The 72,089-nt window shown below is 36.3% G+C and overlaps 1 protein-coding gene and 1 long non-coding RNA gene across 2 annotated transcripts; both read left to right on the plus strand.

Moving 5' to 3' along the window:
- The first annotated feature begins 7,558 nt into the window (after positions 1-7,558).
- LOC121733662 lies at positions 7,559-26,214 on the plus strand. Its single transcript, XR_006036591.1, has 4 exons — positions 7,559-7,568; positions 7,868-7,873; positions 12,888-12,940; positions 26,203-26,214. It is a non-coding gene; the product is annotated as an uncharacterized LOC121733662 (long non-coding RNA).
- Positions 16,975-21,763, plus strand: LOC121733661 (circadian clock-controlled protein daywake-like). Its single transcript, XM_042123985.1, has 5 exons — positions 16,975-17,069; positions 19,511-19,730; positions 19,969-20,099; positions 20,598-20,753; positions 21,379-21,763. The coding sequence occupies exons 1-5, from the start codon at positions 16,994-16,996 to the stop codon at positions 21,528-21,530; spliced, it is 735 nt and encodes a 244-aa protein (XP_041979919.1). The 5' UTR covers positions 16,975-16,993; the 3' UTR covers positions 21,531-21,763.
- Positions 26,215-72,089: the final 45,875 nt, after the last annotated feature.

Genomic DNA, 72,089 nt, shown 5'->3' on the forward strand with positions numbered 1-72,089 from the left:
TAACATACTTGTTTAGTCACTTTAATAAAATAATACCTGGCTATATAATAATATAGGCTGTATATCATCTCTATCGCTTAAACCCACCTTAAACCTCTCAACGGATTTCAAATTTTACTGATTGACAAATGGAGATACTTTAAGAAACGGGAAGGACATAGGTTATTTTTAGGTTCTCGCACTAGAATTTGCGCATCGGAGCTGAGTACGCTGTACGACTATACCTCGGCGAAACATGGCGGTAGCGGTCATTGACTCCCTGTCAAAAACTTGCTATTTTCTATACAAGATGTAATAAAACTAAGTGATAATACTTTAGGGCGTATATGTGTTCCTTGTAGAGGGATCACTGTGAAAGTAGCAGCGCTGAAAGACCAAAAAAAATTTACGGGGAAACTCGTGACTGGTGCTTGCCCATACAAAAGTGAAAAAAAAAAAATGTAGTCAGCGCTGCTACTTTCACATTGAACTCTTTACAAGGAACGCGTACACACCCTAAGGTTCTTCACTTAACTTCACTTATATATATATATATATATATATATATATATATATATATATATATATATATATATATATATATATATATATATATATATATATCAGGAGGGGGGGGGGGGGGGTTTGGGGGGCGCAGCCCTCCCAAGTTGGGTCCGGGGTTGGGGGGCTCATATCAACCAGATATGAAGTTGGAAGAAGACAAATATATCTGCGAAAACCATATTCAAATCGGATCAGTAGTTTTCATATTAAAAATAAGTTTGATACAATATCTGACCCCCTCTTCGGCCCCCATAAAGGGGTGGGGGAAAAATTTTATACACCAGATGTTAAATTGGAAAATACAGTTAATAATATGAAGTTAGTCCATTGAAGAAAAAAGTTTGATACAAAATTTGACCCCCACTTTGGTCCCCTTAGAGGGGTGAGGGGGGAAAAATGTAAACACCAGATGCTAAGTTGGAAGAAGATAAATATATCTGCGAAAACCGTATTCAAATCGGATCAGTAGTTTTCGTGTTAAAGAAAAAAGTTTCGTACAAAATCTTACCCCCTATTTTGACCCCTAAGAGAGGTGGGGGGAAAAAATTTTGTACACCAGATGTTAAGTTGGAAGAAGACAAATATATCTGCGAAAACTGCATTCAAATCGGATCAGTAGTTTTCGTGTGATGCTGGAACAAACATACAGACAGTCAGACAGACAGACAAAAAACTAACCACAGTTTTGGCTTCTATAGCGATGTAGTAACAGCACCCGCTTATTATTTTTTGGATATCTTTTATGTACAGAATTGTCATTTCTTTTATTATATGTATATAGAAGTATCAGTTTTGTTACATCTAACCTTGTATAAACCGCGATTGACAATGAAGTGTATGTTGGCAATCGTGGCTTTGTATAGAAAATGACAAGTTTTTGACAGGGAGTCAATGATCGCTACCGCCATGTTTCACCGAGTACAGTATAGTTTTGAATAATAATATTACATTATGTAGCTACGTAACTCTTCATGCGCGAACCATTTCACATTTATATGCGCGGTTTCTTTGATCATCTTTGATTGTACAAAACTGCGGGGCTAAAATGGTCGCTTTGAAGAATCATGATATATGAATCATATTATGATTCATTTTTCTAAAATCGCAAAATGCAACTCTGCTTGCAATTAATTTCTGTATTTTTGTACTGATTTGACATTTGTCAGTTTGACAGTTTTGAAAATTAATTTGCTGAATTGATTGAGAGGAATTGCTAAATGTGACCATTTCAGCCCCGCCGGTCCATCTTAATAGCACCGCAGGTAGATAAATCTAACTTTAAAACATTAATTATTATTATTTATTAATTTAAAAATAAATTGTTGTGGTTTTCATAAATCCTGATATAATTTTAAAGTATTTGGAAACCTTTGCTCGGAGTTTTACTGCGACAATTTCCGAGAAACCCGTACATAAAGCAAGATTTGAAGTATACCTAAGTAGCCGATAAAAAAATAAGAGGTGTCATAGAAATGAGTCCTATATAAAAACGAGCTTTTGCCCGCGGCTTCGCTCGCGTTAAGAAGTATTATTATATACAAACTTTCATCCCCTATTTGAACCCCTTGGGGTTGAAATTTATGGAAACCCTTTCTTAGCGGATGCCTACGTCATAACATCTACCTGCATGCCAAATTTCAGCCCGATCTGTCCAGTGGTTTGGGCTGTGCGTTGATAGATCACTATGTCAATCAGTCAGTCAGTCACCTTTGAGTTTTATATATATAGATACCCGCGCAATAAAATAACTTTGGCTAAATTGGCGCAACGGAGTTGCGGGCGTCTTCTGGTTATAAACAAAACATGAGAACATGAAGCAAAAAAACATACATTAATAATTCCTTTTTCTTATAAGTAGGGAGTCTTTGCACCACTTCATACAGCGGAGGGTGAAAATGCTTAAAAGAAAAGCCGCTATAAAGAGACCCCATGTTCCGAGGGAAGCATTAAAATATTACTTCATAGGCGTTTTGGTTTCGCTTGGGTGGCACGCTATTTACTGTACTTATGTGGCGCGTTGCTAATACCCTTGATAAACATCACTTTTATGTGAAAAATAGGAGATGAAGTGTTAAAAAATAATATTTTAAAGTTAGGAAGTTTACTTTACTCCAGTGCCGTAAATATGGTGGGTGCCACCGGTGCCCAGGCACAGGGCGTATAGACTCTGGGGGGCGCAAGAATGGCCAGACCAGACATATCCTTATTTTTCGAATTGCTCCCGATAAGTTCCCGTTGCGGCCCCAGAGATGTTTCCCAATGTAGTAAAAAATATCCACAGCCGTCAGCCGAACATAATATAACCTCCTTCTTTTTGGAAGTCGGTTAAAAAACAAAGATGTTATATAGAAGCTCGCACAGGGCGCAAAAATGGCTATTTACGGCACTGCTTTAATCATACTACTAATATGAGGCTTTAATTAGCTCTTACGTAAATTATATCAAATCAGTGAACTATATTTTAAAAATACCAATAACGACAGAAATAGCACGATTTTGAACCTAAATTACAAACTACAACCTTATCATAGAAGAGTTTGGAGCTAACCAATATTCGTTTTAATACTAAAGTTAGGTAATATTATAACCCAAAGTATAGTTTTTTGTACCTAATGCACGGCAGCACGAGTAAAGGAGTTGGAACATTTTTGTATGGAGCCTGGCATACATAATAGCCACCGGCCATTTTGATTTTTTTTTTTCAAATTTCCGAGCACGATAAAAGTTTTATTTGGATAGAGGACACTTATACAAACAAAAAATGTTTTATAACATGGTATCCTAAAGTGTCACGTGTCCGAGATATTTAAAAGTAAAGATCACCATAATTATTATGAGTCCAAAGGAGTTCTAGTTATAAAAAATCAATAACCTTTCCTATAATTGCTCAAGCTCTTCAAAATAAAACTAGAGGCATTTTCTATGTATTTCATACCCTTTCATTTAACGCTTTGCATATTAAAGATGAAGAATGGTACAAAAGAATTCCCCTACCTGCACCATTTATAGAACTTTCGCGAATAATAATCATAGTGGTGGGGTTTATCAGGGGCGTATTTGGGAAAAAGAAAATGGGGGCAACCCAAAGCCTTTTAGAAAAAATTATGAAATCTGTTATTATTTCACATTAAGATGTGAATTTTTATGTAACCTTCATCTATGTACATTCTTCAGGTAACTCAAAGGTCGTTTTCAGCAATTTTCTCAATTCTTCTCCATTAAAATAAAAGGAAATGAATTGTCATGAATGCCTAATATGATCACCGTTGCTACTTGTTATATTTTTACCTAACAAAAACTGATATTCATGATTTTTGTATACAGTGCAACCAATGCTTTTCTATCAAAATCACAAAGCTGACAAGAAAGCATATAATTTTATTTCTTTCACAAGTCAGTCCCGAGGGCTCCTTTTTGCCCGGGGTCTCAACGCATCTAAATTCGCCCCTGTCTTACTCCTGGGGTGCTGGTGTGCCGATGGGGTACTGAGAGCACTAGAGAATAATGACTGGGGATATTTGCACGCTCGTTACTCGAACTCTTTGAATATAGATTGAGAATGTTTTTTAATTGCAACCTTAGTTTTTTACGGTCGGAAAGTTTTTGGATTGCTAAGTTGGACAATTTGTTGCTAGCTAGGTAAATAGCTAAATAGGTAATCCATACTTACTAATATTATAAATGGGAAAGTGTGTCTGTCTGTCTTCACGTCCAAGCCCAGTAGCTTTGACGTGAAGATAGACAGACAGAACCGATTTTGCTGAAATTTGATATCCCGGGAAAGGGCATAGGATACTTTTTATCCTAAATTTAAAACTTGAAAGGTGTCAAGGGACACCCGGATGGAACGAAGTTATAAAAAACGCCATCTATTGACGCTCATGAATACTAACAACGACACTTTTGTGGAATTGTAATAACATTTATTTAAACGTCCGGTAGATGTCGCTGTTTATTCTCAAAAACGCCATCTAGTTGACGCACAGGAATGGTATCAACGCCCTCTATCCCTACTATGCAGGTACTAATAAAAAAGTGTCGAGGTCAAGTGTAGCTCCGTCTAGACTCCTTTCGCAACGCCGAACGCGCCATAAGGAACTTCGTTCCAAAAATTTGGCGGTAACCGCGCGATAAACGAATTTTAGCACAACGGAGTTGCGGGCATCATCTAGTGCATTATTAATAATTGACAAAACTGGCTTACCATTGGCTTTTTTTTTTTAATGAAATAAACGAGCAAACGGGTCACCTGATGGAAAGCAACTTCCGTCGCCCATGGACACTCGCAGCATCAGAAGAGCTGCATGTGCGTTGCCGGCCTTTTAAGAGGGAATAGGGTAATAGGGGAGGGAAGGGAAGGGAAGGGAATAGGGGAGGGTAGGAAAGGGAATAGGGTAGGGGATTGGGCCTCCGGTAAACTCACTCACTCGGCGAAACACAGCGCAAGCGCTGTTTCACGCCGGTTTTCTGTGAGAACGTGGTATTTATCCGGTCGAGCCGGCCCATTCGTGCCGAAGCATGGCTCTCCCACGTAAAAGTGGCTTCTCGTGAAAACGGTATAAGGAAATAATGTTTTCAATACGCCTTTATTAAAAATAATTTCAATAGTTCTTACGTGCAATGCAATAGGTACTTACATCCTTAATTCCTTACATATAACCTGACTATTTATTTCGTAATCTTCATACAAGTTATTAAAAAAATATATTTTGTATGTCGACAGTTTCTTGCAAAAATTACACAACAGAGAAAGATAAACATTCTGTATAGTAAATTTAACCAGTATCCATTTTGAAAATTAAAAGCTTGATTCAACTAACCTGGGCAGAGGATCTTTTCCGATTTTGCTTCATCCGATTACTATTTCAACGCCTGTTGTTAAATAATAATAATAATATCTATGGACGCTTCACAACACGTCAGTCTGGCCCCGTGGTGAGTACCTGAAGCACTTAATGTGCTACAGGTACCAGACAACGGAAATGTATTTAATATTTTTATACTATACATAATAATTTATTTAAGATTTTTATTATAGGATACACATAACATTTAATACACAGCCATGACCCAGAAACTTTGAAAACTTTTTGTTCCGTCGGCGGGATTCGACTCCGTGACCCCCGGCTAGAGCTACCAACAGCCCACCAACTGAGCCACAGAGGTCGTCAAAACCGTCTATGTCTAGAGCACCAAACACGTTTTATATTTTATCTATTCTTATGTTAAAATAGCAAATATTATAAATAGAATATTATTGTTACTCGTATCACGTTTATTTTTACAGGCATTAAAAATTATAATATTATATCAACCCATAGACAAACGGCGGAACTACATTATATTTTAAACTAGTTAGCTAGCTAACTTATTGTAAGTGATCTTTATTGAAATCAAATCATTTATTTCGGGAATCAGAGACTCATAAAACAAATACCTTAAATCTAACATACATATTAATTATATTATAATAAATACCATAAAACTAACATACATATTTAATATAGACTTAAAAACTAACACTGTCACGTTTTGCCGGCGACGTGACTCGCTTCGTTCCGGAGTCTCCCCGGAACCTCCGATAGACCACATCCATCGGCCAGAACGCCGGCGCCTCGAAAGTCGACAGAAGATTCGTCGGTTTATTGGCTCGGTTTTAAGTAGGTCCGTAATTCTTCAGAAATTTTTATATGTGACTCCTTTTATTTTGTAGCCACACACCTACACAACATTAACCCTGGAGTCTGGATACGGCATCGGATAATAAACATAAAACTTAAAGTATCATTTCCTTTAATGTTGTTAGTTAATACATTACCTATTTACTTTGTATTATCATGAGCTCTATAAGACTTTGTAGATCTTAATGTATTAGAGTGTGCATTCACCGTACGTTCATTTATTCCAACCACAGACATAGATCAAGATAGATACCGCATGTGTATATACTTCGCGTGCCATATCGCGTTCCCAAATGACGAGCAATGCTCGTCTTTCGAAAATCTATTTTTTAGTCTGCTATCGGAAACGGACGTCAATCGGAATTTTAAAAATGCCTAAACGCCTGAAAGTGCCGTATTGAGCTGTAGAAATTCCAATAGAAACGTTGGCCTAGATAATGGACACGTTTCTTATCATCGGTAGGTACGTCACAGTAGGTAAGAAAAAAGTGGCACGCTCGTTTTCACACAAATGGAGCGTCATGCGGTATCTATCTTCATCTATGTCTGTGATTCCAACTGTCATTGTCATTGCAATTCTGAAATGCTACAATGGATATTATTATTAATACAATAATAATAATTTGCTAGTTAGAGCACTGTGCACAGTGCATACAATAGGTAATAAATAATAATCCAAAAATTAATATTTTTGCCCAATTGCAAGGACGGCGACAGTAGAAATGTCGAAAAATATCAACAGCTTGACATGAAACCTCCTTTTTTTTAAGTTAGTTAAAAATGGATGGATGATAGTTCACATCCTCTGTTTAGTCTGTCCTTAGATTCGCAATAATTACTCAACTGTGTAGTGCGACGAGAAGTGCTAAAGTCGTATTGAACTCAGAAGTATTGTCTGAGTGAAAAGTTTTAACAGCACTGGAACGCCCTAAGGGCCCACTCACATAGGGGTAAGGAAAGTTTAAACATTATAATTGGTCATTGTTAAAAAAGTGGAGGAAAAAAAAATATAATCCGTACTGAAGATATGAATGAGAAAGTAAGTCCGTCTGTATATTACGTCATTATGCTTTTATCGTGGAAAAATTTATGGTGCCTGCGTTATAAATAATTTTTTAAGCAACGAAGTTGTTTTTAAATAACTAATTTTAGTAGGGGCGTGCTTAAAAGCCAATATCTTACGAATAAAGGATAGTCTAGCAGCAAGAGCGATACCCCATCTAATTAAGAAAAGAGGTTCTTAAGTTCTTAACCTTTACATAGAATGACAAGAAAAATATCGTATTCAACTCAATCCTATTTTACTACATATTATACCCATACTAATATCATAAATACGAAAGTGTATGCCTGTTACTTTTTACGCTCAAACGGCCAAAATAAATGTTATTTTGGACATAGGATACTTTTGTCCCGGAAAATAGTAGAGCACATTAGTAATTATTATTATATCTTTTACATTCATACTAATATTATAAACGCGAAAGTGTGTCTGTCTGTCCATCTGTCTGTCTGTTACCTCATCACGCTCAAACCGCTGAACCGATTTTGCTATTTTCGGGATAAAAAGTATCTTATGTTCTTTCCTGGGACTCAAAGTATCTCCAATCCAAATTTCAGCAAAATCGGTTTAGCGGTTTGAGCCTGAAGTGGTAACAGACAAACAGACTGACAGACAGACACACTTTCACATTTATAATATTAGTATTGATTGGATGTGCTATAAAGTTAATGTGGAGGGTCCCTAAGGAAACAGATAAACAAAAAGAGCAAGTTCTCACCAAGAAGTATGCAGTTTGCACTCTGACAAGTTCCGTGTTTGTATTCTATTGTTTCCTGGGTCACGAAAAATATTTCAACTCCAATAAATCTATGGCGATAAATATTTCTGTGGCATCCTGTTTGTTCGTTTGTTCATATTGTATTTTTTTTTTATATTTTATATTACAATGTAATAATAATAATACTCCCCACACCGGTTTCGGTGACGGTGGCCGCTTTCATTGAAACCAGACCGGTACGCAGGAGTAATTTTATAGTGCCCAAGTGTGTGCGCAGTACACAAGAGCACTCTCTATTCCTTTACTCTCATAACCCAGTGGGACGGAAGACCGACACGACTGGCGAGAGATCAGGCGCAGGACCGACTTTTTACATGCCCATCCGACGCATGGATCATCTTACTTGTCAGACAATCGGGTGATCAGCCTGCATTAAATTACAATGTATGTACTTATTCACAAAAGAAGAAAAGCCGTTTAAAAATTACAAAATAGGTACCTATATGATTCGTACAAATAATAAAGTACATCTTATTCCTAAAATGGAATAGTTATCTTCCAGGGCCCTATGAAAGACATTTTTCTAAGTCAAAATATTTTGTTTAGCGGCGCTTTTCACTTTTTTTGGAATGGGCTAAAAATGTTAAACTTGCGTCAGAAGTACACTCAACATAATCTGATAGAAATTCTGTAGACGGGTGATGTAGATCGTCACCGCGGCGTAGTGGAGGAAGTCCTAGACTTGTTAGACAATTGAATTGTTATCAAAGATGTTTTGTTATTAGTTATTATTTTAGTGTAGTATAATCATATCGCGTTGTTAATATCTCTCGTCATAACTCGTTCCTCTATAAAGTCCATAACAATATCTATTAAAGTTATTGCTCGATATAATAGCAATATTTCACAGCAGTAGTTGCTATATTTAGTTTCTTAGGTGTTGAACGTGAATTTCACTTTGATAATGGGATATATTGCTGCAATATTTTTGCTAGGGGCAGCACCAGCACAAGGGCCCCCGTAAAGGCTACTGGCGCCTGTGTGCAAAAAAAGGATTTTGGCGCCCCTTTAGGCAATTTTTTGGGACCTTGGTTTTGGTGCCCCTAAAGATGGCAATTTGGCGCGGCTAGAGGATGGCGCCTGTGCATTGCACACATTGCACATAATATGATAGCGAGTACCCTGTCCAGCACAGACAGTAAACAAAAAGTTTTGTTCTTCTTTCAATGATATTATGTGCGGATTTTGGTCGAACTCAGCTCTATTCCGAGTTCCGACCAATTCGAATATTCCGTATTGGTTAGCTGTTTGACGTTTAGCCAATAAAAGCGCTAGTAAACATACAAAATCTTGTCAGAAACGTAAGAAACCTGGCATAAGATCGGGCATTTTAGGGCTGAACTTTCACCCCACGGTCAACGTATCCAATTTTTAACAAAAAAAATACAACAGTTATTTAAACACAATTTAAAGAGTAAAATAATATTTACAGGTCAGGTATTGTGAATGTAGACAGACTGTAACAGATTTTTGAGACAGGTTAATTGCTAAGTTGTTATAATAATATGAGTTACAGGAAATAAGACATCGCACGTGACATTATATTATAATTTATAATATAAGTATAGTAATTATTAGTATCTAGTTTGTTGCTTTTGTACAAGAAGGGCCTCGATTTCAATATGGTAAACAAAATACAAAATATACAAATATCTTTATTGCAGACTACTGTGGTCCATTGGTTAGTATTACATACATTATTTTTTTTAGGGTCAGGTAAAAAGAACAGAACGTAACTTATAATAAATAATTAACACCAAACTAAATCATGCAACTCAATAAGAACTATGAGCGGATGTATCCTGGAGGTCTGCTCTCGTATTCGTTCATTATCCGCACATATTTCCTCAATATAGGTGCATGCGGATCATCTGCCACAATCTTCAGGATGCTGTTGTCACTTCCCCTTACGTGATTTATTAGAGATGCAGATTTCTCGCGCATGAGTACCCGGAAGCCATCCGTTCTAGCTTGAGCAAATATCTCGGACGCACTACAAACCTAATTTTCTTTCAAGTAGGAAAGATGATGCTATAGAAAAAGTTGATCAAGTTCGGCAATCATATTCAGGCGTTATACATTCTGTAAAATGTCAAACCAAATAAAAGTATGACCCCGTATGAATAATGGACATACTATCACATAATTTAGGTACCATATTTGGTTGTCTAAGGGTGGTTTGCACCAACTTACATTAACTGTAACTTTAACTAAGTATAGCTTTAACTTTAACTACATTAATGCAAAATGTCAAATCTTTGATTAAAGTTAAAAAAGACTTACTAGACTTTAAACTAGACTTTAACCATAACTATAGAGCTCGACATGGCTTTAAATGCACGTGGCGAAAAAAGGAACTAACGCTGTCAGCATACAAAAACGTCATTTTTGACAGTTCTCCTTTACCAGCAGCGCACCCGCCCACGTTCTTATAAAGCCTTGTCGGACCAGCAACGTCTTCTGTCAAATTCTGTGCTCAAAGTTAAAGTTAAGTTACCCTTAACTATAACCATAACTTTGGCCATAACTTTAACTTTAACCACGCCTCTGGTGCAACCCAACCTTAGCAAACTAACTACATACATCAAAGATTCTAGGTCTTAGTGCATCTAAGATTCTAGCCCATACACCCTATCTTCAGAGCCGATCCAGAAATTTCCTATCACATAAATATTCATGGGGAGTTGATTGAAGCATTGGAAGCAGCTAGCGAAGGATCGCATAATCCGATACAACTTGTGTGGAAATTGCCTCGAGACGTCCAACGGCCAGTTCATCATCATCACCATCATCATCAACTATTTTCAAATGTCGTCTAATAGAATCCATACTAATATTATAAATGCGAAAGCGTGTCTTTCTGTCCGACCTTTTCACGTCCAAGCCGCCGAACCACCGCTGAACCGATTTTGCTGTAATTTTGTATGGATATACTTAGAGTCCCGAGAAAGGACATGGACATATCTTACGGTTCCCGCGCGATAATCGAATTTTCGAACAACGGAGTTGTGTTCTAGTTTTTCATTAATTTCAGAAAACTTGCAAGAAAATTGCTTCAAGATGTCTAAGGCCAGGCTATCATTATGTTTATGATAACAGGTCACATCATCTTTCAGAAATCGACCTAGAAGATTTCAGGATGTTTAATCATGATGAAATCGATAATTTTTATTAAAGCTAGAAAACAAATCATCAATAAGAAATCGCAAGCGACATGTCACATGGTAATGACTGTTAATAAAACTTTTAATTTCTTGTTAATTTATAGTTTTAACTTAAGGTGACGCCTCGATAATTTGGCTGCAGCGATATCGATTTTTCTCAACAATGACTAAAGCTAAGAAACTAAAGTTCATTGTCAGTATTCATCATGTCGTTATCTTTGAATTACCCATAGCATAACACGATTGGTCAACTTTTATAACACAAAATAATTAATCAAAAAGACCTCTATAAAAAGAGGGATTCTAATTTTGCCAACAGAGGAGAGTGATTTAAGCTTCCAAAATTTGTATATAGATTAGTTCAAGCATACACCTTAATTTGCCCATAGCTTAATGAAATATATTTATGGTTTATAAATTACGCGACAAAAACCATTTTGTCGCTTACGCCCTTTCCATTTCTTGCTGTACCATTTCTTGTTTTCTATGAGAGGCCGGGCCGGCCTTTCATAAAAATCAAGCGATCTAAAATATATCCAAAAGGATTATTTACTGTAACGCGACGTCACCTTAATGCAACAGGCATTTAGATTTTTTTTTATCTAAACTATTAGAAATTGTTCAAGTGTATTGTAAAATTTTATTCTATCAACCAAAATGTCCAGTTTCCTAACACAATGTAACTAAATATACCAATATTCTGCGCGGTTTCGTCCCCAAAATTCTCCCCCTTCGTTATCTGTAATTGCTGTCAATCTTATCTCACAAGTCGTTACCGAATGCACCACTCAAAATGTGGGGTGAAATTACACCCCTAACAACAATTTACTTAAATTACCCAATATCCAAGTTTTGTTTGGTCACTAATGCTCGGTTTTGGATTTTGACAGGAGTCTATTAACAAAGGCTTTTGATTGGCTAACGTGACCAAAGTAATGAACAACAACGTTATAAAATATATTAAAAAAATAAAAAACAGACAATATAACGTTAAAGGCATAGCAAACGCATAACAATATATTAAAGTATAACACAATATTATTGGGAATTTTTTCTATGTATTTCCTAATTTTTATACTGTATAACATAACTTAGGTTTAACCAAAAGACGTTCTTATACAAATATAAAAGTTATCTAAAAAACTAGTCTGTTCGCGCTTAGGTTATTACTTCATTACTTTTTAAAATTGTTAGGCGGGGTTTTTTTTAAATTCCTTAATTAATTTTTTTTTATTTTATTTATACACTTTTTTACAAACAACAAAGGCCGTGATCGTCGGCATAATTTTTGGCGCATGCCCCATAAAACCTTTTGGCATATTTTACACAGTAGGTTTTGCTACTAGTTTTACCACAGTCATGACTGTAATATTATGTGAGTGTTGAATAACCTGCCGTATAATGCAGTGACTGATGAATACATGAAATTGAGTGACAGTTATCTGGATATTTTGTTTTTTATGTCATGCAACTATCAATCATCACTTTTGAGTAAACGTTTAGCATTTCGTCAGTCACGCGTCAGTCAGTCAGTCGTCCATAATTATCTTGCGTGAAAACGTGTAATCTTTGCGAAGTTTTGCGTATGACTGACAATCAGTCTAAATGACTGTGTAATGTGAAATTATTTCCAACACTCACTAACAGTCAAACGAAAGTCATGATTGATGGAATTCACTGACCAGGGCATGACCGTCTAATGGACGCCTTTGTTGCGCATGTCAACATCAAGTCATGTCAAAATGTTGCCAAAGAACACGGCTAGTGTATGATACTTTAAGAGTATGACAATGGGGATTGTCCATTTTTTTTTAATTTTGCTCATTACAAAAATATTTCGAGGAATAAGGTCAGTGATCGTTTTTCTGTATATAAACGAAAAAAATACCCATTACTTACTTATATTTTTGAACAAATACGTTTAACCTTTGTTTGACCTTCAATGGCGTTAAATTAGCAATAAATTCGACCAACATTACGTTTCGAACTTTTGGTAAGCTTCTGGTATCAGCTTTCACATAATGGGACTTGCATTTGACGAACCAGCCATTATAAATAAGATTAAAAGAAAATTTAAAACATATGCAGAGGTCAATTGGCGGCCGATGATGACGTCAGAGCGAAACTTTAAAAATTTATGGAGAATAAACTAGCCAATGAATTTCAAAATTATTTAATTTATATTCTTAAAATACCCTATTTTAACGAAAAAAATATAAAAAGTACATATGATTTTTTTTGGACAATGGCCATTACAAAGTCAGAACTGAAAGAGGTCAATTCAAATTGCAACGTGACGCGTAGTCTATGCATTTCTAAATTTGTATGGATTTGACAGATTTGCAAGTCGTCTGTCGCAATTGAAATCTGTCAATTCAGTACAAATTTAGAAATGCGTCTACGCGTCGCGTTGCGGTCTGAATTAACCCTAAACTGACCACTTTCCACTGATTACCTAACCCTTAAAAATGCATAAATGATATAATATGTGTCAGATATTGCAGCTTCATAGTAGTGACTGACCATGATTGAGACTGAACTTGACCTGCTATTTTCCGTTATTACCGAGAAACCAGTTTATAAATGTCCTTTATAGATCACACATTAAGGTTAGAATAACGAAAGAAAAAAAAGCTTCACGTGGTTTGTAAAAGCTTAATACTTTCTGCAAGATGTGTTTTTTAAAATGGTATTATATTGTAAGCTATAGTGTTATATAATTAGATAATAATATTATATAATTAGATAAGTATACCTGTTTCTAAAAAGAGGAGGGTTTCTCCATTCTACCGAATTTGTTTATGCTTTTTAGGGTTCCGTACCCAGAGGGTAAAACGGGACCCTATTACTAAGACTTCGATGTCTATCCGTCTGTCAGTCTGTCTGTCTGTGTGTAACTCAAGAACCGCTATAGTTATACTTCTGAAATTTTCACAGCTTGTGTATGTCTGTTGCCGCTATAACAACAAATACTAAAAACAAAATAAAATTAATATTTAAGGGGGGCTCCCATTTAACAAACGTGATTTTTTTGGCCTTTTTTGCTCTTTATCAATAATGGCAACGGATAGGTACTTGAATTTGTCTCAAAGGACTTCGTTATAGGTGTACTATAATATTTAATAATAGTAAGTAAGTAAGTAAGTAAGTAAGTAAGTAAGTAAGTCTTTATTTCCATGAAATTGGTTACAATGTTCTTATTATTATTATTTTTATAGTTCACACAAATAATATTAAAATAAAATAAAAAATAAGGGGGCTGTCATACAAAAAACACAATTTTTCAACGTATTCTTGCGCTATTGTGGTACGGAACCCTTCGTGCGCGAGTCCAACTCGCACTTGGCCAATTTTCATTTTTATTCGCGGATACCTACGTCGTTTATGAACCCATTTTGATGCTTCTTTTTTGGTGGAAAGAAGACAATTCAAAGGTTCCCATGTTAGGATAATACTGATTGCAGAGTTGCAGGCTTTTTTAACCGACTTCCAAAAAACGAAGAGGTTATATGTTCGGCTGTGGATATTTTTTTTTTAGATACTTTGATCGGGTCTCCTTTAGCGGTATACATTTTGGAATAGGTAAAAAATGTTAAAGACTTGTGTCAGGTGAGTACACGTAGGTAATTTGATCGAAAATTTGAAATACGAAGGGAGAGACAAATTACATAATCCTGCTGTTCATTTATGGACCAAATTGAATAGAAAATACTGAATGAAGCATGTAAATCTATAATTATTATTATGTAATATTTTCGTCGTCTTCAACACTTACATAATAATTTGCATATTTTGTATTTGTGCCTTGACAATTGACAGCACCTTGCAATCCGACCCTGACTTTTGGTACAGGTTTCCTAAGATTTTTACTCGACTGTGCCACAAGTGAGTGTTTCAAATATAGGCATTTAAATTTCTTTGGCACTAGATCTTAAATGGTATATTCTTATTGAGTTTTTTCTAACAAAAGTCTAGTCTCTCGAATAACTCCATCAATACCAAAATACTTTACCAAAATAGTTTCCAAAATAGCTATCTGGCAACTAATCTAACACTAAATGGCAAAAAATTATACATCAATGAATATTCCTGTTTGGATTACAGATTTGCAAGGCTATTTTGGTGCGTGGCCAACGTCAACACTATAACTCCGCGATGTTGTTAATAATTATGTGAGTAGGTAAGAGACAACTGTTTCACGATTAGCTTTGTCCACACTGTGCCTTTTTCTGTTCGTCAAGGGCATGCGCTATAGCGCAGTCAACAGCGAACGTGAGGCATGCCCGCGACGCATGCAGTCCTCTGACCGTATCCCAAACTTTCGCTTTGATATTAAAAATGACAGTTGGCGTTGCGTTCGTTGACGCATTCAATTATTGAATGCGTCAACGAAAAATAAATACAAAAATAAAATAAAACGAAAGTTGAATGAAAGAAGATGACGAATATTGAAGACGAAAGCTCATAGTGTGGACATAACTGTTGCGCCCTCCTGTCACTGTCAATAATTAAAATGTATTCTCTTGTTTCTGAACAAAATGAAAACTTAAAGATTAGTTTATACTAGATGACGCGACGCCCTCAACTCCGTTGCGCTAAAATTCGTTTACCGTGAGAGAACCGTACCGGGATACAAAAAGGGAGTCCTCATTTACCTTTGTAAGGTTCAAGTTTTTGATTAAATTAAATAGAATAAATGATGTAAAATGTTTAAATAAAATACATAAATAAGTAAATAAAATATTTACACATTTATGGAATTATCAAAATATATTTTAGTTAATTATTTGATCATAAAGAGAAACGGATGTTCATAATATTATTTTATACTAACGCTAGTCGAAAGTCAATAACGGTGGTTAGTTTAATATTTAATTTTATAAATATTTTAATGTTAAAAATAAATACTTACTAGAAATTATTTAAATATATATAAATATTACAAACAATTAAAATAAGACTTAAAATTAAAAGCGGAAGCTATTTAAATTGCGCACTAGCGCCACAAGCGGAACTCACACTTTACCCGCCTAAATTATTAAAAGTAGAGAGGGAACTGGGGGGACTGGAAGGTTTTTTCCAACCTCCAGGACAGTTGGTGGAGATCCTTCTTAGAGGATAGTCCATAGCAGTAAAGTGTGAGCTCGATGCTTGAGCTATAAAATATAACTATAATTACTGTGAGAAAGTAATTGAAATAGTTAGAGAGGAAAGTGTTGAAAAGTATTCAGTGTTATAAACGTGATTGTGTTAAGTTATTTGAATGAGTGATTGGAGAATTAATGTAATAAACAAAGTGATCGTAGAGTTTGAGTTTTATTTTAACAATAAGTGTACAGTGTTGTTTTACACCTTAGTAAAATTGATTCAGCAGTTTAGTCGTGAAAATTTAACAGACAGACAGACACACTTTCGCATTTCTATTATTAGTATAGATTGCAACGTGTATAGGTGATAAGATGCATTTAAAAATGCATTGTAGCCATTCAAAATTGGCATAGGCAGCCCGACACCGCGGGCGACACGTCTGTCAATTCAATGTGTATTTTCTTGTGCAGTTAATAAAGTTTAAATTTAAATAGGTACATTTAAATGCTGGCCTTGTTTTGATCGTCAACTACTTCGCATTCACGACGACATTGTTATCAACGCACCAAACCATCCTAGCAGGTCTATAAATAAATTATTTGCTTTATAAAGTAAAACATCAATATAATAACACATTAGTCATTACACAATATTCTTAGCACACAGACGGTTGTTTATGTTAAACATGGTTAAGTTATATCTTTTCGTTTGTTCAGTATTATCCTGTGTCATAAATTTGGACGCATATTCGGGTAAGTTTGAAAGAAAAGAAATTTGGTAGAAGAGAGGTTGATTCATAGACAGAGAGTAGACCTTATTTGGTCGTTCTGAATGCTAAAATAACCAGTGACCAGTAGCCCTAGCACAGCGACCAGAGGAAATGCGAAAGTATCTAGACAAACTGTGGAGATAAACTTAAGGTGCCGTTCCGATCTTTTTTGTTCCGAAAAATTCAATTAAAATCATAATATGATTCATTTTTCTAAAATCACAAAATGCAACTCTGCTTGCAATTCATTTCTGTATTTTTGTACTGATTTGTCAGTTTGACAGTTTTGACAATTCATTTGCTGAATTGATTGAGAGGAATTGCTAAATGTGGCCATTTTAGCCCTGCTGAACCTTAAGTTTATGTCCACAGTCTATACTTTCGCATTTCTACTGGTCGCCGTGCTAGGGCTACTGCTAGGCTTGACATAACGCGTCCAAATTATCTGCTGCCATGAATTAATTTCTTGATATCGATAAAGTTGCCAATCAAGTTCCAAAAGTTTTCAAAAATTGTATCATGCAAAAAGATGACTGCTACGGTCTTAAATCTTGATTAAACTATTTTGTGTATTGATTATGAGCTCATGTTGCTCATGACCAGAAACGTTGCTGGGGAAAATCATAAAACAAGTTCTTATACTTATTTTATTAATTCTCTAAGAGCTACCAAACTTTATGGTATCAAATTAATCAAGAAGATATAAACGAAATATCCTAAATGTGAACATTACAACTTTTTCGTGATAACGATGATGGATGGCTGAGATGAAAATTGTAATATGATGAACGGTAGGCGGATAGAGGGCTTTAAGTAACCACTGTTCGTAATGATAAAATTATTATAAAATTGTATACCAACTTTAGCAAAGTAATCTTAGGTAGGTGCTCAAGGAAAAAGTTAAATGTTTTATGTAGTGCGTCATGTTAAGTTGTTTTTGTTATTCTTCTTTGTTGTTATAAATTCTGGCTGTGTTTTAATGTATGTTTTTTTAATACACATTCGACCTAAGAATAATTCGCATATTATTTTAATTTGAACATTCTAAGAGTGTGTTGCACCAACTTACTTTATCTATAATTGTAACTTTAACTATAACGACAGTGCAAAATGTCAAATCTTTAGTTAAGGACGCCATATTTAACAATAATAAATATACGCTCATACTTACGTCGAATTTTTTTCGTGAAAATTTACTATGGCTCAAAGTGTTGTTAAATTATTTTTTTTCCTGACGATTTTTACGGATACTTAATTTATTTTTTTATACTCTCAAGCCCATTAACTGTAGCTTTAAGTAAAAATAAATGCAAAAAATTTCTGTCAAATTTTGTGGTCAAAGTTAAAGTCAAGTTAGCCTTAACTATTTATAGTTAAGGCTAACTTAACCATAACTTTGACCATAACTGTAACTATAACCACGCCTCTGGTGCAACCCACTCTAATAAAAACTAGTGACCTCTAATTCTAGTAATATATTTTTACCTGTGCAGTTTGTTTTGTTTAATAATTATTGCTTATTAGCTTAAATAAGAGCATGCAAAAGCCTGGGATTGGAGCGACTTTTGGGGCATGAGAATTAGGCCTTGGTCCTTAATTCATAATGCATTAAATATTTGACTCGTATATTTTGACAACTTCTCTGTGCAACAGCCAACCGCTCACCTTGTTAAGGGTTGACCAATAGGGAATTGTTACATTCAATATTCACTAAACCATGAATTATCCCGCATTCACTAACCTTGAATCAGTCACTCATCTTGACGACAAACTTGGCTTATATCCAACGCTCTTTATGTTCTTTGGTCTGCTTTATCCCTGGCTACAATTGAAACCAGGAACCCATGAAACTTCTCTTATTATTTCCACTTTAAAGGAATCATCATAAAACAATCAAAAAGTCATGATTGACTCAAGAACTGCACATTACGTCCTTAGTTTTGCTTTGCCCCTGGCAATCAATACTAGGAACCCTTTAAAACTCTCATCTTAAATTTGAGCAACCTTCATAAAACATCGTAAATGGGACTACCCAATACCCATGCTTGATATCTACCTCTGTTTATATCCTTATGCCTTGATTACACCTATCGAGTAGAGTGGCAACAAACAGACAATTTAATTTGGCCGAGAGCACTGTCTCGCCCAGTCAAGTCAAATTGTCTGTTTACACTATGTTGCCACTCTAAGGTGGTGGCATAGTAAAAGGAGGGGAAGTAAGTTATCTTGTTGTGTGCCGTACGAGGCGACGCATTGATAGTATGGCGCACACATACAAGCCGCGCGCGGTGCCCTTGTATGAAGATAACTTACTTCTCCTTTTACTATGGTGGTGGTAAGTGTAAAAGATGGTAGGTGTAAAAGGCATTAGATTTGCTTGTGCCCTGATTTTGGGTGGATTGAAATTCAAACTTTTTGTTTCAGCAACCTTCATAAAGCCATGCAAATGGGACGACAAGGCGTGTTTGATCTCCAGCACTCAAGCCGTCATCCCCATAATATCTAAGGGTATACCAGAACTGAACATCCAATCATGGGACCCACTGTATATCAAGACTGGCAAGTTCGAGAGTGGTAACCTAGTGGTCAAATACTACGATCTCAGTGTTACTGGAGTTAAGGATATCAAGGTGCTGAATGTAGAGTGAGTATTTGCTACACCGTTAGTGTCAGTTAATATTTTGCGACTTTTTTTACCTTTTACCAACGATATCAATACTTCTATGCCTTTTACAACGTTTATCCAACGTCGCGTTGGCGCTTTTACCGCCTAAGAAAGAAAGCTTCCACTTATTAAGTAGGAACCAAATTAAAAACGGTAATAGTTTGGAAGTTACGTTTCCTTAGTTTTTATTATTCGTAGTGCATAACTTTTTTTACAGACGTGACATAAAAGCAAACACGATCAAGGTGGAGGCCGAAATGCCAATGACAGCCATTGGCCAGTACCAACTTGACGGCAACATTCTAATTTTGAAATTGCACGGGAAGGGACGGTGTGATATTAGAACAAGTGGGTATTTGACTTACTTTTTAACTCATTTAATTATGACTTCAAAACCTTAGGTTTTACATAGTTAGGAAAATGTAATAAATATATATTTTACTTACATTTAGTATAAGTAATTGGGTAATTGAAACTTTTAAACGAAAAATTGCAAAGCTATTAGTGAAGACCCAAAAATTTAATAACTTCAATTACCGTGGCATCATGATTTGAGATGAGTTTAATTAAAATCGTTTATAATCAAAAATTTCGTGATAAAATAAATAATTTATGAAATAAATGTTGGTCATAATAATACCGTACTACATACATTGATATAATAATATTATATAATATATTGATAGTATACGTGTGTTTGTGTCTGTGTCTGTCTGCGACATTGTAGCATCCAAACAGATCCATTTTGACCTTTGATTTTTTTAAGGCTAACTTATTAAGATAGGTATATAACCGTGATTATTCATCACAGCCATCATTTCTCACTGCTTATTTTTTTTTTTGCAGATAAAGTCCAATTTACTGTGACATACAAGATCAAACACGAGAACGGTGACGACGGTCAAAAGCACTGGAAGATCTCGTCCTTCGACTATACTTACGACGTGGTAGAAAAAGTTAAGTTCGACTTGGAGAATCTGCTGGGCGGAGATGAGACTAATAGTAAGTATCGACTATCGAGAATAGGTTAAAGTCGTAGGTTAAAGTGAAAACTTCTTTGTGTTTAACTTGCGTCAGCAGACGTGATATGGATATGATCAAAAAATTGTAAGATGGGTAGTAGACCGGCTTAGTGTGGCGTAGGAGAGGAAGTATCCCGATTGCCGACTCTTTGTAGTTGAGATACTGAGAAAATTAATGTCTTCTTTTACTTTTACTGGCTCTCTAGTCTTTTTTTTATGTTTAAATAATTTAAATCCAAAAGAAGTATTTCATAGCGTTATGAGTGTGTTCAGATCTTGTTACTTAAGTTGTTCATATTAATTAGGTGTTCTGTCATCAAAATAAGGAGGCACTGAATTTCGAAGGAATTCTGATATTTTGGAGTTTAAGAGTGAAGCCAAACGAGCGTAATTTGTGAGTTGTGAGTCGCAGAATTTCGGCTGGCAGAAATTCTGCATTCGGTTTCACACAAAAATGACGTTTGATTCACACGAGCGTAATTATGTGAGTCATAATTTGTATGAAAAGATATTTACGCGACCGAAATTCTGCAACATACTGATGATGATAATGATGTCTCATTAAAAACTTTCCATTCCTTATACTAATACAGTATCTCTTACAGGTAACCTGATCCAGCAAGTGTTAGACAACAACTGGAAGGACATAATAGAGGAAATCGGTGACCCTATCATCAGAGAGATCATCACACCACTCGTCGTACAAGTCAACAAACTGCTCCACTCCATCCCTGAGAAGAATCTGGAAATTGTTTAGAAAGAAGGAAACCCCAGCCATATGTTGTCGATTTCATAAACTTTTTTCTACCCCCAATTAGAGCACAGGCTTCTATTAATGTGCCCTAATTTTCGTAATTTGTGCCCTTGTAGTTTTTTTGAAAAACTGGAACAACGATGTTAATCGTTGAAATCGTTCCTTTTCTGTCATTGACAAAATGAACAGGAGCGAAAGAGACGACAAGATGTATAAAGGATAATTTAAGACATGAGTGGATGCCACTACATCTACAACTAACATTTTATAACATAGTGGAAAATACTCGTTTTTTTCTAAAAAAACGAACATTTAATTACCCCACCCACTTCATCCACTTACGTCTGCAGCGGGGCTAAAATGGTCGCTTTGAAGAATCATGATATGAATCATAATATGGTTCATTTTTCTAAAATCGCAAAATGCATTTCTGTATTTTTGTATTGATTTGACATTTGTCAGTTTGACAGTTTTGACAATTCATTTGCTGAATTGATTGAGAGGAATTGCTAAATGTGACCATTTTAGCCCCGCAGATATCTTGGTGCCAACTGCCAGGCCCCACAAATTATCATTACATAAATTAAGGCGCAGACAGCTGCCAATTTGACATCTTTGTGCAGTTTTCTAGACGTATGTATTTCATTGATTGGCACAAAAAAAATATATGTGATTTTTGATTATATTTGGAAAAGCTTGTCCGATTTAAATAATAAAATAATGTACTCCTACTGGATGAAATACCAAAGTCACATCTTTCGGGAAATTATTTCTGACCGACTCTATGTATGGCGTAAGCTTTACAGCATTGCAATCAGTATTGAATTTTTCCTTAAAAAAAATCGTTTAGCGATTGTTAGAGGTGGGCGGGCACCCTTATCGACTTTGATGAAATTGGTCCTTAAAGCTGGAACCGAACGCGCGTTTTGGCGGCTATACCGCGAGATGACAAGAAAATGTGTGTAAATGGCAGTGACAGTGCCACTATTTAAATAAATCGCTACACACATTTGCTTGTGATCTCGCGGTGTCGCGGCCAAAACGCGCGTTTGCGCCGCCGCATATAAATCCAGCCCGTTGATATAGTATCTGGCACCAACATCCCAGTGGCCAGCACTGTATCAATGTAAATAGTTGATAAGATGCTGGACTGTATTTAAGCAACAAGAACTTTATTAGTAGTAAACAGATTGTTAAAGAAATAAAAAATAAAATGTATATTTTTTTACCTTATAATAATGTTTTATTAAACATGTTTCAAGCAACCTTTATAAAATTACCGAGAAACATTTATCATTTAAGTAATATTTTGTATGCAAAAAATAAAGTAAAACTCGAGTTCTGTGTAAATGAATCATAAGGCTTTAGAATAAACAAACAAAGAAACTGTTTTATAAAATCCTAATCACACATAAAATATCAATAAAAATTCATACATGATTGAAATTAATATGAAGATATATGAGAGAAAATAATAATATCTCCATAAAACTTTACACCTACAGGACGAGCGAGACCTATGCTATAACTGGCAAAAAGTACGGTTCCTATGATATACCTTTTGCGACCATAAAACTGAGGAAAACGTCCAGTGATATAAATCTAGACAAAGAACATTTTAAGCTTATCAAACACAATATAATAGTATAGTTATCTTAATTCTGATCTCTGCAATCTTGAAGAGGGTTGAGACAATGCGATTGTGTAGTGCTCCCCTGGGGGTGCACATGTGCCTTAAAAATGTGACACTAACCTTCAGTACTACCACTAAGTATCACTCAAAGTACTTACTTTGATATAGTTTTCCAAAATCTTAGTACTTATTTTGATTTTATCAAGGACTAGTTGACGCCCGAAACTCCGATGCACCAAAATTCATTTATCGAGCGAGAACCGTACATTTTTCCGGTACAAAAAGCTTCCTAGGTCCTTTCCCGGGACTCAAAATAATTGAAGAAGACACCAATAAAACTACTAAGCATTCATTCACAACATTGTAATACACAACTCCACATCACAAGTGATACAACCCTTTATATTATGTCATAACTCATAATATATAATATTATGTTCAACAGTAAGTATTTTCATGCCAATTTTCAGCAAAATCGGTTCAGCGGTTTGATCGTGAAGAAGTAACAGACAAACAGACACACTTTCGCATTCATAACATTAATGACGATATTAATATAATAAACTAGCTTTTACCCGCAGCTTCGCTCGCGTTAAAACGTATTATTATAATATTATAGCTGTTGCCCGCGACTTCGTCCGCATTAACATAGTATAATTACAGAAATGGATAATTTTTTGCTGACGAAAAAGTCCCCTGCATATTGATCAAAGGTCACTCGTAAGCTGTGTGTTTAGTTTAGGTTGGAATAAATTGACTTTTAAATAATAACTATATTCCTACAAAGGAGAAACTGAACACTAAGGACGCTACACTATTTTGATGTAAGCAACAATAGCAGGAGGTTGAGTTTGGTAGGGCGCAGCCCCCCCAAGTACGGGCCGAGGGCAAAGTCCCCCGCATATTAATGAAATGACACTCGAAAACTGTGTGTTTAGTGTAGGTTGGAATAATTTGAGTTTTAATTAAGATCTTTGATCCTTAAAAGCAGAATTACAAAACTCAAAACTAACGACGCGACATCATTTTGATGTAAGCAGAAATCCCAGGAGGGGGGGTTTGGGCCCCCCCAAGTACGGGCCGAGGGCAAAGTCCCCCGCATATTAATGAAATGACACTCGAAAACTGTGTGTTTAGTGTAGGTTGGAATAATTTGAGTTTTAATTAAGATCTTTGATCCTTAAAAGCAGAATTACAAAACTCAAAACTAACGACGCGACATCATTTTGATGTAAGCAGAAATCCCAGGAGGGGGGGTTTGGGCCCCCCCAAGTACGGGCCGAGGGCAAAGTCCCCCGCATATAATTCAAATGACAGCTGAAAAGTATTTATTTAGTTTTGGTTGTATTAATAACATTGTTATTAAAAGGGAAAATTAAAAGTCAACCCTAACGACGCGACACCATTCTGATGTCAACCGTACATGAAACCGTACATTTTTTCGGGACAAAAAGTATCCTTTGTCCTTTCTCGGTACTCAAAGTATCTCCACACTAAATTTCATCCAAATCGATTAAATAGTTTACGTGCAAATCATAAAAGTTTTTGTGCGGGAACCGTACATTTTTCCTGGACAAAAAGTATCCCTTGTCCTTTCTTATGTCTTAAAGTATCTCCATACTAAATTTCAGCGAAATCGGTTCAGCGGTTTGGGCGTGAAGAGGTAACAGACAGACAGACAGACAGACACACTTTCGCATTTATAATATTAGTATGGATTGTATAGGACAAAACGTTAGTAACATTAAACATCTACAAAATAAAAAGTCACTGATTGAATTAAATATTTCGTATAGAGAAATATTTAATTAAACCTTTAAAGACTAGACCAGTGAAATCCATTTAAAATTAGAACTGAAGAAGCTGAAATTTCAGAAATGAAATGTGAAACAATTATGAAATGTTAAATGTATTACAGAATCTCCGATTACAAAGACTTTCACATAAAAGTTATTAAATCAACGTTAAATCCAATAAAGTTTCATAAAATTAATTAATCTTGTACAGTGACGACATTTTTCCCGTTTACGTTGCGTGGCTTCGTTTTGTACGAGCACTTAGAGCTTGCACACTAAACTGCGATTTCTCGACGCAGATCAATTTCTGATAATAAAATGTTTTTTCCTTGCTAAACAAAAACATTCAGAAAATATTTAAAAGAATCTGCATCATGAAATCGCATTTTCACTAGTAAGCTTGTAGCAGGCCCCATAGATAATACAATATAAACAGAGAGCAGGACCTAAAACAGCGGCTCAAATGGAATAATTCTACGAACTTTAACCATAAGTTTCAGCAGAAAGCAAACGAGCTACTGACCAAGAATTATTATTTTATTTTATATTTATTTAAATCAGGCGTCTTGGTCCATATTATATATACCTTATAGACTAACATACATAACATATAAACTAAAGCTAACACTAAGCACTAAACACTAAACACGTATTGTCTGCGACGTGGGGCGCGACGCGATTATAACTTAGCACATCAATAGCAACCGCGACAGTTATTAATTCAATTTACCTACCTATATCAAAATCGGTTCATCTATTTGAAATATTATAATGTCACAAACAGGTTAACTGTTAAACACGCGCTGCGTCGTTCGTTAATTTTTTGATACGAGAACGCAGTTTCGTGTGACAACTTAAGGGGAGTCCCCTTATAAATTGCCTCGCTATCTGAATCTGAGATAGGACCCCGAGACATCAATAACAGTGACACCCGGATAACAAATCAAAAATACAAATCCACGTGACACATCTCTTGGAGGAATACGTGTCTGAAATATTATAACACTCATCTTCGAGTGTAATAGCTTTGTCCACACTGTGCCTTTTTCTGTTCGTCAAGGGCATGCGTTATAGCGCAGTCAACAGCGAACTTGAGCCATGCCCGCGAGCGCGACGCATGCCCTCTGACCGTATCCAAAACTTCAAAAATGACAATTTTTGTGTGCGGTGTGCACACAAAAATTATCACTTATTTTTGTTACACACTGTATAGAGTTCTATTATGAAAGTAGCAGCTCTGAAGGAGTAATTTTTTCACCTTTGTATGGTAAACATTCATGACGTGTGGACGCTTGACCAATGACCATACAAATCACAAAAAGATATTGGTCTTTCAGCGCTCCTCCTGTATAGAGATCACTGTGTACTTACACAGTTACACAGTGATCTCTATACAGGATGTAACAAAAATAAGTGATAATACTTTAGGGTGTGTACGTGTTCCTTGTAGAGAGTTAACTGTGAAAGTAGCAGCTCCGAAAGACGAAAATTTTTTTCAATTTTGTATGGGCAAGGGCCCGAGCGTCACGAGTTTCCCTATACAAAAGTGAAAAAAAATGTTGGTCTTTCAGCGCTGCTACTTTCACTCTACAAGGCACACGTACACACCCTAAAGTACACTTAGTTTTGTTACACCCTGTATAAGGAACACAAACACTACACACCCTAAAGTACTTATTGTCACCTAATTGTTACACATTGCATTACATCGATTTTTAGGGAGTTCCTTCGGAGAGTTAAAAGTTGAGTACGATTAAAATATATTACAATATGAAAGCGCTTAATTATTCTCAGGTGATAAACGAGGGCTCCCACTGGAGTTGGTTAAGCGAAAATGAACTGTCATCCCTTAAAATATATTATAAAGATATTACCTCAAATGGAGGGTCCACGCCGCACGAGTAATTAAGGTTCGGCGTAAAAAACGTCGAGAATACAAATAACGAGGGGATTTGGAATATTAAGTAGGTACTATTGTACCTATTATTGTATTTGTGAAGAGTTTTAGAGAGATTTAACTGTGGCTTAACTTTAACGGCGATATTGTCGTACCTTAACTTAATGACAATAGGATAATATGATGTTAATGCAATGTTTTCATGCTAGTCAGCAGCTCCAGCACAGACAGTAGGCTCAATTCACACCGGAATGGCAGAGGCGAGGCGAGCAGTTTCAGTGTCATATGATTTTAATCTTTATCTTCATTATTGTAATACATAGTATCGCTTGAGAAATCGTCGCCGCCCGCGCCGCCTCGCCTCTGCCATTCCGGTGTGAATTGAGCCTAAGGGCGTTCGCTACGTAACGTTGAGCGTGTGCCCGGTGAGAGCGCCCGCGCCATCTCTCGCATCGGAAAGTATAATTAAAAATCCATAGGTATCGACTGTACAGTCGATACCTATGGATTTTTTATTGATATAATATTATAGCCCATTGATATATTTTATTATTATATATAGCCCATTTGTCAAATTGTCACGTCTAGATTGTTGACCCGTCGCCCGCGGGGCGGGACCACTGCTCGCGCCGCGTGCGACGTCTGAACCGCCTAACGCAGCGCTGCCAGAGTAGACAGGATTATAGAGTATGCCGGCTTAGAACTGATGTTGAAATTTTTAAATTTGACGTATTATGACGAAAATCGTCGCTAGGGTTGTTAACTTGTTACCTACGAATTTAAAACTATGTCATATTCGATGGACGTGTTCCTCTTTGGTCGTATTGTTGTTTGTGTTTTGGAACATGCGATTATGATTGTCAGAATCCAATTTTGAAATCTTTAGTTTAAGGGCCTGTTTCACCGCTTCCTGATAAGGTGCCCGATAGGGATATTTGACAGATTTTCCATACTCCATCTGTCAAATTAAGTGGTCGATAGCCTTATCAGGAAGGCCCTAAATATTTAAAAATAAATTATATCAGCCAGCGCGAGGCACATTCCGTTCATAATCCTAGTGAAACCCGACGGATTTGACAGATAGAATATTGAAACATGTCCGTTTCTTTGCAGTCGAACTACCGGTAGTTATGTCTATTGTGGCGCTGCTCTATGGGTGACATGAAACAAGCACGCCTCGCGGGGGCGCACGCACAACCAACAAGCCAACGAAAAAGGATAGTTCGGCGTTTGACAACGTTTCTGTCAATACCATTATCATGTGACGTGTGCAACATGTCGGTTTTGGGTCGGATTGTTTACTATATGTACCACAGTAGCGCCATTTACTTTGCGTCATATTCCCCATTATGTAAAAATAAGTAATTATTATTTGTTTCTGATTGCGGCCGTTACTCGACCGTCACGTGTCCTGACGCGGTTTTAACATTCTTATCCATCGCAAAAAAAAATTTAATTAAAAAAACATACTGTTCATCTTTGCTTCTTTTCTAAAGGAATAAAAATAACGAGGCAAGACCCGGAGAGCCGCAATAATCTCAGCTTATTGCGTTTGTGATCGAGAACGAAACATAATATGCTTGATTAAATTCCTCAGATATTCATAATTCCGTTTTACTCGACTGTGCTAGGAGGGTTCGGTTTTTAGAGTATTTCTTTGGCACGTGTTATGAAACAGCTTTTAAAAGCCAGCCAATACAACTATTCATAATTGAGTCACATGCGAAAAATACAGAGATATTTTATAGGAAGATGTTCCCTACGTTAACTGTTCGGGTAAGGTAAAAGCCCCGCCATTTCATAAATAAATAAATAAATAAACGTTTCTTCAGTAATCTGGACATTACACACAGTTCTGTACATTTAAAACACCATCTACTTAAGTATCAATTATTGTTTTCATTCTTCAACGTAGTCGAGTAAATATGTAGTGTTTTGTTAACACTTTCAGAAAGAAAACGCAAAACTTATTTAGATAACAAAACTTTGCCTATAAAATTTTAAGTTGTTTCCTCTCCAAACTCCAACAACAACGATTATGGTGCAAAACTTATGTCCATAATAACAAATATTCTGCGTTTTTTCAGTTATCTTAGGTCAAAATATAACATTACAGTTAACATAAATTAACGACATAGCAGGTGTTGCCACTTGCCCGTAATGGTAACAAGACGTGAATGTAATAAATGGCGGTTAATTTTGATAATGGAAATACTTTCAAATCGAAACTTTTTTTAATGATGATAGTAGTTACATAGTAGTCAGAACTAAGTTATGTCTATTGTGGTACAAGCAAGTTCCAATTTTTTATTTTATTTCATTTTATACGTAGCGAATCACATACTGCGGGGCTAAAATGTTGACATTTAGTAATTCCTCTCAATCAATTCACAAAATGAATTGTCAAAACTGTCAAACTTTGTCTGTCTGTCTGTCAACTGTCAAACAAAATTGCAAACAGAGTGTATATTTATAATGAATCATATTATGATAATAATATTATGAGTCTCTAAAGCAACCATTTCAGCCCCGCTGGGCAGCTAGTTTATTCATGTAAAATGTTAATGAATACAAGATAAATTCCGCATCTCCGAAGCGCCAAATACGTTTATCATGCGGAAACCGTACTTTCTTCCCTGAATAAAAGTATCCTATGTTCTTTCCCGGGACTCAAGGTATCTTCATAACCTACAAAATCGGTTCGGCGGTTTGGGCGGGAAGAGGTAACAGACAGACAGACATCCGGACGCAACAAACTGACAACAGTTAAAACACCTATAAAAGAGATTTTCGAAAGGGTTTAACAAAATCTTATTTTTCAACAAAATATTATCTTCACACTCCAGTTGTTTTCAGCTGTCCAGAATCCAGATTAAGTTTAAAAAGTGTGTACCGAGTTAGCGAGCACAAAGTCGAAACTAATAATTGCAAACTGATGTACGGCTTAAGCGGTTTACTAGCGGAGTTTCAAGTGTGTTTCGTGTTCATATGTAGCTTTTGTATGTCTAAATCTAGCGATTTAATATAATGAAAATGGCTGTAATTTTTCGTTTCGAATGGGAGATTTTTCTTGGTTACTGAAGTAACATTATTATGTCCAATGTAGAGTCGCTTTGCGTCTCGGTGTGGCCAGCCCTAAGATCTACATGATAATATGCAAATATGCACGATAATAGCAAAAGACTATGCTGTAGTTTTCTGTGGCAAACATAACAATGGGGATTGTCCATTTTTTTTAATTTTGCTCATTACAAAAACATTTCGAGGAATAAGGTCAGTGATCGTTTTTCTGTATATAAACGAAAAAAAAACCCATTAGTTACTTATATTTTTGAACAAATATGTTTAACCTTTGTTTGACCTTCAATGGCGTTAAATTAGCAATAAATTCGACCAACATTACGTTTCGAACTTTTGGTAAGCTTCTCGTATCAGCTTTCACATAATGAGAACTTGCATTTGACGAACCAGCCATTATAAATAAGATTGAAAGGAAAAAACATACTGCAGAGGTCAATTATTGGCCGCCGATGATGACGTCAGAGCGAAACTTTAAAAATTTATTGAGAAAAAACTAGCCAATGAATTTCAAAATTATTTAATTTATATTCTTAAAATACCCTATTTTAACGAAAAAAAATATAAAAAGTACATGTGATTTTTTTTGGACAATGCCCATTGCTATATTATTATCAATAGTCCATCATAAGCCAACGTAAAGAGGCTGCATGCGAATTCACGCAAGAAGCCTATATTATGTGAAGCTTTTACTTCATACTAAACTAAAAGAAACTAACAATTTTATGGTCGTGTAACAAAGTCTGTGTTACTTTAAGCTCTTCTCCGCACCACACTATCGTAGACTCGTAAATCAGTTCGAATATTCAACCCACCAATCACCTAATACACATAATATCCCTTAGGCAGCACCCTAGTGATGGGGCGGCTGCGAATCTCGGATACCGATATATTTCAGAAAAGAGAGAAAGAGAACAACGGAACTACTGAAGTGCTAAACTTCCAAAATTTAAAAACTTTATTGTCAAGCATCGTACAGAAGTTGATGTAGTTAATCTGATTTTTTGTCTATTAATTTAATGTCACATAAATTACTATATAATATAATATACTTCGTTCATACTAAAATACCTTAAATACGAAATTAAAGTTTCAAATAAATTGAGAATGCTTACATAAAACATTAACCAGCATTGTAGCTATCCTGAATCTTGTTATCATTCTCGCCCAGCAATGAAAAGCTTAAAACGTGATTTGATGATAAAAAACGTACTTTTTATTATACTAACGTATATCAACGCGCACCCGCTTTCACAATCCCAATCCCAATTTTAATCCTTATTATCGAATTTTATTGACTTAAACGTCTTGTATTAGTATCGGTATTTATATTTCCCATCACTAGAAGTCGCAAACTATTTGCATCGGCTTGTACTGGAAGTAGGTTACTTCGCCGTGAGAGGTACACGAGCCAACTTGCATTTCGGTACATTTACATAGGTAGGTAAAATATATTTTGATTAGATCTATACTTAAGATCATCTTTGGTTCTTTGGTGCAGACCCAAAGATGTTACGTCCAAGTATGGAAGATATATATATGATGGAAAATCTCCAGTAATTATGTATATAATTACTCCAGTAATTATATACATTTGAAATGCAAATGAACCGAGAAAGCCAAATTTTGGATATTACGTGGAATTTAACCCTTTTTTCAAGATGGCGGAAAACCCACAAGGTGATTTTGGTCGACAATTTGAACTTAAGCTTTTCTAGCCATCCCCCACGTAATATCCAAAATTTGGCTTTCTCGGTTCATTTGCATTTATAACCCGATTTTGCCGACGTAAAGACAGGAGTATTAATTAAACTTAAGATCAATTTTGATTTACTGATTGCTTGGACTTAAAGGTGTAGGTGTCATAGTGTTGTATAGAGTATTAGTACGTCATAGAGACTATAGATGATAATATTTTGCCAAGAAAACTGATGTACTTAACTAAAATATAAGGCCTACTGTTTTTCATTTCGTTCTAACGCGGGAAAACAATAATTAAGAAGCAATACAAAAATGTAAAGATACTTAAAAAGGTATGTAACATAATATTGAAAAATAAAATAGAAATTGCTATGATATTGCATGATCTAGAAAAGTATTGATAATAAATCTCGTTTTATATAAAACAAAGAGCGAACTCGATAAACTTGATTGTCCAAAGAAAGACGAAGAACCTAATATTAACATTTTTTACCAACTTCCGAAAAGAAGAATGTTATAATATATTCGTCTGTATACATTTTAAATTTTTATAACTGATACCTAACTAGAGAATATTTCTCGCGACTTCGTGCATACAATCCCCTGACAACCCGTACATTTTTCCGCTACAAAAATAGTTAATCTTTCCCCTGGTTAGCCTCTACGACTCTACCATGTAAAAAAAATATTTAGTAACTTCCAAGCCTATTCGGAGCAAACAAAGCAATTTTTTTGTGTTAGTATGGATATGAAGGAAAGCACCATAGATAAAATTAAATTAAGAAATTAAAAAAAAAACCAGCCAAACAACTTTAAAAAGTAATGAAATAATATTTACTATATAATTTCTAACTTGTGTAAAGTAATATTTTAGTCCATAATTGTTGTCACGGTGTGTCGGGGGACCGCCAAGTAGACTACAACCTACAACCGCCAAGTCGCTGATTATCTCCATTCGGTTCTCTTTGAACATCTTTAAACTATAATGTTATGTGAAATCAAACATCTACATTAGCGGTCCCCCGACACACCTTGACAACAATTATGGACTAAAATATTACTTTACACAAGTTAGGAATTATATTTTGAACTTAAAGGCAGTAAATATTATTTCATTACTTTTTAAAGTTGTTTGGCGGTTTTTTTTTTTAATTTCTTAATTTAATTTTATTTCATACTTTTTAAACTTGTGTTGATTATAGTGCAGAATAATTCCTATCGATAGAATCATATTATTCTCATGATTACCATCTATCAATGTCCTTTTCGATGAGGCCGTTAATATGAGCATAAACATGAAACCTCCACTTTGGGTTCATACGAACTGCAGTAGCAGCACGTAAATATTTACTGTCTATCTACTTCCTCTGGTTGTCGCAATTAAAATAAGCCTAAACACGAAACCTCTGCTCTAAGTTGGCGAGGAGTTGGATATCCTTTTGATTACCAGGTGATGCTGCAGCACCAGGTCAACTTTCCATTAATATGTGTACACGTATATTGTATATTCACAAATGTCACGTACTAGAATGAAATATAAGACCCATCAAACGACTACAAGTTGCTAACGGAATTTCATGAACCAGATAAACCCTGATTGTCCAGCACTGAGCAGGCTGATGATGATGAATTACAGCTAAGAACACTCTCGATCATGTCAGCTTTTAAACAAAAAAAACTAGATCAAAATCGTTCCACCCGTTTGGATGCTACGATGCTACGGACAGATACACACACAGACAAACAGACAGACAGACAGACTGACAGACAGACACGTCAAACTTATAACATCCCTCTTTTTTGTCGGGGGTTAAAAATAGCAACGTACTTAATTGTAACTTGCCATTGCTCGGATCATGGGCGTACCCAAGTTATGTGCCAGGGGGGGGGGGGGGGGGGGGGGGGGGCAAATTCCCTAAGTTATGGGTCAGGGGGGGGGGGGGGCAAATCAGATTTTTCATAAGCCAGGTGTTTATAAAGAATAAAAAATTAATTATTCTTAGTTGTAAAAATATTGTATTGTAGACAAATGGCAAAAAATCGTTTTCTTAATTTTTATAGATAAAAGGGTATAAGCTGCTGTATAATAATTTAATATATAAGCTGCCCCCTCCTGAACCCTCGGTACGCCTATGGCTCGGATATTATTTGAAGGAATACTTATGCTAGGTAGTAGGTACTCGAGTGTGAAGGCAAATAAATAATATGAGTACGCGGCACTTAGAGACTTAACTGTAATTAATCGGGATGGTTGGCGCTCATTGGGGGAGGCCTACGTTCAGCAGTGGACGGCAATAGGCTGATGATGATGATGAATTAAGATTTTTACATAAACCCCATACATAACTTGTGAAACTCTTCATTAAACTGACATTTATCATCATTAAATTTATTTGAGTAGATATTATGGCCGTTAGGGCGGATTCGACCAAACTGGAGTAAAATTTTACTCGAGTATAACAGCTGTCCCCTAATCTAAGAGTAAGCTGGTTTTGCGTTTTTCCAACTTCTAATGCAAGAATGAGGTAATTACAACTGTCACGGTCGGTGTCATTGTGAACTATAATTGACATTTTATTTCATACTCTTTGAGTACCTAACTTGGTAAAATGCAAACGACAATACCCTAGAGTAAATTAAAGGAGTAAAATTATTCTCATGATAGTTATACTCGTGTAACTTCAAGTTTGGTCGAATCGAGCCTATAATACTAAGGTTGGGTTGCACCAGAGGCGTAGTTAGAGTTAATGTTATGGTTATAGTTAAGGCTAAATTTAACTTTAACTATAACCTTCACTTTGATCGGAGAAATTGACAGATTACAGCTGGTCCAACAAGATTATAAAAGAACGTGGATAAGGTAAAGGAGAACTGTAAAAAAGGCCTTTTTGTATGACGACATCGTTAGTTCCTTTCGCCACGTGTATTTATAGCCTTGTCGAGTTCTATGGTTATGGTTAAATATGGCGTCTTGGTGGCGTCCATTCTTAACTTTAACCAAAGATTTGAAATTTTGCATTGTTAAAGTTACAGTTATAGTTAAAGTAAGTTGGTGCAACCTTTCCTAGTCCTTTTTTTATACGAACACGTATTTATAAACAAAATCCTCTTTTTATTTCTTTGTTGCGTTGTAAGACCTACTTATTTTCAACAATAAAAAACTTTCTACAACGCGTAAACTAATTATCTCCCACAATTTGTCTCGCTTTATCAAGAACATGGCAAATATATCAAGAAACAAAATGGCCGCTATTTCTCTCGCAATTTATAATCGACTTTGTGGACCGCGTGTACAACTTTAGCTATTCAGAATTGTTTTACCTTGGAGTATTTATGAAATTTATCCTTACGGCTATGGATTATAAAGGTTTTATCAGAGGCAGAATAATTCTGAACTAACTGTAGTCCATAGTTTAATTTGTAGAGGCGACAATTGTTACTAGTTTCGTCAATAGTTTCGTGTTTGTTTTGTAACATAAATCATCTTGTTAAATTTTTATTGTTTCATATGCCACCCAAAACGCCACACCTAGATTTTTTTTTTCTGAAATGGTATAAGAAAAATGTTCTTTGGTTTGGCATTTCATATAAATACCACTTTATAATGCAATGTGTTATTATTGTGAATGACTTCCCCACCTGACAAAGAAATTTAAAAAATCAATAATTAAGGTACTTACCGTAGACAACCCACCAAGAACATAACTGTTAAAAAGAGGTCCAAGTTCATATCGGCTACAAAATCCAAATCCAATCCAATGCCAAGTTTTGATGTACTTCAAAATACCGTACACTAAGGTGACGCCGAGTTAAAGTAAAAAACTGTGTTGGATATGTTTAAGATTGCTTGTTTTCTATGAGAGGCCGTCTCGGCTTCTCATAGAAAACGAGCAATGGAACAGCAAAAAAATGGAAAGGGCGTAAGCGACAAAATGTTTTTTGTCACGTAATTTAAAAACCTTAAATACATTTCATATAATCTATGGGAAAAATAAAGTGTATGCTAGAACCAATCTATGTAAAAATTTTGGAAGCCTTAATCACTCTCTTCTGTTGGCAAAATAGGAATCCCTTTCTTTAAAGAGGTATTTTTGATTGATTATTCTGTGTTATAAAAGTTGATCAATCGTGTTATGCTATGTGTAATTCAAAGACATGATGAATACTGACAATGAACTTTAATTTCTTAGCTTTAGTCATTGCTGAGAAAAATCGATATCAGCTAAATCATCAAGGCGTCGTCTTAATTTAAGTGACGATTTAAATATAATGAGACGTTTGTATAAAGTTCTAGTTAAGATTAACTTTCCTAATAATTCACACTTAAACTATTCATGTCTGGTCCCTTACTCTGTATTTATAATATTCCATGTCATCTCGTAGGATACACATATCACCGCCCACGCATCTTGATTCTAGATCTTGAGCGTAATTGTTATAGGCCACAGGATGTAAATACTAAATAACATGCTATTATACCCAGCAACAGGCATCTCAAGCCTTATAAGCAAGAAGGTTCTATAAACTTACGATAAAAGACGCTATGTTTGTTAAAAGAGTCATAACACATGAGTGCGCTAAACCAAATCTGCAGGAATCTCAATTTGAGCGATTAAAATGGTCTTATGGCAGGATTCTTGGTTTTAAGTTTTAACCTATTGCATAGATTGTATCGCGGGCTTTCTTGGTCGCGGCGACCAAGTCAAGAAATTCTAACTAAACCTAATCCTCCAACACTCCAACTAGCACAAACTACGACACGGTGTTTGTGGGCGTGCGACTAGACGTATGCGAACTATAATTGCATACGTTGATAAAAATGCTATGCAATTGCTTTACCGCGGCAGTCCCAGAGTGCCACACGTATTTTTTTTAATTAAGTTTTATCTATTCATTAGCTTAGTTTATTTGGTAACCTTTACACGTTAGCCAATCAGGAACGCTGTTCAATAAATGCTTGTTAAAAACACTAAGATACTTACTGCGAATTGCGATTTAGACCTTTCTGTACCTTTTTTTTTTTTTTTTTTTAGACCTTTCTGTACCTACCCAACAAAATCAGTCTTCTGGTTTTTTCTGGTTTGCATTGCTGACAAACAAATCATTATTTTATTTAGAAGCATTTTGAATTATCTTTATTGTAATAAAAATATATAAATCTAATAGATTATAATATATTAGATTTTTATTATTTTATTCGTGTTCACTTAAAATAATATCAATCTAAAGCCAAAGTCATATAAATACGACGCTCTTGGTTCTTTTTTCAAAACGAGTATACAACAACTGTGTTCTTAATTCAAACTATTGTTATATCAACAGCGAGTCTTGTTAATTGCTTGTTAACAAACAGAGCACAAATTATATAAATAAGAACATTACTGTGTCAATACAATTATGAAACAGTGCAAAGTTTAACTAGCTAGAGTCGCAGACAGATCAGTCCCCTGATTCTTCTATTTTAAACCAAAATGGCCGCACCTGCAACTCTTTTGATGTTGCGAGTGTTCATGGGCGACGGTCGTTGCTGCTTTCCATCAGGTGACCCGTTTGCTCGTTTGCCCCCTAATTTTATTTTTAAAAAATCTTAAAAATGGTGTAGTCAAATGTCAAACCAGAGTTGAGAGACCTACTAGATTTCTACTATTTTGATGCTCAATTAATGTATACTCGTAGAATTTTATTCCTCAGTTATTTAATTCAGCCCGTTTTCTATGTAACTCAAAAATGCTGTATTCAAATATTAACTTAAATAATAATTTAAGTTTAAATAAGTTCACGAAATTTGCACATTCCTGGAATTTAACATTTATTTTTAGTTTAAACAAGGGACTGAGCTACAATATTGAATCGGAATAGTAGAATAAGTCTACAGTTGCAGAATTCATAAGCCAAGCCAAGCCATACCTACTAGTAAAGTTGAAAATGATGCTATAATGTCGTACAACAATAATAAGAAAACCAAAAAATGGTCGCTTTGGAGTATCATTTTATGGATCATAATATGATTCATTTTTTTAAATCGCAAAATGTCACTCGACTGCTTGCAATTCATATCTAGTAATTCGTACTAATTTGACATTCATCAGTTTGACAGTTTTGACAATTCATTTGCTGAATTGATTAAGAGGAATTGCTAAATGTGACCATTTTAGCCCCGCAGAAGGTCCCCTACTAGCACATATACAGTAAAAAATCCGACCAAATTCCGACATTTTGAACACTTCATAACGGAATATTGACAGAAACATTGTTAAACGTCGCACTATACATTTTGTTTACTGTATATTATAGTGCTGCTCTAACGTGAAAACATAGTTAATATATTCTAGGAATAATAAAAACTATACAGTGTGTAACAAAAATAAGTGATAATACGGGTGTGTACGTGTTCCTTGTAGAGAGTTCACTGTGAAAGTAGCAGCTCTGAAAGACGAAATTTTTTTTTCACTTTTGTATGGGCAAGGGCCCGAGCGTCACGAGTTTCCCCATACAAAAGTGAAAAAAAATTTTGGTCTTTCAGCGCTGCTACTTTCGCAGTGAACTCTCTACAAGGAACACGTACACACCCTAAAGTATTATCACTTGTTTTTGTTACACCCTGTATATTGTATTATTTTCAGTAGATTTTACCACGTTATAGCTTTTCTTATCCGCCCTACTGTTTGCCCTCTGCCGACGTATAAAAGGAAACGCCTTATAAGCACACACTATAAACATAGAAAACAGACATAAAGACGCGCATACACCATAAAACTATCGTCTATGGCTTTATGACGCCTTTGATCGTCATCTGTGTCGAATATGACGCCAATCTGTGTCACAGCCATGACATGTCATATTAATATTTAATGGCCCAACATGGCCTTATAATAAAATAAAAATAAAATAAAATAAAAATAAAAAAGCCTTTTATTTCTCACTAATTACATAGTATTTCGTTAGTAAGAGTTAAGAGCATTAATGTTTGTGTTAGTAAGAACCCCTCGCTTCGAAGGTGAAGGCCTCCTCTAGAGTTTTCCATGCTTCTCTATTTTTCGCTATCTCCATCCATCCTTCGCCAGCTATCTTTATTATGTCGTCAGTCCATCGAGTTATAGGTCTCCCTCTAGTTCTAATGCCTGTGGGTCCTTTCCATGCTGTTATTGTTTGAGTCCATCTATTATCTGTCAGTCTCGAAAGGTGGCCCGCCCAGTGCCATTTGAGTTTTTTGCAGTAATGGAGAGCGTCTGCTACTTTAGTTCTTTTTCTTATATTTCTGTGTGCTATTTTGTGTATTCTCTTGATATTTAGCAGACTTCTCTCCATACCTCTTTGACACGATCTTATTTTTGACTTAGTCTTATATGTAAGTTTCCATGTCTGGCTGGCGTAAGTTAATGAGGGAAGTATACATGTGTCCATAACTTTTTTCTTGACGGCAATTGGCATATCTCCTTTAAATACCTCCTTCAGACTCCAGTACTTTTTCCAACAATTGGAGATTCTCCTGTCAATCTCGTGTTCATTTCTCTGTCTCAGGAAAGAGATTTGTTTTCCCAAATAGATAAAGGAATCCACATATTCCACCTCGACATTTTCTAGATATATTCCAATATAGACTATATACTTTTTGTAGAGTTTGTGAGTTCTTTGGTTTTGCTTCGGTTAATTTCCAGGCCTACCTGTTTACTTGCGGTGTACAATAGGTTTATCATCGACTGTAGCTCGGTTGCATTTTCTGATAGTAAGACGATGTCGTCTGCGAATCTCAAATTACTCAAATAAGGATTGTTGATTTTTATACCTACATTTCCCCGATTTAGATTATCAAAAATCCTTTGTAAAACAGAAATAAAGAGGGTGGGAGATATCCCATCCCCCCGTCTCACCCCCCTTCTGATGGCTATAGGAGGTCCAGTCCTTTCAAGCTTAATTCTACTATAACAATTACGGTAGAGGTTCTTCAGGATTTTTATATATGCTGGGTCGACTCCTTGCGATTGTAGAGACTCCCATATGGAGTGGTGGTAAAGAGAATCGAAAGCTTTTTGGTAGTCTATAAATATAAGGTAAAGTGGTTTGTTAAATTCTTGAAATTTGTCTATTATTAGTTCTATAAAGTGGATGTGATCAATCGTGGAGAAACCACTTCTGAACCCCGCTTGTTCTGCGGGTTGATGTCTTTCGATATTGTCTCTGATTCTCTTTTCCAAGATAGACGAGAAAACTTTATATATTGAGGACAGCGGCTTATTGGGCGGTAGTTTCCAATATTATTTGGGTCTCCCTTTTTATATATCAAAATTATATAAGATTCCGTCCATTGTGTTGGTACTATAGCCGATTCAAGCACGAGGTTAAAGAGATGCGTGAGAGGGACAGCTAGGTATGGGCATCCAATTTTCAAGGCTTCGTTAGATATTTGATCCGGTCCAGGGCTTTTGTCGCTTTTGGTTTTCGTAATTTCCTTTATTACCTCCTCTACATCGATCTCGGGTATATTTATAGGTGCTTCCATCGACGTGTTGGTAGTGGATGTCGACTCTACATTTTCGTAAAGATTTTTGTAAAAGCTAGTAGCTACTTTCAGTATTTCGTTTCTATTGCAAGTTATATTATTCGAGGTTTTTAAACCTTCTATCTATGTCTTGTGCAATCTAAGTTACTTGTTTGCTCTTTTTAAGCTGCCTGACTGTAATACATGTTTTTCGAAAGTGTTTTTACGATGTATGTTATAATCGTTCCGGATATATTTACTAACAAGCTTATATAATGCTTTTAGTTCATTTTTTAAACTCCTTGTTTTTGGTTTGATTTTTTGGATTTGCTGTCGCCTAAAGATCAATTTCTGCGTCTTAGTAGAAAGAATAGTCTTGTTTTCTGGAGGTGTATATGCCTTTTTGAGGCTACTGCTTATTACTTGGACAATTTTATCATTTAGTTCTTGTACTGTAGAGCGTTGTTGCCAAGTAGGAAAGTTTTCTAAATTTTCTTTAAGTTTTTCCTCATAGATTTGTATTTGTCTATCATTCTTAAGAGAACTCTTTCCAACAGCTCTGTAGCTTTTCCTGCTTTTGTTGTGTGGCTGTAATTTAAATTTAACATGGCCTTAACGGTTTCAATTTTATGGCCCTTCCTTTAGTTTTTCAATTTTTACATAATATGCCTTATAAATATTTTGTTATATTTAGGGTTGCCATCCATCCGGGTTTCCCCGGATTTGTCCTAGTTTGAAGCCGGCCGGGTTTTTGAAAAGTGTCCGGGTGAAATCTGGAGACTTTTGTTTAGAGAAATCCAACTTTTTAGCCAGGCAGCAATAAACGAAAGATAAAAACTCGCTAAGCATACACACTTTCTTTCTTCTTTGATCCAATCAAGTACGATTTCAAGGACTTAAGATGACTAGAGACTAATCAATTTTTTACAAATTTTTGTTGAAAAAATTGGGACGTAATAGTAAATAGTTTTTAATGGGCGTCCGGGGAAATAGCCATATTTCGGCCAAATGTCCGGGATTGTTATCGTGCTAGACCGGCGATGGCAAAAAAGGTGATGGCAACCCTAGTTATATTTATTATGTCTTGAAATAAGATAATTTAAGTCTGTTTCCTTATCTTCTGATAAGTACCAAGTAGCTTATTTGAAAGTTTTCTCACAGTTACTCGACATTGAAATGAAGTAGCAACAAAAATTTATTTAATATTTAATTAACAATAATAAAACATAACAACATACATTAATCATTATACTCCTATCAAATTATCAAATCCACTAGTGGCAAAGTCTAATCAAAGCCTTTTAAACAAATTAATAGCTTTTGAAAAAGTCCCCTTTTTTATCTGATTTACCTGAAAATTTCGAATAGTTACCAAATTCTCAAACAAAATAATTGGGCCCCCAGTGAAGCATTGCGGCGCGATTCAGATGAAAACATGTTTGGGGCATCCCTAAACATGATTCCACAATCCACATACAATATCAAAAATCACATATTTATGAATGGTTCACCAAAATATAGGTCAGTCCCGTATTCATTTCATTGCGCCCGTAAAGCTCACATGTATGAATATATTGTAGGGTTGCCAAAAATTACATATTCTGTGGCTATTATTGTTATTATGCTGAAATCTCGTGAGTTCAGCGGGGCTAAAATGGTCGCTTTGAAGAATCATGATATGAATCATAATATGATTCATTTTTCTAAAATTGCAACTCTGCTTGCAATTCATTTCTGTATTTTTGTACTGATTGGACATTTGTAATTTTGACAGTTTTAACAATTCATTTGCTGAATTGATTGAGAGGAATTGCTAAATGTGACCATTTTAGCCCCGAAGAGAATATTTCAAAGGTATTGTTTTAGATATATTTGGCTAAGTATACAAGATATTTATTCCATATATATAGATATTTATGCCATCCACGCAGGGTTGAGAGGGAATGAGAGGGTTGACGAATTAGCCAAGGAGGCCGCGCTGAGATTGAGAAGGAAACCTAACTACGATCTGTGTCCTGTTTCATTCGTCAAGCGTATTTTGAGAGAGGATACGATTGAGGAATGGGACGGGAGATACGGGGTGGGAAGGACGGCTGGAGTCACGAAACTCTTTTTCCCAAGCGCTGCTGCTGCATACAAAATAGTCAAAAAGATAGACATCACACACCACACCACACAGATTCTGACTGGACACGGCGGATTCGCATTCTACTTGCACAGATTCAAGTTGAAGGAGGATCCGTCGTGCCTGTGTCAGCCAGGAGTCGAGGAGACGGTTCCTCACCTGTTACTCGAGTGTCCAATTTTTGCTAGAAATAGATATGATATTGAGCAAGAATTGGGCACATCGATGACGGGTGAGAATCTGCCTGCCATCCTGGGGGGAAAAAAGAGAGATTTGTTTCTCTCTTTTTGTAAGAGGATAGTGTGTGTTGTGAACCAGAGAAATTCTAGTAAACTATTGTGATTGTAAGCTGTGATATTAGGGTAGTTGAACGTTGTGCCGTATTATTATTATTTTTTATTGTTTTAATTTTATAGTATTTTGTAGCAATTTATTGGAAATTTTTATGTTTAAGAAATTTTAATACTAAAGAACAAATTAATGTAATAAGAAGATAGCAACAAGCCCTGACACAGTTAGGGGGATGAGAAATTATAAAAAAAAAAAAAAGATATTTATTAAAAGAATTTTATAAGATAATATACCTGATAATAATGTGCATGATAATATAACATGAAACATTTACAATATTAGATGTTGTTGCAAGTTATTGCGCCAAAATTATTTAACACAGAAAACCCTACATTCTTCCGAGATAAAAACTATCCTATGTCCTTTCCCGGGACTTAAAGTATCTTCAAGTCAAATTTCAGTAAAATCGGTTCAACAGTTTAAGCGTAAAGAGGTAACAGACAAACAGACAGACACACTTTTACATTATTATAATATTAGCATGGATAATAGCTACTACCTAAACCCATTACCAGGGCTCAAAATATAGTAATATATAATTTAATAAAAGTTGAACCTAGTGGATTTAGCGACAAGGTAAAAGCAGCCAAACATACATTTTGGAGTAAGTGTATTATAATATTAGTACGTATATACTTAGAATACTGACAATGTAGCGTTATATTATGTTCTTATTACGAACATTAACAGACGCGCAGAGGAAATTTCACATTAAACAAGGTAATATACATTTCATTACAATTAAACTCGCAAAGGCAATAAACATTTAATAATGCGTTATGAATGTATGTTCCAAAACACAACGATGATATAATGATAATTTATAGCGGTAATGATTTTATCATTGCTCTAAATGACCTTAATGATTTAGTGCCAACCCTAGGTGTACCACGTGCGGGTTTATTACCGGGGCTAACGTTTTATTATATCTAAGTATAAATATTTTAAGACTACAGGAATATTAGCTATGGATACTTCGATTTATGTTCATTACTCAACCGCGTTTCAAATATTTCATAGACCAGCTGGTTCTAAAACGCTTTGAGTGTTTATTATGTTTCATCTTATTTCAGCGGGGCTAAAATGGTTGCTTTGAGAATCGTATTATGAATCATAATTATATGATTCATTTTTTTTTATGAAATAAGGGGGCAAACGAGCAAACGGGTCACCTGATGGAAAGCAACTTCCGTCGCCTATGGACACTCGCAGCATCAGAAGAGCTGCAGGTGCGTTACCGGCCTTTTAAGGGGGAATAGGGTAATAGGGGAGGGTAGGGATGGAAAGGGAAGGGAATTGGGCCTCCGGTAAACTCACTCACTCGTCGAAACACGGCGCAAGCGCTGTTTCACGCCGGTTTTCTGTGAGAACGTGGTATTTCTCCGGTCCAGCCGGAAGAGAAGTCGGAAGCATGGCTCTCCCACGTAATTTTTTTAAATCGCAAAAATAATTCGTACTAATTTGATATTCGTCAATTTGACAGTTTTGAAAATTCATTTGCTGAATTGATTGAGAGGTGTGACCATTTTAGCACCTAAGATGTTCTGTAAATGTCAATTATTTTAAATTTTAATATCAATTGTGTCGAATGTTAAATTGTTTTAAGAATTAAGTGGGCGTTTTCGTAAAATTAACTTTGGAATAACTTATTTTTATGTTTTTATTTGCTAATATATGTTAGAAAAAATATAAGTAAATTTAAAGTTAAAAGTGACATTCACTCTAGGAATACTAGAAATAAGCACAAGCTAGATATGCCGGTGATCAGACTTAGTAAAGTCAGTAAATCTTTTAAAGGTCAATGTATACGCCTTTACAACAAAATCCCAGAAAACGTTCAAAATCTTTCCATTAATAAATTTAAAAAAGTAGTTAAAGAACGTTTGTGTGCCAAAGCCTATTATAAGGTCAATGATTTCATAAACGATGGCACACCTTGGGAGTAGGATGGCTTCTTGCAAGGCTACTTCTTCATTATTATAGGACTTACAATTATGTATGTGGATATTGTATATAATATTTAGTTACAAAATTGTAAACTTTATTTTAAAAGATTAATTTTTTTCTCACTTTTTTTGGTAAAAAAGTGGGCCCCGTGCGAGTTTCTTACGCCGGTTCTTCTCGCCGGGTTAGTTCCCGAACCGGTGGTAGGCATCATGTAGGACTTTCTGAAAACATTTATTTTAAATTTATTCAGAAATAAAACAATTTTGATTTGATTTGATTTGACTAAAAGTGGTCATTTTTTATTTTATTCTGCATTGTTAGGCTACGTTACATACAAAATTCATTAAAAAGTTTTTCGAACTTACATACATGCATATTTTGACAACATACCCGATTCTCCGTGAATCCGCCGATTCAAACTGGCCTTTTCGCACCGAAGAATAATAAAAACGAATGAAAGAGTAACTGTGTCAAAAAAAACCCACGAGTCTACAAAATGCGACCCGAATACATTACTTTATGCATGTATCCGGTACACAATTTTGTGTAAATAAAGACGTAAATAACCATAACAAAATGTCAAATGAACTCTCAAATCCCTAGTAGTAGTCCATAATGGACGACATATTTGACTATAACCTTAACCTTAACTATAACTACGCCTCTGGTGCAACCCACCCTTAGTGTGTTTCGTTGCTATTGCTTTATAATAAATAAATAAAAATAAAAATGTTTATTTTCGGACAACCAGATCCATTAAATATTAAAAATAAAATGTTAGTATAGGCTTATATTCTAGTTGTGTTAGTACTCATATTTAACTAAGGACTTCGTTTAGATGAGTGTGCGAAAAGAAACCAAATTCAAAACGGTTGAAGTATGAGAGTTACGTTTCCTTAGTTTTTATTATTCGTAGTCTCCCACAAATATTTAGTTGAATGACGCCTGCAAGTGTCAACTCCATTGCATTAAAATTCGTTTAGGTATAGCACGGGAACCGAATGGTATAAAAAGTATATTTTGCCTTTTCCGGGACTCAAACTATCTCCTTACCAAATTTCATCAAAATCAGACAAACGCACTTTCGCATAGATAATAGTATGGATGTAATGAGATTACACGTGCTATCAATACAGTGATGAGGTCTATCGAACTTCTAATGAGCCGGCCGACGATAATCGTGTCGAAACACAGACTAAGGAAATTGATAGAAATGTAAATGAAAAAACTTTGAGAAACATTGCTTTTGGACAACGAAAACTATAAAAAAGTGTCGTATTATGTTTTTAACCACTTCATATTCGTCAAACGAGTCATGCTTGCCTGCTTATTTTAGGCCGTTGACCAAAAAACACTTATAGTTTTAGATTAGGTACCTACTTCAACATTTTAATTAGATTAAGATTACTTTTTTTATAGAATCGGCAATAGGTAAATCGTTTGCTATCAGTTTTATGTACCTTTAATGAAAAGCTTTCCGTAGAACCGTGATATTGCTATTAACAATATAAAAAACAATAAATAAATAAACAATATAAAAATAAATTATAAATAAAAAACATCGTTTTTATGTATTTTCCGTACCGTATTAACGATTCGATGCTGTTGATGATTGCGATAGAGTCCCAGGGAAGTTCAGGGAACATACCCACACGTATCTGGAATTCCTCACCCCTTTTACATATTTATGTAAAACGTGAGTGCACGAACATAATACACCCAGTAATGCGGCATCTATTTATTACCTACAGCCTAGATCTCTTCTCTTTCTGCTATTTATTACATTCACTCATAAATTTTGTTTTGGATTCTTGAAAACCATGTAGATATATCCCAATGATAAATACTTACTTGTTACTTAATGGTAGGCGCGGTCCGAGGGGGGGGGGCACAGGGGACCTGAACTGTACCCCCCCCCCCCCCCCAATCTAAAAGGTTTCTAGTTTAGTACCGCGCCTGCTTTTTGGGTAATGATTTCTTAGGTTTACTCGCATATTTATGAGTTTTAAGCACTTACAGAATTGGTCGCGAAATACTTTTCTTATTCCCGTGTCCTGTCGTTTCAGCTGCTTTCCATCAGCAAAAAGACTAATGGTCAGAAAATAGATGTGCAACTTGCTGAAGTTATTAAAACTACAAACATTCATCAATTATCATTATTAATGCACTTAAGAGCGGCGACCGAATCAAGAAATTCCGTAACGAAAAACGAAAAACATCGTCAACCACCACCATGCATAGCGTGGGAACAGACTTCGGTACGGTGTTTGTTTGCGTGCGACTAGACGTATGTCACCACATCTCTACATTCCCAGCTAGCTCTATGGTCCCAGCCGATATAAACGTCAGAGCATCGACCGTGGCGTGCGCGTATTTCGGGCTAGTACTGAAGAATTCAACAACTAATTTTAACGTTAGCCAGTCTTGTGTTTACTAATAATAAACCTAGACTAGGACGTCTCGGTTAAGCGGTTTGAATGGCCAGCAAGCGATTTAGGGACGATTAAATATGGATGAGTTTTTGGCATCTTATGGTGGATTTACACGGGCCGATTTTAGTCGTGCGTGCAAGTCACTAGTCGAATCGCCTGTCCAAGGCGAATCGCCACCACATTTACACAGTTCTACAAAAATCGCTTGTGACTAGTTAATTCTGTGTGAAAATGTCGCGTAAAACAGTCGCATTGCGTAGGGGCATTGAAATCGTTCGACAATACAATATTTGAGAAATAAATAACCAATTAAAAATGAAGAAAAAGGTACTAAGGTAAGGCTACAGTGCAGACAAGCTATGTATTCGCAGCGAGCGATCGCTTGCGACTGAGCGAGCGTTTGCACGGTCGATTTTCGTCACCAGCCGCATGCTGCCAATGGCCGCGCGGCAAAAGTCAGTTGGCATTGGCAGTCTACTTTTGTGGCATGCGGCGTAGCCGAATTGCTATTTAGACAGTCGATTTTCGCCGTGCGACGTAAATCGTGCGGCTATAGTCACCCGTGTAAGCCCTGCATTAGAGCACTTATGTCTGATTTCTAAGGCTTATCATACTGGCCACAATCCCGTATGAGAAAAAGGTTGAGTACCACTGGTTTATGTATCTAAATCTTTATCCCTTCGCTTTAAGTTCTTTGTCTTCCGGTCATTGCAACTTTAAGCTATCTCCTATTTTGAGGGAGGGAAATCTAGATACTTTCTACTCCTAATTCTAACTTTAGCATGTCCCTTGGGCTCCCTGAGATCATATCAAAGGGTTTTCGTGGTTGGATACCGCTTTCGATCCTGGCGACACAGGAGATACGTGTAGTGGGCCAAAGACCGTTAAAAATATACCAAATTCAAGACTTGGGCCTGTTTCACCACTTCCTGATAAGGTTATCCGCCAATTAACTTGACAGATCAAGTATGGAGAATCTGTCAAAAAAGTTGTGAATAGCCTAATAGGCACTTTATCAGAAAGTGGTGAAACAGGCCCTAAATAATACGAATAGGCTTTATCTGTAACTTCTAGGCTTATTATTTATCTGTATGACGTATGTAATTGGCTCCCAAGCACACGCCAGCAAAAACCTTGATAAGATTAAAGGATTGTAGCGAGTAACGCGACACCACGCTCATCCCATTAACTCCGAGGGCTTAGTGTCTGAACATACTCGTGTCGGCTTTGGACTTGAAAAATCTGATATTTCTGTATGGGGTTGGGGAGGCAAGCGTGGGATTTGGGAAAACCATGCTTCTTCGTTCTCACAGAAAACCGGCGTGAAACAGCGCTTGCGCTGTGTTTCGCCGAGTGAGTGAGTTTACCGGAGGCCCAATCCCCTACCCTATTCCCTTCCCTGCCCTCCCCTATTCCCTTCCCTTCCCTACCTTCCCCTATTTCCTTTCCTTCCCTACCCTCTCCTATTACCCTATTCCCTCTTAAAAGGCCGGCAACGCACTTGCAGCCCCTCTGATGCTGCGAGTGTCCATGGGCGACGGATGTTGCTTTCCATCAGGTGACCCGTTTGCTCGTTTGCCCCCTTATTTCATAAAAAATAAACATGTGTTGGTTGATTAAATTTTCTTCTGTTTTATATCGTTTTGATCTTAATGTAAGCAAAGCTTAGCTTTGATTTGCCGACAGCACTCTCTCGCCACTGTCTCGTACTTTACTCGTTAGGTGTAACAAGGCCTTTAGTAGTAGCCATACTACCAATTTATAATGAAATACGACGGCACATTCATTTTCTTGAATTTTAATTTTGTGAACATTTAAATTGAAATGAAACGAAACGCGGTAAAGACTTAATGCTTGATTTGACACAAAAGCTGGCATGAACCATCATTGCAACAAGGATTTAGTCAAGAGTCAAGACGCATTGAGTAATTTCTACAGCTATCAATATTCTCATACATACAGCTTGACCAATTACCCAGCAGTATTTTACTGAAATTAAAGGTTAGGCGACTCATATTTTGTCAAGTGAATATAGCCGCTTGATATGCTAAAATCAAATACTACGGTTATTCAGATTAGGACTAAACAAAGTTGGATACTGCTTGAAATTAAGATAGGAATTTTGAATCATCGACAAATAATGAATCAGCTAAGTTTAATTTTAAAGTAGCACTCAACTATCTTCCACTAGTGTTACAAAATGTATGAAACTCCTTCAAGAACTCGAGATTCCTATAAGTTCTTAATTCAACTTCTTAAAACTTATTTGTTCTTAAGAAGCGCAAGTTTAATGGATTGATTTCTTCAGAATGTGATAATAATATCGATGGCCCCAACGAATAAACGTGCAATCGAAAAAAGACAACTTTTCAGGAAGACAAAAAAACGTTTGGAACCACATAACTTTGACTACATAATAAATAGACAAATATAATGTATAATCAAATTAAAAGTAAAAAAAATATCTTTCAGCTCATACAGGTTGTAACAAAAACAAGTGATAATAATTTAGGGTGTGTACGTGTTCCCTTGTTCCCTGCTACTTTCACAGTGAAATCTCTACAGGGAACACGTACACACCCTAAAGTATTATCACTTGTTTTTGTTACACCCGTTATATTTATTAAAAATCAAATATTAACGGTATACCACATATTTAAGAAAAACCATATTAAATTATTATTCTAGTGAATAATATGTGACTCGTTAACACTATTGTATCAATGCATGTTTATTAGTGTCATAAATGAAGTTTTAACAAGTGCAGTGAAATGTTGCATGGTTATGCCACATATATTTTTTCCCCCTGAGCCATGATCTGATCATTTACACGCTTATTGTTGTATATTTGTTGGTTGGTCGTTTATCCTCGTTTCGAGGGCACATCTTTAACCATCTCCCCTAGCATTGAGATACTTGGCGTCAACATATCGAGCGAAGTCCAGTTCCGATATCATCTTGAGGGTAAGGCCAAATTAGCCTCGAAGAAGCTTGGTGTACTTAACAGAGCGATGGGGAACATGGGGAAACTCGTGACACTTGGGCCCTTGCCCATACAAAAGTAAAAAAAAATTTTGGTCTTTCAGCGCTGCTACTTTCACAGTGAAATCTCTACAGGGAACACGTACACACCCTAAAGTATTATCACTTGTTTTTGTTACACCCGTTATATTTATTAAAAATCAAATATTAACGGTATACCACATATTTAAGAAAAACCATATTAAATTATTATTCTAGTGAATAATATGTGACTCGTTAACACTATTGTATCAATGCATGTTTATTAGTGTCATAAATGAAGTTTTAACAAGTGCAGTGAAATGTTGCATGGTTATTCCACATATATTTTTTCCCCCTGAGCCATGCTCTGATCATTTACACGCTTATTGTTGTATATTTGTTGGTTGGTCGTTTATCCTCGTTTCGAGGGCACATCTTTAACCATCTCCCCTAGCATTGAGATACTTGGCGTCAACATATCGAGCGAAGTCCAGTTCCGATATCATCTTGAGGGTAAGGCCAAATTAGCCTCGAAGAAGCTTGGTGTACTTAACAGAGCGAGACAGTACTTCAGTCCGGACCAACGCCTACAACTCTACAAGGCGTAGGTTCGGCCTCATATGGAATATTGTTCTCATCTCTGGGCAGGGGCTCCAAAATACCAACTGCTCCCTCTGGATCGTATCCAACGAAGGGCTGCTCGAATTGTTGACTGCCATAGTGTTTCAAACAGCTTGGACCCCCTGGAATTACGCCGAGATGTAGCTTCACTCTGCATCCTCTATCGGTTGTATCACGGGGAGTGCTCTGAGGAATTGTTCGGAATCATACCACCTGCAACTTTTCGCTATCGTCCCACGCGAAAAACATACCATCCTCATCACCTTGATGAGTGGCAGTCTTCCACAGTGCGTTTTTCGCGTAACTTTCTGCCACGCACTGTAAAACTCTGGAATGAACTGTAACCAGCAGTATTTCCAGACCGATACGACCTGCAAACCTTCAAGAAAAGAGCGTATTCCCTCTTAAAAGGCCGGCAACGCACCTGCAGCTCTTCTGATGGTAAGCAACTACCGTCGCCCATGGACGGGCGACGGTAGTTGCTTACCATCAGGTGACCCGTTTGCTCGTTTGCCCCCTTATTTAATAAAAAAAAAAAATTGTTGCATTTACATGTTTCTAAAGATAAAAGCCCGTATATTAGTGTTAAGAAGATCGACTTATTATTTATGTAATACGACCTTATAAGTGCATGGTATAAAATGTAAATCTATACTAATATTATGAAGTGGAAGAGTTTGTTTGTTTGAACGCGCATTACTCAGGAACTACTGGTCCGATTTAAAAAATTCTTTCGTTTTTAGATTACTCTTAAAACGTTCTTAAGAAGCACAAGTTTAATGGATTGATTTCTTCAGAATGTGATAATAATAATATGTTTCCTCTTTTTGGCAGTCGGTTAAACGTTGCTTTGGGTTCCGGTTTCGGCGAAACAAAACGTTTTTTTTCTTGGCGGTTTTATGTAGAAAAGTGAAAAAATAATAAAGTTTTACATTAAAAGTGAAATTTATTTTTTACTTATGAGATGATGATGATGATATAGGTTTTACTCTCACCAACTGAGATTATGAATCAGCTGATGTTGATAATGAATCAGAGCAAGATATTATGAACACCTGCACTCTTTAGTTATTTAGTTATGTTGCAACTGTAGGCATATGTTGAACTAACTGACCTAAAAGTAACACCAGAATAGAAATAAAATACGAGTATACGTGTGCATACTAGACCGCCCGAATCAGCGAGAACTTGAGAAAAGAAAATACTTAATGCAATCACATTGAGCGTTTTTAGGGTTCCGTACCCAAAGGGTAAAAACGGGATCCTATTACGACTAAGACTTCGATATCTGTCCGTCTGTCCGTCTATCTGTCTCCAGGCGCATAATGTGTTATTTTCAGTGCCATTACAATATGTCGCAGTGTTGTAGGCAAGTTGTAGGTGTAAAGGAAGCACGTAATGGTACAATCAACCCACGCGTGCTTTAAGCCCAGTCCATGTAGTGATGTGACTGATTTTAGTCCTAAAAGAAGCAAAAATCACTATTAATATACAGGGTGTAACAAAACTAAGTGATAATTCTTAAGGGTGTGTATGTGTCCCTTACTTGATACTACTAATATAATATATTCTGTTCCCTTACATAGTGTCCATTGTGAAAATAGCAGCGCTGAAAAGTGAAGGAGCAAATTTTTTGTGATTTGTATGGACAAGCGCTCCAGCGCAGCGTCGTGAATTTTTCCATATAAGTACTTAAAGGTTTTTAAAAGATTTGCTCTTTCAGCGCTGCTACTTTCTCGGTCAACTCTATGTCCCTCGTTATAGAGTTACTAAGTGATAATACATTAGGGTGTGTACACACCCTAAAGTATTAGTTTTATTACACCCTGTATATTCAGCGGCTTGAGGAACAAGGGCTTACTTACACATTTTGAAGATTTTCGTCCAAATCCCTACCATTTTATACAGGCGTAGGGTTTTCCTCTAAGGAAGCGCCAGGTTTCTCTACTACCGAGGATACACAACTGGTACATTTATAATTACATACTAGTTATAGCTTTAATCTTTTACTGGTTTTAGTTGAGATTTTATCTCTATTCTCTAATCTTAAAGTCAGAACAGACTCCTCACTAGCACGTAGGAGGTTTAGCTACTGGTGTAACTAACGAGATCAGCCTACAGTCAATTATAACACCTAGGCCTTTGTTGAAGTGTGGATAGGAATAGTGAACAATATGGATATAATTGAAGACCCTACATAACCGAACTACCAAACAGAAGGTTCTATAATAATAATATTTAGTTCTGTTTGGTATGTAATATCATAATAATATACATAGTTTGGTTACCTAACCAAACTATGTATATTATTATGATATAACATCAAATTATAGTTCATATTTCAGAAAATACTAATTACAGGGACGGACAGCGGGAAACTACTTTTTTTTAACCGCCGACTAAAAATGGGGTGTTATAAGTTTGAAGAATTTCTGCCAGTGTGTCTGTCCGTGAAATTGTAGCATCCAAACGGGACCGATTTTGATCTAGAAACTAGACAACTTTTTGCTTGAAAACTGACATGATCGAACATTCTTAGCTACAATTCCTCATAATCAGTTTGCTCGCTGTTGTTCATTGGTTGATTTTGTCGGTTAAATTGTTTGCATTCTGTTCATTCATACAGTTGTAAGTAGGGTTTTTTTAATTCCTACTTTAACATAATAATAATATAATAATAATAATAATATCTATGGACGCTTCACACCACGTCAGTCTGGCCCCGTGCTAAGTACCTGAAGGGCTTGTGTTTAATTACGGGTACTAGACAACGGAAATATATTTAATACTTTTATACTATTCATATATTTAAGATTTTTATTATATAATACACATATTTCATATACATCCATGACCCAGGAACTTTGAAAACTTTTTGTTCCGTCGGCGGGATTCGAACCTGCGACCCCCGGCTTAAGCTGCCAACAGCCCAACAACTGAGCCACAGACGTCGTCTTTAACATAATTACTTTAACATTACTTTAACATTATACTATGTGTGATTAATTCCTCGCACATACACACACTCACACTAATAACATCAATAAAATAACTTTTAATTTAGTGTAATTATATTAGTAATTATTATAAAAAAATAAAATTATGTAATTATCGTAACTTCGTTTCGTTCCCACAGGACAGGCATCGCCTAGTGTGGGGATCCATTATCGCATATTATGTTAAATTTTTTTTTTTGGCCAATAAATATTTGTATTTATTTTTGTATTTAAACTCATAAGTTAGCCATATTTCTTCATCATCATCATCTCGTTTGCCATTGGATTTTGCTGGACGCTTATCGTTATAATCTGTTTAATGATTTGCATTCTCATTCCTGACACAGTTTATTATTACAGTTTTGAATCCGGTATCATACGAATACGAACTTGTTGTATGGACCACCAAAACCATCGTGTCGGAACGGCCGAGTAATGTAATCGAGCATAGATATTTGCATATCAATCAGCTTTTTCCACTCAGCTGCCTTTATTTGTTGCGAGGCCTCGTTTAATTGTCCAACATCCTGTCATTATTATTCAATTGTCCTCGTAACCACCGGTTTCAGTGACGGTGGCTGGTTTCATATAAATCAAGGCAATAGTAATTTATTTGTAGTCAAGTATGTGCGCAGTACACAGGAGTAGGTACTTTCTCTCGCTTTAGCGCCTGTGTAGCGTTTTCGTTTTTCCGTAAAAAATGAGCTATTCCAAATAGCAAAAAGTCTGTATGAAACAGCAGAATTTTTCTAAAATTGTAATACTCTATTTCAGTGTTACCCAAAGTGGGCGATAACGCCCGCTTGTGGGCGCTGAAGGTCTAAAGGGGGCGCTGTGGGACCCAGAAAAAATAGGGGCGTTGTGTAGAGGATTGGGTGATTTATTTCATCTGAATACATTTTAAATTGAAACAATAGGGGCGCTAAAACATATTTTTTCGCAAAGTGGGCAGTAGACAAAATAAGTTTGGGAACCCCTGCTCTATTTCTCATACCCGCAATCTTACAACACTGTCACGGAATTGTGCACTTTTTGGTAAGTATAGGTAAAAATGTTAAACAAATAAAAAACCGTATTTATACGTGGGAGAGCCATGCTTCGGCACGAATGGGCCGGCTCGATCGGAGAAATACCACGTTCTCACAGAAAACCGGCGTGAAACAGCGCTTGCGCTGTGTTTCGCCGAGTGAGTGAGTTTACCGGAGGCCCAATCCCCTACCCTATTCCCTTCCCTACCCTCCCCTATTCCCTTTCCTTTACTACCCTCCCCTATTACCCTATTCCCTCTTAAAAGGCTGGCAACGCACCTGCAGCTCTTCTGATGCTGCGAGTGTCCATGGGCGACGGAAGTTGCTTTCCATCAGGTGACCCGTTTGCTCGTTTGCCCCCTTATTTCATTAAAAAAAAAAATCTCATATAAAATTTGTAATACCTATAAGTTAGTAGGTGGGGAAGTAAATTTTCCCTGCCTGTCTACAGCACGGCGAAAATGTATGTCTGCTTCTGTTGTTACGTACTTCTGCGGGCACTGCCGTGGTGCAAACCCGTTTTTTTCTAAATTGTACCCAGCACATTAATAAAGGTTTCGGTGACGGTGGCCGGGTTTCATTGAAATCAGGCCAGGTACGCAGGAGTAATTTTATAGTGCCCAAGTGTGTGCGCAGTACACAAGAGCACATTCTATTCCTCTACTCTCATAACCCAGTAGGACGGAAGACCGACACGACTGGCGAGAGATCAGGCGCAGGACCGACTTTTTACATGCCCATCCGACGCATGGATCATCTCTAACTTGTCAGACAATCAGCTGGTGATCAGCCTGCATTGTCCTAACCAAACTTAGAAATAACATGTTTCCTAACTCCACGACCTCCGATTCAAGAGCCACGCTCTTAACCACTGGACCACGGAGGCGTTATAAGCTACATAGGACAGCACATTAAGGCCGGTATAAATAGTCAGTACTCAAGATGCGTCTCGGTCTCAAGACACGGTTCAGGCTCTGTGATTGGTTGGCTGTCAAAATTTGGACTAATCATAGAGCCGAACCGCGTCTTGAGACCGAGATGCATCTTGAGTACTGAATATTTATACCGGCCTATAAGTTACATAGGCTCCCAAAATCATCACCCTCCCTGCTGTTATCAGGTAAAAGTGCGGCGTTCCTTAATCAAGATAACATAAATCCGCTGACCGGTCGCAGTTACTTATTCCGTGTGAAGCCTCATTTCCATGCAAATGCTTCGCTTTGTGGTGGCTCACAGATAATTGCCGCATTACAGCGTCATCCACTTATACTGCGGATTACATTAAATGACGTCACGTATGGTGCAGTCATATTGTCATCTTTAGTCATGTATTAAGCGGGCCCCTAGACGAGCAATTTTATCGCGCAATATTATTGACCGTCTGTCATGTCTATTGAACATAATTATTATTATCGTGTGCCTTCAATCTAATTGTCAAACATTGACATAGTATGTATGTAGTACTTACTACCTCAGTGTTGTCAAATAAAATGTTCTATAAAATTGAAGCGTGATATTGCACAATATTATTGATCGTCTTGGGGCCGGCTCTAGTTTAAAAAGAAAAAATGCCAATTTTGAAAAAAGGTGATACTTACATGTTTGAATTTTAGATGGAATATTGGATGATTGTTTGAGTTTTGGATTTAATTTTGGATGATCACGTCACAAGTCACAACTCATGAACTCACAAGAAATATTTTACTTATTATGATGTCACGAAATATAGTGCAATCATAATTACGTCACAAGAAGTGTTGCACTTGTGATGACGTCATGGTAAATGTTTTTTTTATAATTTTTTTTTTTTATGAAATAAGGGGGCAAACGAGCAAACGGGTCACCTGATGGAAAGCAACTTCCGTCGCCCATGGCCACTCGCAGCATCAGAAGAGCTGCAAGTGCGTTGCCGGCCTTTTAAGAGGGAATAGGGTAATTGGGGAGGGTAGGGAAGGGAATAGGGTAGGGATTAGGGGATTGGGCCTCCGGTAAACTCACTCACTGGGCGAAACACAGCGCAAGCGCTGTTTCACGCCGGTTTTCTGTGAGAACGTGGTATTTATCCGGTCGAGCCGGCCCATTCGTGCCGAAGCATGGCTCTCCCACGTATGAAAATTATGGAGCAAACGAGCTGACGGCTCACATGGAAAGCGTCTACCGTCGCCCATGGACACACGCAACATCAGAAGAGTTGCCACCTGCAACTGTTGCCGGCCTTTTAAGAAGTAGGTAATGTGTGCATAATGCATTACGCTCCGGAGTTAAGGTTGAATTTGTTATGTTCAATTTTGGTAAGTCGCTTCTATGCGCTTCGACTCTGCGCTACCGCTAGTATAAATTGACCCTAAGGCTCAATTCACACCGGAATGGCAGAGGTGAGGCGAGCAGTTTCAGTGTCGTATGATTTTAAACTTTATCTTCATTATTGTAATAATATATAGTATCGCTTGAGAAATCTACGGCCGCCCGTGGACGCTCGTGGCCACTCGTGGCCTCTTGCGGCCGCCGGCGGCGGCGATTTCTCAAGCGATACTATGTATTACCACAGAATAGATAATAATTGGTATTACAATAATGAAGATAAAGTTTAAAATCATATGACACTGAAACTGCTCGCCTCGCCTCTGCCATTCCGGTGTGAATTGAGCCTTACGCTTTTTGCGCTAAAAATGCTCTAATTTCGTCCATGAAAATCCCCGAAAGAGCATTTATAAAATCCGTCTGCTATGTATGATTGATAATTGTACAACCTTCGTAGCTTACACAACGCATTTGTCAACGTCAGCGCAGATATTTATTGGACAGCACGAAATTATTTGATTTCCATTTCACAATATAATTGACGACCTAACAACGTGTGTCGAGCTGCATGTCAGAGTTTTAGTGAAAAGCCGGACGGAGATTTTCCGGATTTATGTAAATGTACGTGGGAGAGCCATGCTTCGGCACGAATGGGCCGGCTCGACCGGAGAAATACCACGTTCTCACAGAAAACCGGCGTGAAACAGCGCTTGCGCTGTGTTTCGCCGAGTGAGTGAGTTTACCGGAGGCCCAATCCCCTACCCTATTCCCTTTCCTACCCTCCCCTATTCCTTTCCCTTCCCATCCCTACCCTTCCCTAATCATTCAAAGAGCAAATATAATCTACATAAACTGTACTTAGTGATGAAATTATTTATTTTGATAAGGATTATTAGCATGAGTAAAATAAATGCGTCTAAATGTCGTCCAAAAAAAAATCAAGATTTTTAAATAAAAAAAATGTTTTTGTGCCTCACTTGACATAGAAAGGTATATTGTGTCGCTTACATTTTTGTAGATATTTATAAGATCTACATTTACTTAGAACATTGTATAGTTCTATCTTTTATAGTTTAGGCAGCGTACGCAAAATAAGTAAATTTTTGGTTGTTTCCGAAAAACTGAAATATCTTACGGAACCCTATATTCTAAAAAATAAAAAGTAGCCTATGTTACTCGTAAATAATGTAGCTTTCGAATGTTGAAAGAATTTTTAAAATCGGTCCAGTAGTTTTTGAGCCTATTCATTACAATTAAACAAACAAACAAACAAAGTTTACCTCTTTATAATATTAGTATAGATAAGGTATTATAAAACAACAATCATAACAACTCCCATCATATTATAATATTTGGTTTTACACTATTTCTCTTTATCTTTGCATCTTTCTGTTTAGGAATGAAACTGGAATACTTCCTACTCCTTATATTTTTCTTTACATCTGAATCACACTGGGGCCTGCGACGATTCAGACGATTCGACGATTCTTGGGATGTCACTCAGATACCCGTGGGATAATATGAAAGTGTTTCTCTTTTCGATATAGCTGGCTTACAGAAGATGCAGTGATAAGTGATAACAATATGTCACATATAAAATATTCTTACCACTGGACTAAAATCTAGGCGTTGTTCTGGGTATTGGCCTACTGGCCAATATCCAGGAAAACCCCTAGATTTTCCCAGACAAGAGAAAAATCAGTGTCCGACAAAATTCAGACGTCTGGAAACCCTATTCATAAAAACTCAACTAACTGTGCACGGGCAATCAAATGTTAAACTAAAATAACTAAACCGTAAAAACGTAACGAGTTATGACATTTTACGGTCTCCTAACTAGATTTTTTCCGTTCTGCTGAAATTCAGTTTGTTAAAAGTCCTTTGTTTCACTGAAACAACGTTTCAAACCAGTTTCAGTTACTGTTCACTTTTAACATTTAACTTCAGAAACGGTGTTTGTTTTGCACGTTTGTAAGATATGATAGAATTAGTGGATTATTAGAATGAAAATTATGAAAAACAGCTCAATTCTACTAAATTATGCTACATAAATGCAGCTTCTATTTTAATAGTTTGAACCCTATGGTATAAATTATGATTTAAAAGCATTAATTTATATTTTATATCGCTGCGTTTCGACGCCAGAGATAGACAAAATGTCATTATATTATTATGGTTTAAACGTATGAAGCTACAATACTTTCAAATAAAATATTATACGTACTTAAATAACGGTAGGTGCAATGTTTTAAAACGTTAATTATAATTTAACGTTAATACTTCATACAGATATTTTTGATCCAAATTAAAGCTATATCGATGTAGAAATAGCTACCAAACTCAATAACTGCCAGCGTCATGGCCGAGGCAACAACACTGTAATTTCACCAACATGTGTCAAAGTTCTGTTAAAACTACTTGGCCGCTGCCCGAAGTCGGTTGCCCGCCCTTTTATGGGCCATAGCAAGCAGCTGCCTCGTATTTTGTTGTTAAATTAAAGTGATGCTATGGTTCTATCTATGTACTTAAATGGAAACTGAAATTTAATTTGTTTTTTTAATTGACTTTTGGAATAGGAGGAGGACCTATAGACCCGATCTACCTACGTATGTTTTTTCCTAATAATTTATATTATTGTTAATGTTATAAAAAAGTAGTACATGATTTTTGTAGTTTAAAACAGATAGGTCAAAACATAGCCTACAGTCTACACGTTGAATAGAGCACTAAACTAAAGCCATTTAAATAACCAAAATAAATTTAGTATATTTTGCATGAAAGAGAAATACTAACTTTTACATTCACAGTAGGATAGCTTACTGCTATCTAGAACTATGAAATAGTAATATGCTGAGTTACCGCTTTGTGTATTTTGTAGCATTTCTGTACAAGTTGGAATGTTAATAAAACTTTGTACTACCAACATTTCCTTTAGCAGTAAACTTATAAACTGTAAAACGTGAAACGTCTGAGAAATCATAGTCAGTGTTACACAGCCTGAAGATAATTGAATATGTAGAGAGAAGCCACAATCATCTGCGTTGCGTTGTGTCGACGCAGCTGCGTCTTTCTAACTGACTCTGAAAAAGAAGGCTTATGTTCTATCAGAAAACCTACATAATTTGGTTGTTATATTAATTTCAAGCGACAGCCAACGATTAACATTAAATTGATTTATGTCGACTTTACAATCTGCCTATGAATCTTTTTTTGTCGTACATTCGTTGTCCTGCAACACATATTAAAACTTTAAAAACAACTGAAACTGAAATTGTAAAACTTAATATCATCGCGGGCTTCAAGCCAGAGAGCGTATAAAAAAGGTGTTTTTTAAGAAGAAAATAGATATCTACAACTGAAAATTTGCATGTGTCTTTGAAAGTACTTCCTTAATTACGTCAATTTTTTTTTTGTAATTTAACTATTCCAAAACTCCCAATACTATACTTACATCTATTTTCTTCTCAAAAAAACGACTTTTTTTATACGCACTTCTGGCTTGTAGATATGTTATTCCGTTGTGACAACGTGACGCGACGCACCGAAAAAATGTGGCCACGCTCTATGCGCAAGGCGGCAATGTAATTCCAAATTTTATTCGCGTCTAGCATGTTACAGACATGGTTCATCATAATGATATGATACAGACTTTATTAAGATCATATCGTATCACGCGTCGCGTCGCCTTTAGTGACGTCATTTACGTCCTTGTGAAATTCAACGTCCTTAAGCATAATGTTTCTGAAATTTTTGATTTTAATATCAAGACTTGTTAGTTGTTACGTTGCTTATAGTTGGGGAGAGGAAGGTGCTAATTTTGTAGTCACTCGAGCGTCATGGAGACCTAGTAGGTTTTTTACATTTGGTAAAACTGATAAAAAAATAATAAGAGCCTTTTTTATTTTAGCGGTGGGTTCAGAAACTGCAGCCATTTTAAAGTTTTGAAAAAGAAAATATATCCAGAAAATTGCTTATTTAGGTGAATTATGAATATATTTTAGACAACAAGGGCTAAATCATTTAGTTTAGTGCAAAATACAATATCTGCGAAGCTTAGTTAGAAAAATATGAAGCTTTATTTTTTATATTTTAAAATGTCCCTACAGGCTTACCTAACCTTTGAATCGTCAGTGCTTTATATGGATGCTTCTTTGGGGTACACTAAACATAAAGATAAACACTATATATATAAAGAATCGCCGAATATTATGTCTGGAATTGACATGGCAGAAGTCAAATGTGGGCTTTCACATTATCGATATCGACTATGTGAATAAATTATTTTGATATTTTAATTCGAACGTAACAAAACTAATATAAAGTGTTGGGTAGGGTCATTAATTAAACAAGGAGCGAAGCTGCATATATTTTATATTGCATTATAATAGAATCAGCGTACCACTAAGGCTTCTTACAAACGAACGGCACTAATTGTCGACGGCACGCGCCCACGCCCACGGCAGTCGATGGCAGTCGTCGGCACGCGTCCACGGCAATCGACTGCCGTTGACAAGTGTCGACCGTTCGTCTGTAAGAAGTCTTAAGGCTGGCCGCATGCACACATTTTCCGTGTTCGATTTCCTAATGTGGAATTACGATTTGGGATGCCGTGAGATTGGCGCAAACTTTGCACTTAAAACGTACGTGCGGAATTCGATCCATTCGGAAAAAAACTTGAGAGGTGCCAAGGTACACAAGGTACCGAATGAAGTTATTAAAAAAAAGATAAAAAGAAAAACAAAAAAAAGAGAGAGAGACAAAGAGAGAAACACGCGCTACCGCACGTCTTACAACTACAGCATTTTTGCTCTAGTTGTAATATACCAACACTTTTGTGTCATGTCGCTACAACTTTTTCCGTCTAGCCCCCTATCGCAACGCGCGATAAGGAACTTCGTTCCAAAACCAAACGTGTTTGAGGTAGTGCCACGGAATTCCGAACGCGGAAAACTAATTCGAAAGCCGGATACGGAAAACGTATGTATGAGGCCAGCCTAATACTTGCACAAAGTAGCGGGCAAAGCTATACAAGCCTAGCAAAGTGGCAGCGTTATTTCGAGCGTGCAGCTTTATCTACAGGAAACATTAATTTCGCGCCGCTCCCCGCTTTTTAAGTTACGTTTACAAGCAATTATGACCCTAATTACTTTTGCCAAAGCACTTAAATCGCTTACGGAATATTAAGCTGTTTTTAATTGAATCTGGTAAGAATTTTCGCGACCGGATTAAGTTATTTCAGAGTTCTGTGGGCGTAGCCAATGATATATTTCTGCATAGCTTTAATCGAATACTTTATTCGAAATACAAAGAATTGACAGAATTAGAGAATTTTCAGCTTGTGTGTTTTAGTTATTGTGTTTGATGTAATATTTTTTCGAATTCATATTGTGTGCATATAATGCGAAAGTATTCTAATGCTAAGTACTCACATACGGTTTTGCTCGATAGTTTTACTCCATATCGAGCAATAACCACCGTGTGGACCGCAAAACTCACAGCTAGAAGGCTCGCTTCAAGCCGGCTCGATGGAATTAAATACTATGTCAAATAATATGTCATTTCCTTCGATTTGGAGTAAAACTATCAAGCAAAACCGTATGTGAGTACTTAGCATAAAAGAGTATAACTGAAAAGTTAGAGTTATTATGTTCTTTCCCGGGAGTCGGGAGTCAGGACTCATCGGTTCAGGGGCTTGGGCATGAGGAGGTAACAGACTGACAGACACACTTTCGCATATTTTATCATAATATTAATAATGGATGTGACCAGGGCGGGGTGAGCCAAAATATTTTCGTTTTCGCTTCGTTATATGCTCGCCGATGAAAATGTATGGAATTGACATAAGCGTTCGTTAATATGACGTTGACGTTCGACTCGTCTTATGTCAATTCCGTACATTTTGATCGCCGATTCTATGACGAAGCGAAAACGAAAAAGTTTCGGCTAAATGGCGGTGGTTGCTGATTTGCGCTGGATCAAAACGATTGTAATGGCTAATGCGCTTTCCTAATAAGTATTATTTATTTGCTTACTTAGCCAATTAATTTGAGTCGAAACGATCGATCGCAAGATTAGCCGCCCAAGATAGTTTGTAATACGCCAAATACCAATACTAGGCTTTCATTTTCAAGCCCCCTATAAAAGTGAAACCACTCTGAGTAAGCAGACGCTTTAACACAATGGCAGCAGATAAGGAAAAGTTGTACACAAAGGTTCATAAAAGCCAGCACATTGTAGGAACAACGGGGCCATAGAGTAGAAATTTTAGATACTTATGTCTTATATATTACATGCCCGCTCTGGATTCGCATAATACCCCCCCACACCGGTTTCGGTGACGGTGGCCGGTTTCACTGTAACCAGGCCAGCTACGCAGGAGTAATTTTATAGTGCCCAAGTGTGTGCGCAGTACACAAGAGCACTCTCTATTCCTTTACTCTCATAACCCAGTGGGACGGAAGACCGACACGACCGGCGAGAGATCAGGTGCAGGACCGACTTCTTACATGCCCATCCGACGCATGGATCATCTTACTTGTCAGACAATCAGGTGATCAGCCTGCATTGTCCTAATCAAACTTGGAAATAACACGTTTCTAACACGGGAATCGAATCCACGACCTCCGAGTCAAGAGCAGGGAAAAATAATATTAGAATACCTACAAGTATTGTTGCTGATAATGATAGTGATAGCTAATCCCTGCCACTTCTGCGCTCCTAAGCTCTATGGTCCAGCACAATAAACACTGGAATCTAGCTGCATATGAGAACAGACGTATCTATTGATAGACACACATTGGCACTCTTTTGTTAGGCTGACCTTAGTGGTAGTATAGATTACTGAATAGACTAGTAGTTGCGTTGCCTAGTTAAAGTTATCTACTAGCTAAAAGCCGCGCTTTGTGTCGTTTTTCTGCGCGGTAATAATCTTTACGGCAGTTTTTTTTTTAATAGTAACCAAACCTTGACTGAGCGATGATAACACATCTACATATACATAAAAATTACTATGTTATAGCACAAATCAATAGGCGTGATAGTTTTTCCGTAAAGTGTACCACAAAAGTGCTCAGTGGTTGTGGGATATACTAGGGCTCGCTTCGCTCGCCCTGAAAAAATTCACTTTGTAAGTTGCAGCGCTGCAGAACAATTTTTTTGTGATTTGTATGGGTAAGCGCCCCAGCGCCGTGACTCATGAGTTTGCCATACAAAAGTTACTCTTTCAGCGTTGCTACTTTCACAGTCATTTATGATAATCATGATTATAGTCCATGTTATAACTTATTGGTTTGAAAAGCATGTAGCACTTAAGGTTGGGTTGCACCAACTAACTTTAACTATAACTGTAATTTTAACGATAATTTTAACTTTAACTACAATGCAAAATGTCAAATCTTTGGTTAAAGTTAAAAATGGACGCCATCAAGACGCCATATTTAACCGACAAGGCTTTGAATGAACGTGGCGAAAAAAGGAACTAACGCTGTCATCATACAAAAACGCCATTTTTGACAGTTCTGCTTAACCAGCAGCGCCCCCGCCCACGTTCATTTATAACCATGTTGGACTTAAATTGTCAAAGTTAAGGTTAAAGTTAAAGCTAAATTTAGCCTTATAGCCATAACTTTAACCTTAACTTTAACTTTAATCACGCCTCTGGTGCAACCAACCCTAAGTGTGTAGGTATTAGATTACTGTTTTTAACTCTTTTTTATTTTGTTACAGAAAATATTAAAATCGGTCACCCTTTTTACGTCCAAGCTTATCTAACTGTAGCTTTAACACTCATTCTAATTAATTACCTAGTACGCCCTATTACTAAGTAAACAGGGGCTTAGTGATCCTTATGTAGTTGGTAAAAGGCCCAATCTGAGGTAAAATAATCCTGAATTGGTATAAGGTATAAAAGGGTTGCGAAATGTGATACTTACTGCGTGCCTTTTGGTGGTGTTAAGTAATTGAAATTACCTTTGCTGGCTGCTACTTGATTTTTGTACACTGGCGCAACATAAGTTATATTTTAGACTTACGTAGTCTCAAAAACTTGTAACTTATATACTTCATAACCTAGCTAATATATCTGGCTATAAAAATATACAAACGAAGTACGAACATAATATAACCTCCTCCTTTTTGGAAGTCGGTTAAAAATAGAAAGCATAATATTATTATGTGTGTTTAATATCATGTTTTAAATATACAAAGACTGCCAAAAAGTTTACTCTTCCTTTTACCTTGTGTACAAGAATAGTTTCGTGCTATAAACAAAAACACTAACCATTTTCTTCTCATCTTCATAACCATTTCCAATTCCATAGCTCTAACTTCAAAGTTTCAAGAGCGTTCCCAAGCGTCTCTAAGCTATAAAGCTACTGTAAGTATTTCCGGAATATTCCATGGTTAATATTCAAATTGGGAACTCTTGACCTTTATGGAGAGGGACGGCCCTCAGCCCTAATGTCTAATTAAACGCCCTCTTATGTAATACCGTGATAATATCTGAGAATTTATTACATTTTCTTGGGTTCTGCGAGTAAACTGAAAGAGTAGTAGTAGAAGGATAGTTTGAATGTGTTTTGGAGTTGGGACATAATATTTTCACAATGGCAAAGGTCACAATTAAGTTACAATTAAGTCGCAATTCACGGTTAATTCTATGTCAGGGACTCATACACACCCTTAAGTATTATCACAGTTTATAATATTATATACATGCTATGTCCTACTCTTTCAATTGAAATGACAAGTCACTGTATATTTCTTATCAGCGGCCGTTGAAAGAATTACTTTTGACTTCTGTGTATCTATTAAAAGTGTCCCCAGTCCCCACGTCATGAATTTTCCTATACAGTATTTAAAAAAAAAGAAACATACACATTACATAAAGTATTGTCATTTAGTTTATTACACCGTGTATAATCCAGGTTTTCTTCTAATAAAGGCTAATATAAAATACAAATGAGGTGAAAACTCGTGAAAAGTGTATAAAATGTGACTCACACTTAATATGTAAATAATATATATGAATATTTCACATCTTGGTCGTTAAATTTTTACGCCAGGACTTTTAAGATGTAAAGCTCCTTATCCTCTTTCTTCACATGATATTAGCTAAAAGGTGTTGTTTTATGTAGATTTTGTTGCCTTCTTATATTATTTTTTGCCTCTTCAGACTGTTCATAACAAAAACATGACGCCTGATACTGTGATAAATAATAATATTTGCTATTTTTAATCTATATAAAAGACAACAGGTTGCATTATAGGAGTAAAATGAAACAGCAGTCCAGACATACAATTTAACTATTTTTATATTATGAGAATATGATTTCCTCTCCTTCGTTCGTCTTACGTCTTTTTGATCAGATCACGTGTTCGCCGCTTAACGCTTCAAAGAGTAGGTACTGTTTTTTGTTATAGAGCTACACTTTTTATTACATAGAATATTAAAGTAATTAAACAGATTCCCTAGGCAACAAGTTTTCTTTATCGCTACTTTATACAGGGTGTAATAAAACTATGTGATTTAAGACTCTTTAAGCGCTGCTACTTTCACAGTGACCTCTATACAAGGGAGTAGGGACAAATACATACCCTAAAGTATTATCAATTAGTTTTGTTACACCCTGTAGCATCGCCGATTAAAAAATAATGTATAGAATTGACAAGCGTTCGATAACATTATACGAAGTCGGAATTCCCCTTATGTCAATTCCATACATTTTGATCGACGAATCTATAACGAATCGATAAAAAAATGTGTTGGCTATGGGGTCAGTTTCATTGTCGTCAATTTAATTATTATTAACACCATTATAGTTATTATTGATACTTTAATTTCCATTATTTCAACACCCCGTCCGAACCCCATGAACCCCCTAGGAACCCCGCAACCACAAATGAGTCACCTCGTAAAAATATACGAGCGAAAACTCAAAGTGACGGTCGCAAGAAAATTGCCTATAAACGCCATTGATGATCCGCCATCTTGGAAATATCTTATAGCCTTATCAGCGGTTATAGTAGCAAAATGGATTTTAAATATATCTCGTAAGTAAAGAGGATACACCAGAGGCGAGAGAAATTGAAAATAGGTATTTGAAAATGTATTGCTGTCTCACCAATCTCAAGTCTCCCACCGCAGAGCGCGATAGAGACAACACGACAAAAGTTCTAATAAAAGAACAGAAAATCTTCGATTCGTTGTCCGCTGATTCCTTCTCCAAAACTTAACCGTTTTAAGTACTTTTTTCATTAAGAATTAAAGCAAGGCTTGAGCTGTGTTCCTATGTTTTTTTTTTTTTTTTTGTATATTTTAGCCAGTTTTGTTTTCTGGGTGTTTGAACACACAGGAAAATCTGGCCATTTTTTTGGGTTTTTGAACGTTCATATCTTTTTTATTAACTAAATTATGAAAAAAAGGAAAACATAGGGACATTTTATTAGTGGCCATAAATATTCAGAAAAAAAATTATAACTCTACCGGCATTATCCAGGGAGGAAACAGGGGACAATGTTTGTATGGAAAAACGGCGGTGTGGAATCCTCACTAACCTACCTAAAGTATTATCATTTAGGTTTTTTTAAATGAAATAAGGGGGCAAACGAGCAAACGGGTCACCTGATGGATAGCAACTACCGTCGCCCATGGACACTCGCAGCATCAGGAGAGCTGCAGGTGTGTTGCCGGCCTTTTAAGAGGGAATAGGGTAATAGGGGAGGTTGGGATGGGAAGGGAAGGGAATAGGGGAGGGTAGAGAAGGGAATAGGGTAGGGGATTGGGCCTCCGGTAAACTCACTCACTCGGCGAAACACAGCGCAAGCGCTGTTTCATGCCGGTTTTCTGTGAGTACCAGCTCTGGAAAAGTAACTTTTTTATTTAACTTTTGTATGAGCATATTGAATCTGGGGCGCTTGCCCATGCAGTTCACAAAAAAATCTCTTTCACCGCTCCTACTTTCACGGTGAACTCTATTCAGGGTGTAACAAACTAATGTATATTTAATACTAGATGACGCCCGCAACTCCGTTGCGCCAAAACTCGTTAATCACGCAGGAACCGTACATTTTTCCGGGACAAAAAATATCCTATTTCCTTTCTCGGGACTCAAAGTATCCATACCAAATTTCAGCAAAATCGGTTCAGCGGTTTGGGCATGAAGAGGTAACAGACAGACAGACGGACAGACAGACACACTTTCGCATTTATAATATTAGTATGGATATGGATATGTATGACGCTGGGCGCTTGCCCATGCAAATCACAAAATAAAACTCTTTCAGCGCTGCTACTTTTACAGATGAACTCTATATTATGAGACACATGAACTCTATAATATAGGGAACATACATACCTACCCTAAATTATTATCATTTTGTTTTGTTAGAACCGATTGTTCCAGTTTATTAATGGTATAAAGTGATTATGGTTTTCGCTATAACCGTATTGTGCAAAATACCATATAATAATTAAATTAAATGTGGTTTCAGGACGTACTAATTAATAGGATTATTAGCCTAAATGAACTACTGGAAGCTGACACGGCAAACGTTGTTTTGCAATTAAAAGTTTAAAAATTAAAGGTTAGTTTTTAGGGTTTAAGAACCGCTATAGCTCAAATCTCAAGAACACAGGTTGTGTATTGCTGTTGCCGCTATAACAACAAATACTAAAAACAAAATAAAATTAATATTTAAGGGGGGCTCTCAATAGACGTGATTTTTTTTACCTTTTTTGCTCTTAGATGTCAATAATAGAAACAGGTAGGCACTTGAATTTTTCACAAAGTCCTTTATTATAATATATGTGTACTTTAATATTGTATTTTAATATTAAAATAAAATAAAAATTTAAGGGGGGCTCCCATACAAAAACACAATTATTGGCCCAATTTTGCCCTATAACGGTACGGAACCCTTCGTGAGCGAGTCCCACTCGCACTTGGCCGATTATTCTACATTATGCATGTTGCATGTTTCATAGTTCATACATTACAAAGTTTCATCTTGAACCACTCTATCAAAAAACGTTTAAAAAACGGCTCAAAATCCTTTGAGTAGTATTATGCTAAGTACTCACATACGGTTTTGCTCGATAGTTTTACTCCAAATCAAGTAATAACCACCGTGTGGACCGCAAAACTGACAGCTCGAAGGCTCGCTTCGACCTTCGAGCCGGCTCGATGGAATTAAATATGTCAAATATGTCATTTCCTTCGATTCGGAGTAAAACTATCGAGCAAAACTGTATGTGAGTACTTAGCATTAAAGATTCTTGAGCATAATCGATACCAACATTTATTAAATTGATTTATATATTATGTACTTGATTGCAATTAAAAAAACTTGAATTTGAAAAAATGTTTTTTTTTTTTAAACTGTAAACACTCTTTCGCAACAGACAATATCTCTATATAATATATTATAGGAACTCTCTCTCTCAAATTCGTACATTTTTCCGGGATAAGAAGTATTCTACGTCCTTTCTCGGAACTTAAAATATCTCAATATCAAATAGAAAAATCGGTTTAGCGGTTTTGGCGTAAAGAGGCAACAGACAGACAGACAAATTTTCACATATTTTATAGTACTAGTATGGAATAACTATGGATATAGATTAATACCTAGTGAACACTATTAAGCTTCATCATAAAACTATTTAGATGGCCGCCACAACTTTTTGGTCAATCGCCGTACGCGCAAAAAGATTTTATTTTCATCCCACTGATCCCGCGTGTCCAGATATTTCCGGGGTCATCGAACTCGCAATAGGGTTGCCACTGCTATCAAACACCAGATACCAAAATCTTTTTAACCAGACTTAGCTGCGTCACGAATTACCATCCAACCATCAAAAGCAAAGTTTTAAGCGTGGTAGAACCTCAGCACGAAAGGGCTAGCTCGTTGTATACAGGATGTAACAAAAATGTGAATATTGTACTAATTACTATAATACTTTTGGATATGTATACGCATCCCTTTTAAAGAACTTACTGTAAAAGTCGCAGCTGAAAGTTTTACTTTTGTCTCTATTTCTGTAAAAAATATCCCAACGTTATGAATTTGCCCATACAACAATGAAAACAATTTACTCTGTCAGCGCTGCTACTTTCACAGTGAACTCTATACAAGTGGCACATACATACTCTAAAGCATTTATCACTTTATAATAATTTTTATAAATTATATTATATTAAATTATAGCCCAACGTAGGTTTCAGAGTCGATAAACTCAATTTGTGACAGCCCTATGCGCCGCCTACACAATGCAGCCTAAGTCAATACGCAATCATTGTTTGTCTGTTTGTCCGTAGTCAAATGAAGCGGTTACACGTATTATAATATAATAAGTATACATAAAAAATCTATTATCCGATTTAGAGATTAGAAAGTTGATTCTTGCTTATTACAGCTGCTGGAAGTAAATTTTTTGCGGAAATATAAATGCGCTAATCATTGAAAAAATAAAAAGTAATAAAATACCTCTTCACACCCAAACCTCTGAACCGATTTTGCTGATGATAAGATACTTTGAGTCCCGGGAAAGGACATATAACTTTATATCCCGAAAAAATGAACGGTTCCCGCGAATTTTAACAATGCAAGAAAGAGACAAGTAGCCATAGCTCATTAGCCGAATTCCTTTCTATTTACCGGACTGCATAGTAATTTCATACTCGTATGCAGAATATCATTTACTTCGCGCCTCCGTGGTCTAGTGGTATAGAGCGCGGCTCTTGACTCGGAGGTCGTGGGTTCGATTCCCGCGTTGGAAACATGTTATTTCCAAGTTTGGTTAGGACAATGCAGGCTGATCACCTGATTGTCTGACAAGTAAGATGATCCATGCGTCGGATGGGCATGTAAAAAGTCGGTCCTGCGCCTGATCTCTCGCCAGTCGTGTCGGTCGTCCGTCCCACTGGGTTATGAGAGTAAAGGAATAGAGAGTGCTCTTGTGTACTGCGCACACACTTGGTCACTATAAAAATTACTCCTGCGTAGCTGGCCTGGTTTCAATGAAACCGGCCACCGTCACCGAAACCGGTGTGGGAGCTATTATTATTATTATTATCATTTACTTCAGTTGTTTTACGTGCAGTAAATAGTGACACATATACTAACAAACTTTCTGATTCAAAATAATATATAAGACAAGTTCTGCATTCGTAATATCTAAGTACGGGTAACTCCAGAGGATTCAAAGTTACACTGTTCTTTTCGAAGTTTGAAATAGAAAATCAAATTTAGAATTGGAATCAAAGTTTGCTCGGATAATTCCAAAGAGAATAGAGCACGGAGGAAGGGCATGTATTATCTGTAAGCCCGAGTATAGTATAAATCGTAAGTTTGTCTCCTGCAAGCGCACGTACGATTAGGATGGAACATACAGTATACCCTGGCGCGAAATAGGCGAGGAGCGAGCGTCCGTATGGAAAACTAAAAAAAAATATATGATAAAAAAATATTTTTATGACATTTTGTACTAAGTATTTATGTTCCTTGCAAGTTGCAACTTCATTGCGAAGAATTTCGTTTGTCACTGTGAACCGTAAAGTCGTCGACAAAAGCTTTTCTATGACTATTGCCGGTACGCAGAGTAACATACAATGTCCATAATTAATGTTTTAAACTAAGCTTAAGAATTTGTAATTAGTTTAGTGGGAAAACCTGTTACACTAATTATAATTTTAATAAAAGGATATCTACGCGGTACACTTTTTACACTGAAGTCTGATGGATAAATTAATAATTAATAAAATGTCTGTCCTTTGGCAGCGCGAGCGTTGACCGCGGCGTGCTGCGGTTTGACGCGGAGTTTATTCGTGCGGAACTTCTTTATTGCATTTGATAAATAATATTTAATAAGTTGATTTTAGTCTCTGGTTTATGTATGAGGTAAACGAAAAATACGCTTGTTGTCTCCTTGTAAGGTGTAGCAACTCATAAATTCATAGCAAATCAACCATAAGTACATTTATAAAAATGTTATTAAAACCTCTGTTAAATTATTGAAGCAAAAAATACTTTTTATTAAGTCTTGATACCTTCACATTTAAAATTCTAATAAGTTTAAAATGTCACATTCGAATAAAATACAAACTTTAGCAATTATAGTTGACACTGGCTCTTGGACTACAAGCTTAGTTTATATCGGTGGCTCCTGAGTTCTGCGAA

This window comes from Aricia agestis, chromosome 14 (genome assembly GCF_905147365.1).
Source record: "Aricia agestis chromosome 14, ilAriAges1.1, whole genome shotgun sequence".
NCBI classification, from domain to species: domain Eukaryota; kingdom Metazoa; phylum Arthropoda; class Insecta; order Lepidoptera; family Lycaenidae; genus Aricia; species Aricia agestis.

Bases quoted from the DNA above. Each gene is read 5' to 3' on its own strand.
- LOC121733661 (XM_042123985.1), top strand. From the start codon at position 16,994: ATGTTAAACATGGTTAAGTTATATCTTTTCGTTTGTTCAGTATTATCC. The intron at 20,100-20,597 runs GTGGGTATTTGA...TTTTTTTTGCAG, and splicing joins ACGGTGTGATATTAGAACAA to ATAAAGTCCAATTTACTGTG. The intron at 20,754-21,378 runs GTAAGTATCGAC...TATCTCTTACAG, and splicing joins GGGCGGAGATGAGACTAATA to GTAACCTGATCCAGCAAGTG.